The sequence below is a fragment of the Nipponia nippon genome, unplaced genomic scaffold (genome assembly GCF_047370975.1).
Source record: "Nipponia nippon isolate SJK-2023a ecotype South Korea unplaced genomic scaffold, ASM4737097v1 scaffold_9, whole genome shotgun sequence".
Lineage (NCBI taxonomy): Eukaryota > Metazoa > Chordata > Aves > Pelecaniformes > Threskiornithidae > Nipponia > Nipponia nippon.
In genome coordinates this window covers 3757820-3818767 of record NW_028262413.1, presented here as the reverse complement: position 1 = coordinate 3818767, position 60948 = coordinate 3757820, and the positions used below count along the sequence as shown (strand labels likewise).

At 42.8% G+C, this 60948-nt stretch overlaps 1 protein-coding gene across 1 annotated transcript; it reads right to left on the bottom strand.

The window, feature by feature from the left end:
- Positions 1–6408: 6408 nt before the first annotated feature.
- On the bottom strand, positions 6409–27301 carry TXNRD3 (thioredoxin reductase 3). Its single transcript, XM_009469815.2, has 16 exons — positions 27085–27301; positions 20303–20363; positions 18602–18711; positions 18301–18414; positions 16345–16417; positions 15337–15456; positions 14770–14912; positions 13237–13352; positions 12903–13128; positions 12581–12673; positions 12055–12131; positions 11011–11167; positions 10702–10809; positions 9688–9783; positions 7972–8106; positions 6409–7679 (listed from the first exon to the last, which is right to left on the bottom strand). The coding sequence occupies exons 1-16, from the start codon at positions 27205–27207 to the stop codon at positions 7611–7613; spliced, it is 1821 nt and encodes a 606-aa protein (XP_009468090.2). The 5' UTR covers positions 27208–27301; the 3' UTR covers positions 6409–7610.
- Between the last annotated feature and the right edge of the window lie 33647 nt (positions 27302–60948).

The following is a 60948-nucleotide window of genomic DNA, read 5'->3' as shown; positions in this document are numbered from 1 at the left end:
GAATTGCAAAGATAGTTTAATCCCTGATTACAAGTACGGATGCTTGGAATAGTGGAGCAACGCACAGGTAGTGTGATACTAAACGTAACAGCGCTGCCCTACTACCGATATTCTGCGGACAGCAGCAGGACCACAGGAAAAGTGCCAAACCATAAAATCCTAGCTCAAAAGCATTAACTACTTATTTGTACTTGGTATTAGAAAAGGGATTAGGGGCAAAAGCGTAAACTGGGATTGGAGGCAAAAGTGTAAACCTAAGCGCCTGTGGGAAGGACCCGTGTTGGAGAAGTTGGTGAAGGACTGCGTACCCTGGGAGGGACCCAGCAGGAGGGAGGAGCAGTGGAGACCAAGCATCACAACCTGAGCACAGCCCCCCATTCCCCATCCCCCTGCGCCACCGGGCAGGGGGCAGAAAATCTGGGAGTGAAGTTGAGCCGGGGAAGAAGGTGGTTTTAGTCTTGATTTCATTTCTCACTATGTTACTCTGGCATCAATGGCAGTAAGTTAGTTTTCCCCAAGTCGAGCCTGTGTTGCCTGGGACAGTAATTGGTGAGTGGTCTCCCTGTCCTTATGTAGACCCATGAACTGCTTTGTTGTGTTTTCTCACCCTCTCCTGCTGAGGAGGGGAGCGAGAGAGCAGCTTGGTGGGCACCTGGTGGCCAGCCAAAGTCAACCCACCTCACCTTGTTTGTAAGAACCTGAATAGGGAAGTCTAGGAATTCAGCTTCTCACAGGGCCCCTAACAAGACCTAGCACAACAGCTGGCCATCAGCCAGAAACAGGTCCTGTCAGTGACGTTGCTCTTAACACATCTCATTTTACACCTTCAAAATGCCGTGCAAACAGCAACTAATCCTCTCGCTCATGCAATACATGCTTATCCTCGGAGATGTTAAGTAACCAGCAGAGTCACACCACAGATGCAAGACAAAGCGAAGTTCTAACCTTTACTGTCACTGCCCAGATAAGCAAACCCAAGTACAAGACACAAACACGTTTTAAAAGTGTGCACATCCTGCTGATTGAGGTCAGGATCGGTGAGGTGAACGTAAGCCCCTGCAGAACGTAAACTAAATTAAATGCGAGCACCTCAACAGCAGAATCTTAGGCTTCCTAATTTAGAAACTCAACTCCTTTACTAAAGGGGAGAGACAATTCGGAGCCTGAAGGGAAGGGGCTGCTTAATGGTGCTTCATCCAACATGGGAGGCACTTGGCCTGTTTCCAAAGCTTTTTTTCTCCACCTCCCTGGCCCAGCAGAGACCTTGAACATTATGGAGATGCCAACCTGGCAACTGAGGAGCACCTTTAATCACTTTCAAGAGGAATAATCCTTCTAAAGTTTGTCCCTCAGCTGAGAGGAGGAAGGGGATTGTCAAAGGTCAATAAAATTAACATTCCAGAGCAATAGAAATGCAATGGGGAGATGACCGCTATAGCTGAAAGCCTGGAAAGTGACAGAGGAGAGGGAAGAGCATTAGGGCAGTTTTGTAGAGGTGTTTCCTCCAGGGAACGTATGGGGCCTTGTATTTTGGGGAGAGAGACTAGGAAGATCTCATATCCCACAGGGCAGGCAATAATCTTTGTCAAGGGGGTAGATAGGTAGAAGAACAGAGTGAAGCAGGCTGAGGGAAGTTCTGCCTGCAAAGGGAGGGAACAGCGCATAGTAAAATCTTGGCTTCCCAGTCCACTCACTTGCTGGTATCACTACCTACACCCAGAAAAGGTGGGATGGAAGGAACAGACACATCACCTGGCAACAAACCTGGTTGATACAGCCCCAGCACAGGGTTTCAACCATAAGGTGGTAGAGCCTCTACTATGATTTTCCTTCCTGCTTGAGGTGAGGGAGAAAAGGAGGGATAGGTGAAGAATCCCAGCTGAAGCCAATCCTTCCCACTCCCACCAATTTCTTCCCCTTCTGCCCAGCCTTTGCCAGCACAGGCTCCCTCCCCAGCCAATGCACAATGCCAGCCCAGGACTTCCAATCACCATCTGCAATAGTTCAGACCCCATCAGTGCTCTAAATTGCCCTCTGCCCACAAGCTACACAAGCCCCAAGTCAGAGCATGCCAAAGGGAAGACTACACAAGGAAATCAGTGCCAGGTTTCCAAGAGTCACATTTTCACAAGGCAGGAAGGTAGTGAACCATGCCAGTATCTACCCACAACTATCAGCCTGTTAAAAGCAAACAGCAACAACAGTGTCAAGTACTACTTAAAGGGAGTTTCTTGCCCAGACACACTTAGGCTCACAAAACCGGGGTTCTCAGTCCGTTTAGGCACAACCTACACGCACCCACAGTTAGCAGGCATGCTACTCGGAGCGGCAGAAGCAGGCAAGTGAAATCAATCACAGCTGGGGACGCTGTTGGCAGGGTGTAATGGGAAAGGGAGACAAAGTGAATTTCTTTGAAGACATAATTCCTTATAGGACATTGTACATACAGAAACCCCGCTACTCTTGTATTTCAGAAAAAGCTAGAAGACTGCAATAAGTAATTTTTAACCAAGTTCACTATAGAAATAACACTTTTGTCCTTTCAGTGGACAAAACAAAGCTGCTAAACTGATTACAAACCTTGTCTATTACAAAGGAAATCTTCCAAAAATGCCTTTTTAAGCCAGCTTTTTCTATTTAGAAATCAAAGAGTAAACTTTTTAAGATTTTCACCACCAAAAGGTTTAGGACTGTAAGCATCATAAGAGTGGAAAGTTATTTAAAGAAAAGCTAGTAGCAAATACTATAGCTCAAAAAACCTTCAAACTCTGCTCTCTCTACTTGAATCTTTAGATAAGACAGTCATTCTTTTCTTCCCTACCCAGATACATCTGCTGCCGACACGTATACAGCTGGCTTTAGTAATTTGATAATTTCTCCCCTTGCAGAGCAAGGGCCACAATGCACACACAAACGTCTTAGTCGTATTTGCTGTCCCAAAGGGAAGGACGAGTGACCAGCAGACCAGTGACATTGGCTCTGCAAAATAAACAAATGGGATTTTCTGTCCTGCCTTCCAGTTAACAAGCAATCAGTGCTGCCTCCCAAACATCTTGTCGTTATAACACTTTTGAGCACAGGACTGCTCCTGTTTTTGCCATGCACAGAAATTATCCTGAAGGAGGGTTGCTATTTTTAAAGGCAGCACTGGAAACTACACAACTCGGCTCCAAATGGTGAGCTCAGATACCTTAATGGAGGTGAAGACATTCAATCACACACTCACATAACGCACCTCTACTGTGTACTGTCAACTAAAAAAGGTCATTTAAGGAGTTCTTAACTTGTCTCTTCATTTACTTGAATTGCAACCTTGAGAATAGCTTATAGTGCTGCAAACCCACAAAAAAGTGGTGTGCTTCATTAGATCCACTGTTTATTTTTAGTTAAAACACTTGACCTTTCCTTCCTTTGCTGTTCCCACCTCTTCTAAGGCACATCCAGGAATTCTTCCCTTGCCAATATTCGGGGGAGTCTTGACAAGCGCAAGATTTAAACATACAGGAATTCAAGTTTAGAGCTAAAAAAAATTATTTTTCAGTTTTATTTTCTTCCAGTATTTGAGATGTGTTGAAGAAAGGTAAAGACTTCAAGTTTTTGTCAAAAGCCACTGCAAGGGGAATAGTGAGAATCTGAAGCTTTACTTAGTACAGTTATACAGGAAAAGTCTTTCATATCTTATTCTGGCATTTCAAGGCTTATTACAGAATATTCAGCTCCCTCTTTTGTCTCTGACTTTTCCCCACAATTCTTGCACAGGCCAACGAGCTGCTCGTGTTACTCAAAACAAACTACAGTGCTCAAAATATAATTAAAATTCATGCTATGTGGAAAGCCATCTACTAATTTGATGATGAAGTGTCTTCTATGTTTACAATAACTATAATCATAACCACTCCTAGACCAGGAAAGGATAAATTTCACCAATAAGTTAAAAAAACCACACAGCTTTGCTGTTTATCCACTGTTTCAAGAGCTACAGTTCAGATAGAGTGCCATAATTATCAGTGATCTAGACAAAATACTGCTTCAGCTAAGAGCAGATTCATTAAGCAACTAAGTATTTTCAACTGCAGCCTATAAAGGTTCCTGGTATTACACTATGAATAAGTATCAGAGTATTTTAAGGACACACAACACCCCTTCAGAATTTCGTGAACAACATTTATGACAACAGAAACGTAAACACAGCATTTTGCCTTTAATGCCTTGCCTGAGTGCCTGTACTACCCAAACTCACTAACGATTTGGAGCAAATGAGTTTCAGGACAAGGTTATCTGTTCCTTGTCAGCTAGAGGGGAGATTGTTTTAGAGCGTTCTAAACCCGGTTAGGCCTGCACTGAGTCTCCATCAAAGCAAGCTTGAAAACTGAAGACAAACATTAAGCAGATATTCATTTAAACGCTACTTATGTAGCTTAACAATCAAAGGCTCTCCCTGTAGTTTTAAGTGTCTACTCGTCACTTAAGCAAACAAATACATACAGAGAAAGTGCTAGCACTTACTACCTGCAGTTACTTGGCCTATAGAGGATGATTTAATCAGCTTGTGTAAACTGACGTCTGTTTCTCACAGTTCTGCTGTCAAGCTAACAACCCAGCTGTTACACCCCGTTGCACCGCGATGTACATCATTCCCCGAGGTTCCCTGTCAGAGGGCAGACCAGCAAAACCTGCAGAAATCACAAGGTAATGAAACAGGCAAAAGTTGTCTCAAAGCCTTTTCAGAGCTACATCAGGAAATTCTCCCCACACTTGGCCACTATACCAGGCCTGCAATTTTTTAAAATTTATTTTGAGTTTTATAAATAATGCATTACTAAGATACAAGCAGCTTGAAAGCCCAGCACAGCAAAAGAGGGCTTTGAGAATGAGGGACAATATGGCCCCAGTACTTGGGAGAACTGACAACTTGAGCATTTAGGGTCACATAAGAGCTAGACTCCAGGTGTAGAATACTTAAGAAAAGATCCTCTAGAAAAGACTGAAGCAGGAAGCTGTTCTACTTATTTAACTCAGTCACAGACCAAACAAAAAAGATTGGAAAAACAACGTCAGACTCTACATTCAGGGGTATTTAGTTGCTGTTACAGGTTTTAACTTCACAGATTCTACCTTTTTCTCTAACACCTGTCAAGCTTAAAATTTTGGCTTTCAACTATATCTTATCGTGGCACCTTTTATTTTACATGTGAGCCTACTGAAACACAAGCAACACGTTCACTTAAAATATTGCTCTTGCTATTAGCTACTTATTGTGTATTTTAACTGGATAGTTTACAGCTTGAAAGATTAACTGTATAGAGTGCTCAATGCTTGTGAAGTATCACTTAGAAAGAGCTGACAGCCTGGGCAAGTTTGACTTAAGGAACCCTGCAATTAGTACAGTTACAGATATGCAAGTGGTAATTATTGATCAATTAACTTGAACCTGCCAATCAAATCTGAATTTGAAATAAAACTCAATTAGTGCTTACTAATAGTAAATTCAGGAAGTTGCCATTCATTGACTTGATTTGTTTCCTTCTTCACTTCCTCTACAGCACAGCTACACAAGGTAAACCTTGCCATTACCAGTCAGTTCCTCATGATATAAAGCCTTCTGAATGCTTTATTGTTTACTAAGTTTCATTTCAGCTGTTTAGATAGCGCAAAGTCTGTAACATTACCTACTACTAGCTGTCCACCCTCAGCTCCCCTGACTTTAAAACAGCTCAGATGAGTCTCTGGTTCATCCATTTTAACTTAGAGATTAAGGTCACTTCTACACTACTATTATGCCTATCAAACTGTGACATCTGACCTGTTAAGAGGCAAACTTTCAGGCAGGCAAGGTTTTGGCAGTGCCACTCCTAAGGTCACTACTGCAGAAGTGATAGCAAGCAGGTGGCTCTATCGAATATTTCTATGAGCTACCAGAACAAGTAACTCCCCAGAACTCTGCAGCAAAGCAACACCAGAACCTCAGAAAGTGTTCCCATTGTCAAGTGAAAATATTTTGCAGTACTGCTAGGCACCTGCAGCAAAACCTCCAGGTCTCCAAGAATTATTAAATTTGAACACCAGCAACATTTGTTGCTAACACTCTAGCTAGATTCTGCATCTTTCAGCTATGTTGCAGTTAAACACTACAAGATGTGTATTTAAGATCTTCCAGAGTATCCAGAAGTGGTAAAAAATTGTTCTCTCAGTTTGAACAGAGAGAATTCTGCATAATGAAATAGAAGCACGTTAGATTTCTTGAGCAAGCCCCCAGATGTGGCAAGAAAACTTGTTTCTCCATTTGAAAGATTACGCATGCACAAGTCTACAGAGGTTTTAGTATTGCCTGTGATAAACAACATAATTGAAGCACAATAAAATCTCAAGTACGCAGTAACATAAACCATGAGGTCAGACACCACAAAGTGTTGTATGCGTTGTTTATTGAACTTCAAATTCCATGGTACATCATAGATTAAATAGTTAAAAACTGTTTGTTTACTATCATACAATGTTCAGAAGAGTCTTTCAAAACATCTCTTTGGACAAAACTAAGAGCCAAATTCAAGCACAATCCCCCCAGAGCAGAATGCTAGGGGTGGAAGAAAAAACTTCAGAGTACTGACTGTACACGACACTACACAAAGCGTGACAGCACACCAAGTCGTTGTTCTCTGCTGCAACACATGCTTCAAAGAAATTCTATACAACGCTTATTACCATCATGGGCAGGCACCTACTATTTCAGCGGGACAGATTATTCTGACCCTGCTCCTCCAAGACTTCAATACTCCACATAAGAGTACAGACTTGCAGTTCCGGGTTCTGTGATGTTTTACATTACAGAGCTGAAACCAGATTTGAGACTACTAGCACTAACTATAGTCATAAACAGCAAGAGCAAATTGACAAGGTCTTGCACTTATGCTCTTCAACCCTGACACACAAAATGCCTACATCTGAAATTTTTACCTTAAAGACATTACGCCACCTGAGGTCAAACAACGTGAGCAACGTCTTAGATTACTTCGACGTTTTATACTGGTTGAGGTGGGAGACTAGTGCTTGAACTGCGCTGCTCAACATTGCATCCTATTTGTGCCATCTTGCCTCAACGGAATATACAATTAACTAAAACAAAATACATGAAAAAGATAAATCAGTCAACTGTAAACTGTTGGCAAGAATAATTCAATTATATATTTGTCTTCTATCTCAGGCATTTGTACAAGACACTGGAGCCTAGAAGCATTAGCTTTAATTTGTGCAACTTAAGAATTTCCTTCAGGAGTTCAGTCATCTGATCAGACGAAGGGATCTCCCAACCTTGCATGGCAGCCATCAGTCGTAGCTCACCTCACAATAAGGTTCCGAGCCAGAACATCAAAAAAGCACCGTAGTGCTGATACCAAACAAAGTCAGGATTTACAGTTCAAGATTTCCCTGCTGTATTACTGTTTCCATTTGCAACGCTACTTACTGAGGAAGCCTCACAAAGGCACCACTCCCAGCTACAGTACATACAGTGGTACTGATGCAAATGTTTATTTTGCTGCAAAGCAGTTGGATGTATTAGGGCTTCCACAGAACCAAGCGTGTACAACATGAAAACATGTAAAACAGCAGGTTTAACCTCAGCAGCCCCTTTGAGTGATGTCTTGTCCTGAAGATTTTGTAATATCCATTGTAGTGAACACCTGCAAGACAGCAAGAGAACAGCTTATTTTCTGTTGCTCTGTATCATCCTCCACATGGCTATCGGTCTCCTCTTGTAAAGTAACAATACTAGATTTCTTTGAACTGTTACAATGGAAAACAAGTTGCAGTGCACAATTAACACATTTTCTATCACATGTCAATCTCTTATGGTTAGAAGTTAAGCAAATACTAAATAAATCTCAAAATACATTGTAGTATTCTTTCCTTGCATCTAGGTAACTATCTCCAAAACCAGGTTTTAAATCAAGCTGTGCCCTCCCCGTCCCTTACCTCTCCACAAGTCGGATGGATACCAATTGTTTCATCAAGTAATTCTTTGGTGAGACCACATTTTATTGCAGCAGCAAAGCCTTGGGTAATTTCACCAGCATTAGGTCCAAGAACATGAAATCCTATCACACGATTCTTTAAGACAGGTGAGAACAAAACAGGAGTTAGTACTAGGTAAAGTTTAACAAAAGCTCTGGTATGTAATGCCCGCTACACTAAAAACTGTATGTTACACAAGCAGGTCAGTAGCAGAGTCTTTAACAAAAAATGAACTACTCCAAAGAAAGGAGTTCTGCAGTTCTTCTCAGTCCATTATAGCAGAATGAAACAAGTTTTAAAATGAATGAGTTTTAAAATCATTGCACAGCACTAATTCAAAGATACTGCCTAAAACTAAACAGATTCTAGTTTTGCCAGCTGTTTTTATGATTTTATAGATATACGTTATGTTTAGTCTGTTCAGATTTAAAATTATTTTTCTACACTGAAATTAGGTCAGATAGAGGACCTGTTTATATTGTTTGTTAAAAGTCTGATACTGAAGAGCTTCACTGGCTGTTCCCTTCCTCCCCAAGCAGTTAACAAGAAAGAAAATGAAAACATTATAGGCTTGAATTTTGAGCAAGCTGCCTCTGTAGCAAGACCTAGCAAGCTGCCTCTGTAGCAAGACCTAGCAAGCTGCCTCTGTAGCAAGACCTAGCAAGGCAGTAGGCTATAAAAACAAGTTAAAATAGGTGTGGTTTGTTTCAATTTGTTTCATTAATTGGTTTATCAAGAGGGATACAAAAAAATGTTTTGAAACATTTTCCCAGGATCTTCCCATACTTTCAGAGATGTCCTAGCCCAGGTCTGGCCATGATTTGCAAGACAGGATACAAATGCCTCATAATACGAGTGATTTAAATGCACTATTTACCTTACATTTTCCTCCAGCATCCTAGGAAAAAAACCTTTCACATAGAAAGCTAAATAGAGTCCCTCCTTCCATTGTGTTCTTTTCGTTTGGATTATTGCCAATGAGGCTCTAATAAAAGTAGAACTTTGAGCCTTTCTGCAGTCTTTGCAAAAGGGTTAGGTGGACTAATATGGAAAAGAGTAAGCTTACTTCCTCTGAGCTTAAAAGCCATGCTATTTCATCATATCATTCCTTCTCTCCAAACTAATCTTGAACACCAAAAATCTTCCTTTGTTTGTCTGTTCTTCCAGAGAGTTTTGGGGAAAAATACGGGACAGCATTGACACTTATTTTTTGCAACAAGAACCACTGATCACTAGAAATTCCCATGTCTCATCACTCAGTTTTCTAGGACCAACCACATTTTCCAAGTTTCTATTAAACAGACAAAACTCTGCACTTTGCAAAGGGCAAAAAACATCAAGGTCCAGAAACCTAAAGCAAAACACCAGATAGTACAGTTACTCAAAACCCACTTGGAAAAAAAACCTTGGTGAATTTCTTCACAAATCTATCCTTAAATTGGAACTCAGGATGAAGTTTCATAACATATAAAGCTACCAATTGCTCAAACAGCTGTTATACCAAAAAACCCCAAACAAATCAGCTCCCTCCAAATTCATTAGACCTCTTAAAACAAATACTTATGTTAACAGAATGGGTAGAGCTGGCCTCAGGCAGGCCAAATAAAAGATACTAGTCTTTTGGCTGGTCTAACTTCAAGAATACACTCAGTATATTCATTCCAGTTTGCTACTTACGTTGTCATGTTTACTGCAGATAATCTTTGCATAGCAAGTATTGTTATCTCTGCCTGGTACTGTCCATTCAAGTGGCCAGAACAGACTATGATAAACCTGGGAGGATGACAAGAAAAAGAGCATTAGAATTTGATGAATTAATTCAGTCAGACATGATTCTAATTTTTAATGTCTTTACAAATCGGTGATTTGACATTTAACCCATTAGATTTTCATAACATATACTAGACAAGACAGTGATTTTTGTCCTCCCCCCCCCCTCAGCCCAAGCAGTCCATCCTCCAAAAGTCAGCAGAGGAAGACTTGACTCAAACCGTGCACCCCTGATTTAAACACTTGATTAAAACAGCAACAGCTGTAAGACATAGCATTTTCAGACCATACTTTCAGAAAGAGAACTGCTTTAGTAGTACAAAATTAATATTTAGTTACTATAAGTTTAAACCTATTCTGCAAAACAGTTAACAGTACAAGCTAAATAATGCCAAGGGTATTTGAAATATGTAAGGAGCTAAACACAAGGCATGCAAACAGCTTTAATGAAACTCTTCAGAGAAGTGCAGAAGCCGGAAATTACCATAAAACAGGGAAGTTATACCTTCTATAGCCATAAAAAAGGTCAGGAAGAAATTAATTCCCAATTCAAGTACAGTGAATAAGCAGAAAATAGACAGTTCATCCTAGGAGTTTGGTATACTTACACAGCAGTAAGTCTTTAATTAACAACAAGAGCAAAACACCACCTACAGCTTTGCAACCTGAGTTTGGCCTCCTGCAGTCAAATGCTTGTCGGCAGCGTGCAAATAGCTACGCACAATTCTAACATTGTCAAGTCCAGTCCTGGATTTCTGGGAGTCCAATACCTTGTTAGCCAGATGACAATACTTCCACGATCAAAGACCTATCTAGCTAACCTTCTAATCTTGTTCTAACACTATGCTGTGAGTGTAAAGCAGCAAGGCCCAAGAAAAACATTCTCAAGCTAGAAGTTAAACAAGTCTTGAGTGCTCTCACCTCCAAGTTTTGCTTTCCGTATTCTTCTATGGCTCTTTCTTCAGCTAACCCACAGCTGCCATACTCTAAAGGAGTAAACACTGTCGTTGGTACATTGATATAGTCACACTAAAAATAAAAAAACAAAATTGATATTTAGACTATGCAAGTTCTATACAGTACATAACAGGAAAAGTTGTATTAGCGCCTTTTTTTTTTTTACAAAACACTTGCAGTGCCCACAGTCAAATGGACATATCAAACCATGTTATTGCAATTTTGAGGTAAAAAGCACAGAAATAAGTTGAAGTTGTATTCTTAGAGCTTTACCTTTGTGGAACTACCACCATAAAGCCTGCGGGCTAGCAGTTTTCCTGCTTGAATGGCAACTGGAGTAAGTTCAAGCTTTCCATCCAATATATCTCCAATAGCATAGACATAAGGCACATTGGTTTGCTCTTCATCATTTACAGGTACTTTCCCATTCCTTTAAAACAAACAGGAAAGAGAATAGAGCTCAGTATCGTAACCTTCCTCAGAGCTCAGCAAAAAACAGGAGAGAAGTTCTGCTACAAAGATGCTATTCTGACTACTGAGCATGTTTTATTAAATATGCTTATGCCTTTTTTACTTCAACTGCAAACTTTTCAGAGCATCAATTATCTCCAACTCTGACACATGGCTGAAGTCAGTATTCAGTGGGCCAGTTTTGACCTGAGCAACAGTGCGTGTCTGATGACAACGAAGTAACTCAGACATCTTTGGATTTATGATCTTTTACTTTATTATTATACAGCTTGCAGTGTACATTTTCCCCTGTGGGGAAAAAGAGCTGCAATATCACTCACATGTTTAAGTAAGTTGGCTTAGTAAGTTGTTAGCTGCTGCAACCTGATCTTAATTTTTCTTTCTCCTGAGCAACATAATCCTGACTCTTCCTTTGCACCAGTTTTGCACTGACACCAGGGAGAAACAAGAAAAAAGAGTTGAATCTGTAGGAAGCAAGTAGCTTGCTGCCTCTTTAAACCCCTAGATTAACTTGCCACGTGAGCTGAATAAAACGTTTAATTTAACAGAATATTAAACTGTAGTTTCTAAGTAAATTAAGCAAATATATTAAATCTATTCCTTAAGCACAGTGGCCAACCAGTAGGTATTAACTCATTCAGAATAGTTCTTTTATGAAATACATATTAAAGAAATGAAGTTAATGGACAACTGTACTCAAATCCAGGAGAGAAAAAGGTTATAAACGTTCACATAATTGCCAGGTGTAAGAGTGAGGATTTAAAAAAAAAACATCAGTATCATTAGGTATTGTTAAAGAGGTAAATCATCGCATTCAGTGGTTTAAGGGAGTTGAGCAATACTCACTTCTCATTGATTTTGACACCAATTGTCTCTAAACCAATGCTTCTGGTACATGCATCACGACCAACAGCTATCAAAACCTAAAAAACCAAAATTAAATGCAATAATTTTATGCAAGAAAAGCATAATCAGCATAATACTTCCTTTGGTCTTTTTCTGAAAAAACATAAAGCATACGATTGAAGTGACTTTTCCAAAAATTTTTTGAAAGAGCCACCAACAATTCAGGCTCCTCCATGCGCAACTTCTTTCAGAGATGCAACACAGACTTCCAAATATTAATATCAGAACAAAAATAGAAGCAACAACACTGTTCATATGAACTAAAGTCTAGGCACGTAAAGTTTCACTCATTCTGCTGACAGGGCTCAACTGAAGATGAATATTGAATTTTTTTCTGCCAGTAATTTACGTGAACAATTTTTCAAGCAAGATTTCCTTTTACTTTTTTCCTGAGCAACTTTTAAAGTATTTTAATACATTTTCATGTGCTGCTACATTCAGTTATTTCAAATCCAGAAATGCTTACAGTGTTATATTCTTCTTCAAAGATTTCTGGTCCCTCAGTAGACTTTGCTGTCACTTTTAGCCTTCCAGGCATGCCTTCCTCCAGCTGTTCAACCTGTATAAATATTTGTAAGCTTAGAACGACCTTAAGCAGCAGAGCTCACTTACATTGTCACTTCAAACCTTGACCTACTAATCTGTCATTCAGCAGTACAAAAAAGCTTAATCTCATAAAATATTTATTCCTGTACAGAGCCAAAGCCTTCCCAGACAGCACATGCATTCTATGTGTGCTGTTTAAAGTAATTTTGCATGGAGGGAAGAAACCTAAAGGAAGCACTTGCCTGAACAGGTACAAACTTCCTGATGAACTTCACGCCGTGTGTTTCCATGTGAGCGCCTACTTTTTCTGCCATTTCTTGGTCAAAGCCCCGAAGGAGTATGGAACGCACCATCACTGTGACATCTAGACCTAGACCAGCAAGAAATCCTGCACACTCTAGAGCCACATAGGAAGCACCCACAACTAGAGTTTTGCCAGGGCAGTAAGGCAGGGAGAAGAGGTCATCACTAAAAAGGAAAGAAGTGTAAGTTACAAGGTTCTTTCATTACAACTTTGTTTGTCTTTGCAAACACTAGAACAGACAAAGTTCAGTCTATTACGCCTTTTCATCTCACCTTGTAATACAGTATTCTTTATCTCCAGGGATACCCAGATATCTAGGCCTTTCTCCTGTTGCCAGGACAAAAGTCTCTGCTGTGTGATAGGTTACTTGTCCTTTTCTATTAGTTGCCTGTTTATAGAGACACAGTTAAAGTCTTTATCATAGGAACAGGTTTCAAGATAAAATAAAAAAATTATGTAATCTTCCCCTCAAATATTGTAGGTATGTTTAAGAATCAAGAACAAGCAGTTTCAAACAAGAACTAATGCATTCAGAGAAGCCATGCAGGTCACTGAAGAATAATAGGTTTAAATCACAAACTATCAGGCTTTTCTCACGTTAGTTACAGCACTTTATCATTTACTCTTTGGATCCTGCCCATTTCAACTACTCATTTACACTGAATTGTTCATAACAACTTTACTTTCAAGTTATAAAAAGCCACAGCAAATTAAGCCCCCCTCCTGCCCCCCACTTCCAATAAAAGGCCAACACAATGTTAGTGACAAAATAACATCAATTCATTCTTAGGCTAATGTAGAAATAAAAAAAAGTATCTAGTTTCATGATTTCAGAGGGCCTGAGACCCAACCTTAAATGAATTCAAACTAATTTGACCTCTAGAGGCCCTTGGTCTTGAGAAATTTAATCTTGCCAATGCACCCCTCAAAATCTGACCTTCATTCTTGCTCTTATTTTCCAACAAAGATGAAGGGGAAACATCCTCCCCATCGAGTCATCAAGTAATGCAGGTTGGAAGGGACCTCAGGAGGTCATCTAGTCCAACCTCCTGGTGAAAGTCTTTCTGTTCTACTTCATTTATAGACTAAGGACACTTAAGTAGATGACCTGCATACCTGGACACCAGAACAGTTGGTAGATGAGGTAAGCTGAGCGTACTACTGTCTTTTCAGTGCTAGACTCTTGGTTTGAAACACATAGTTCAGCCTTCATAAATTCATACTGAAAACAGACCGTTACACCCACTGAACCAAACAGCTGTCTTCAGTATGCAGTTCTTCTAAGTTAACCTTGCTACAATATGATCACTCACAGCAAGATTGCCAGCACGTGTTTTGTCTTGCAAAACTGACAATTTAATTCTTATGCTGATACAGCATCAGGTTCTAGCAGCGCTGTTACAGAAGTGCTTAATCTGAATTTAATTTCAATAGTTTTTATGCTTTAGTATGAAGATTTTCCAAGTGGCAAAATCGTACAGCTAAAGCTTTTCTTCCCCCCCCAGGCTGGTGACCTCAGTCATGAAGTTAGGAACTGAGACCGCCTTACTCTGTTCATGCAAGACAGAAGCATACAGGTATCCACAGCACTCCTACCTCACAGTTGCTAGGTTTGCAAACGCTGTGGCATGTATTAAAGTACAATATTAATTTGAATCAATAACTTATTTCACAAATGAGTTTTTAACTTCAGTTGACTTATGTTGGCAACATCAAGATGAAGCCTTTTCCTTGCTGGATTTTCAAAGGCAATTTCAGAACATGAGTTTTCCCTCCCAACTAAATGTTTTAAACACAGCGCATACCTTAATTTTGTGTGGTTCAATGAATTCTCCGTAAGAATTGAGATATGTCACAGACTTCTCTCTTAAGGACACTCGATACCCCCAGTTTAAAGAACCAATGTAGTTTTGAATTGCTTCTACCATGACCTCCCAGTTGTGTTTAACTGAAACAAGACATGAATTTCATATTTAAAGAAATCAAAGTGTAATGAACTCTTAAAGGAAAACTTCAGTTTTATTCATTGTACATCATGCTAAGACGACATCATTATCATCAGTAATGAGGATACGTATTGAAGTCTTGTTCTACTATGCCAATATTTACCTGCCTTGTTACTATCTGAAGTAAGCTCATTTTAGAACTTCTTTCATTTAATTCAGATAATATAGGGAACAAAACACAGTTAGCTTTCAATCCTAAAGGTTTCTACGACTCAAGAACAAGGATGCCTTTGATTCACTTAAGAAAACTACTGAACTCTGCCCCGAGTTTACTAAGTCTTTACTAAGTCCAAAGTACAAGAATAATCTTAAGCTCAGAGTTTCATCTGTACACTGTCTCAGTCTGTCCTCTGTGTTCTTACTTACCTTGTTCTTCATACTGCCACCCGTATTTCCTGGAATCTTGGAGTGCCTGACCCAGAAGTGCTGCTTGATGCATTAGCTTCTTAGGAATGCAGCCTACATTTACACATGTGCCACCAAGCCCTAAGATGGAAAGAACCATGTTATTACCTGTGTGAACAGGATATTTATCCTTTTCCTATCATGTGTTTTCTATAATCACCCATATATCAGTTGGTGATGCTTGCTATAGCCACACAAGTAACACGAAATTTCTGTTGTAAGACATTTTAAAATACAATGAACACACTAAGCTTACAAGTTTGCATTCAGTTTAAGAGGTTGCTTGACTCATTGAACCAAGAAGGATACAGTGTGTTGTCTTAAACATAGACCCAGGATACCTACTCCAGAGTGCTTCAGATGGTAGTCAGATTGGCAAGTAAGCAAGGCAAAAAGCCCAGAGTTCCTAGAGTTTAGTATCACTTGTTATAAGGAATTTGAAATACGTATTTGTTTGAAATCTTAGCTATGAAAGCACATTCATACCTCGACTCAGTAAAACTGGACCAATGAAGTTCCTTACTCATTCTCAATTGCCAATAGCATTAATAAAGGTCAGACAGCAGCTGTCTTTAATTAAGGAAAGGTGAGGCATGCATAGCCATACAGTCACCCTGTTCTAGAGGCAGCCTAGATCAATTGTCCATGAAATAGAACCAGATGAACTAAAAGGCAAAAAAAACCCCGCAAACATGAGAATGAACATGCACACACACCCCATCCAGACACGATTTGAAAGTGAACAGAACTAGAACAATGTTTGACAAAGAACTGAGTTAGCAATGCACAGAATAGAAATAACTGTCCAGAAAAGCAGGCGTGCCAGGAAGACAACTCCTTTGTTATCTGTGTTCCAGAATTACAGGAATTCAGCCACGATTTCTAAGAATACAAATCCATAATATCTACCAACTCAGTACATATCACTGGCACTCAAACATCATAAAATCCAAGTTAACAGAAGCTTACCCCATGAGGTTCCGAGAGGTGTTGGAACAACATAATCTAATACCATTACTTTCTTTCCCAAGGTAGCAGCTTCCTATAAAAGACAGAGAAACAAGTCAGAATTACTGAACTTTTGCCTGACCAAGAAAGCCTGTTCACTCATTTACGGTCACGATATACTTAGCACTTATAGAAGGCTCTTTTGGTAGTTAGTCTCACTATCATATACAGCTCTTCTACCTCCTTCACCAGACAAAAATTCAGATCCCTCAAAAACTGTTACTTTCTTCCAAACTTTGAGTGGATGCATATGGTCAATGCTGCATCCGTATCATCCTACACTGTCAAAAGCCATGATCTGAAGAGGGTACGAGATGGGCTTATCAGCCTATGATCCTCTACCACCTCACCCAAAGAAATATTTGTGCTGTTAGCTCTCCTTTTCTCTCAGGACTGACTTGGCATGTTCATGAATGAATAAAAAAAGTGATGTTAATAAACTGGAGACAGTTCATGGAGGACCACCAAGACACTCTGGGGCTGGAGCACATGCCCTACGAGAAGGATGAGGGAACTTGACACATTTAGCCTGGAGAAAAGATGGATTCGGAGGGGACCCAGCAGCAACTTTCCAATACCTATGAGGAGGTCATGACTCTGTCAGGCTCTTCACACTGGCGAGTAGCGGAGGGACAAAAGACAACAGCCGTAAGTTGAAACGAGAGTGTTTCAGACCGGATATAAGGAACTTTCACACCATGAGGACACTCAAGCAGTAAAACACCGTTTCCCAGAAAGGCTGTGCCATCTCCAACCCTGGCTATTTTCAAGACCCAAATGGATGAGGTCCTGCATAATCTTGTTTGACCTCATAGCTGACCCTGCTTGGTGCAGGAGCTTAGACTAGACATCTTCCTAATGTCCGTTCCAACCTGAATAGTCCTATGATACTATATCCAAGGAATTACCAGGCACTTGATTGAAGCTACCCATTCTTTGATCTTTCAAGGGCTTGGATCAAACCTTTAGGTGCCTCAAATCTGTTTAAGAATTTCCACATAGTTACTGCAGTCCCGGCTCAAACAAGGTTTAGAGTTACCCAGCTATCTTGTGTTCTCTGAATACCTGACCTTTCCCACTCTGAACAGTTTGGTAATTATCAGCAAGTTTATAACTAATGTCCCAGAAAGCACTGTGAGGAAAGATCTGAAGCATTCTAAAAATGTCCAACTGGCCAATTGAAGAATTCAACTGTCACCTTCTCCTGCCTGCCTTATATTTATCTGGTGAAAGTTACATGCTTAACTGTACTGTTGTACAACAATCACCAAGGCTGTCAAAAATAACATCACCATGCCCAAACCATAAACTGACAGTTAGGATACCTGGCTGAGAGGTGGGAAGTGTGTGTTCAAATCCCTCAGGCAGAAAACTGAATCCACAGCTTGGGTCCTGAGGCACTCTGAACAACAGCTAATTGTGTAAGAGGTACACAATCTCTGTTACCATTTCTGAAAAAGCAGCTAGAAAGAGGACTAAACAGTGAATTGGTTCCTTAAGAGAACAGCTGAAAGCACTTCATTTTAGATGACTGGTGGTCCTGAATCCTGAACAGTCAGAAGTACTTCAAGAGTAGCCTTTAAGTTTTCCAGGTTAATGTTTGGAAGTGTTAAAGTGCCTGTGTACTACACATGAAGAGGAGATACTTAAACTTTTTGTTCCACCCTCAGCCAGGAGGCTAAAACCTATTATTAGGATAGAGACCTGAATAGGCATTGGCCAGAATACTAGTCCACAGAGACAACGATCTCCTGAGTGAACACATTACTAGACCACTATTGATTCATTAATTAACAAGTTGAATGGTAATCATCATCAAAATACAGACTGTTTTGCACTATTGTGATTAATAGAGAGACTAACTTTGGAAGAAGTTTCATATACAACCTGCTCTTTAATGCAATTTTCACATCATACCTTGGAACATGCAAGTCCACCGGAGCCACCACCAATAACAATGAGGTCATAATCATAGGGTTCTATATCTTTGCTATCCCCAAGAAGTTTCTGCAGTGATCCATCATGATAAGCCTGGGGAAGAGGGGGGGGGGGAATCAAATTATCACACACATTTCTGAGTAAACAAAAACTGAATGATATTGCTTTCTCTGACCTAGATCACCCAGTCTAATATGTCACACAAAATTTAATTATGATCAAACAGCAAATTCACTCAGTAGTCTTGTCTACTTCCAGCTGATTTTTAAAGAAAAGTTACCTGGTAAGTTGAATCACAGCCACCTATGTGAGTTCCATTCACAAATACATTAGGCACTGTCCTCTGATTAGTTAGCTCTGCTAACACTTGCTGAATACTGGGTCCGTCAGCTAAGAATAAAAGAAACAGGTACATATAGAACAATTTTCAACAAGGGAGCTTTTAAAACAACATGAAGTATTAAAGGTTTGGACTGCAATGTACTGTAGGCCTGCCAAGAAAACAATTCTATTATAAGCATCACATTTGTAGACTTCCTGAACATAAGCAAGTCTTCAGAAACTACTTCTCAAAAGAGCATGCTTAAACACCAGGAATATATTGGTGCTTCAAGCCATAATTCTACTGAATGAAGTAAAGTTGAAGTAATAGAGTTAAGAATTCAGGAAATACAGGGACTAATCAGTCTCTTCCTGACAGTGTCACACTTGGTACTACAGAAAAATTCTTTTCCAGATATCACAGGAGATCATACAGACAGCTTTTCTTTCATGAGAATTGTTTTAGAGTACGTTTTGTGTAAGTGCACATAGTTTTGCCCAGCAGCTTTGCATTATGAGAATATGGGGACGGGAAGAATGAACCTGCTCTTCTACTTATCCTAAAGCTACCTTCATACTTTTTCTACCCACCACACTGTCTTAAACCTTCCAGTTTTAAGATCATCACTGCCTGACCTGACCTGTCATCTGAATCATCAGCACCTACACACAGGCTCAATTTGGATCTCTCAGCAGTTGTCCAGCAGTAAATGTAGGAATGAGAATTTACAGTAATCACTTTGACTGAAATCTTTTTACTCTAAGACCATATCTATTTAGTATCAGTAATCAGAACAATTGCAAGGGAAATACATTATTAATTAGGAGTAATTCCAGAAAAAAGTGACTGTGCATTGTACTTTGCATATCTTGGGCTATAATTAGTTCACAGCATCACAACTTTAATAAAAAGTAAAAATAAGTACGAAGAGATGCTCTGGATCAATAAATACGTGCATTTTTCCCAAACGCTGTTTAAGCACAAACACTTCAAAAAAGCATTAGAACTTTAAGAAAGCATTGGAAACTAAGTTTTGTACAGAAAAAAATTGATAATACACATTTAACAGCTTACCAACAGTGAAATTAAGAGTTTACTAAGAATTACGTTAGAAACTACTTGTTCTTAAAACTACATTAAAAACTACATGCATTATGGACATATATGCATAAAGCACTATACATGTACTAAAAACTAAAGCAGCTTTGGCTTTAAAAAAACCATCAAACCAGCAACAGCCAAGGTACTGGAATTTACCCTTCTTTCCAATGACTCAGCAACTTCCCCTATGAAGGTCACCCATATACCAAGTCAAACATTAACAATTCATCTAAAGCCACAAAACAACCTGAGGTAGGAAAAAATACCACAGGCTTTTTCCCAAAAGGCAGAGCTCCTCAGAGGGAAATCAGACCTCGCATCCTCTATCAGTTGATGATTTGTACAGAAAGAGTCAAAGCCTTCAGTTGTATTAAAAACACATCCTGTATTAAAATCTCCATTAAAGCCTAATTGATTTTATCTCTGAATATATTAAGATTTATTTTAATGGTTTTATATATCCTCCAATTAGTTCAAGACAGCTTAGGGAGTCACGCACAGTCACCCGTTTTTAGTTACAATAAGCAGCATGTAATAGGTTTTCTTTCTTCTACTTACCAGTTACATCAAGTTCCAAAGCATAGTACTCCACACGCATAGAGCGGAAGAGTTCTTTCACCTACAACAGAAACAATACCAGTGCAAAGCTTTCACAAGATCTGATACACAGCTCAGGGTAAAAGTTGCACATACACAGGTAACTTTTAAGGCTCATTTATTATGCTTCAAGGGCCTAACTCTACATGCCTTTGGTAAAGTTTGGCACTACTTCTATGTTTTGCATGTTCCTCACTTAAAGCTAGGCTATTTAACAGCATGCAGATTAAGCATCCCACATCGCAGCAATCTTCCAATTCAAGTTTCACTACTTTAAGAAAAAGTTTCTATATACAATTTGCTTAGCTGCAGACTTCTCCATCCCTGACAGATACCAAAAACCATGAGAATAACTGCCATATGGAAAAACATCAAGAAGAGATGAAGTAGCAGCCAGATTCCTTGACAGTACTAAAGAAAGAAAGAAAAAAGGAGTAGAGGACCACATGCAAAACAAAACATTGTCAAGTAAATGCAAAAAAAGGTACATTATAAAAAGCTGCAGGTAACACTCTCCAAGTGTACTCAGCACTAGGACAGCTCATGCCTACCAGCCCTGCCTTCACTTTTGGTTGCTGTACTTCAGAAAAGTTATAGAACAAGCAGAGAACAATTACTCTAAGGAATCAATGCGTTGGGTTTAACAAAGAAAAGACAGGGAAAGAAATAACTGTGTTTAAATAAATAATTGACTACCTCAAGGAGGAACAGAAGTGGTGGTGGATGGAATAAGAACTAATGGTCTTGAACTGCATCAAGAGATTGAGATTACACTTTAGGAAAAGCTTTTCCTAATAGTGAGACACTGGATATTGCCTAGGTAGATGACAATCTTCATCAGCGAGCGGCTTCAAAGTACATTTCAAAAGTATCTGAACTATGGCTTCTCCTACCCTGAGCCAGGGGACAAGACTAGATGATCTCTTGAATTTTTTTCCAGCTCCAATTTTTGGTTTGCTATTTAACAACATCTGCCTCAGCCTCCAGGATCAGGCAGGAGCGGTTCTAACTTGTTTGTCATTGTTTTACTAAATCAGTCATATCTCACTTGTGAAATATTAAGAGAGTTAATACCAGAATGTAACAGTTACATTTTTTAACCTTTTAAATTGCTATTCTTCTCCATTAAGCAGGAGAAGCATTCTAAAGATGCTTGGTCATTAGAAGGCTGCTTTTCTCCTGCATTGCCATGAATAAACTCAGGTACAGTGTCATTGGAACATGTCCTAGAAACATGGTTAATGCATCCAGAAGTCAGCAATAAATTTAAAAGTTGGGGGGGAAGAAAAAAAAAAAAAAAAAAAAAAAAGAGAGCTCCATATATGAGCCTAGTCTTAAAAGACAAAAAAACCATCCTAAATGACAACTTAGTGGAGATTCTCCCCAGTCTGGACAGAGTTCTGGGTGTTCTTCTAACATCAGTTCTGGATGGACAGAGTGTACCATTACCAAATTCAAATCAGGTACCGTCTTAGAACTGAGATTTTTTTTTTATGGTAACACCTATTTGTAAAACTGGCAGTATTCAAATTGTGAACTGTCCTTCCAGTTGGACAATGACATACCTCACAGCCCAGGAGGCAGTATTACATCTGGCAGTATTTACTCCTTTGAAATACAATTTGCAGACTTATTCGTGCAAATACATACTTAATCATAACTGCCTTGATGTGAAAACAGCTCTAGCAAGAAGCACTAAATGTCTGTGTGATGGATCCACTTGCCAGCATGGAGTCTGAACAATGAAGCACACTAAGTCGCTGCCAACTCAGAAGAAGTCTTTTACAACCAGCTTTCTGATGAACCTCAAATTTATTGACAGCAGCTCACTAAGAGTATGTTGAGTCACATCTAATAAGCTTAAAGATGTCAAACACACGATTAATAAAATGTTTTTAATGTTGCTGTGATCCATGCTGTTGCTATGCCAAATGCTGAGTATTCCAGTGCTTTTTACTGGAGTTTCAGCTTTATGCACACAAACATAAAGCTTTTGTATTCTGCACCAAATACATGGCAAGTTTCTTACCACATCATGTATCAACTGTAATATAAAAATATAAGCTCTGCTTGTATAATTGATTACATAAATTATTCTGTAATTGTAGAACTAATGTTGTGAGGGACCTCTGGAGGTCATCTGATCCAACTCCCTGCTTAAAGCAAGGCCAGATGTGAAGTTTGATCAAATTGCTCAAGCACTGTCACTCCAGTTCTGAATATCTACAAGGACAGAGACCATAACCTCTTTGGGCTGTTCCAGTGTTTGACTACCCTCACAGTAAAGAATTTTCATTTTATCTCATTGGAGTATCTCTTGTTGCAACTTGTACTTATTGGCCCTTGTTATTTCACTCTGCAACTCTGAAAAGAGTCTGGTTGTCTTCCCACTTGGTAGCTGCAGACAGCAACTAAAATCCCTCCTTAGCGTTTTCAAGGTTGAACAGACTGAGCTCCTTCTTCACACATCCTGTGCTCCAATCCTCTATAACCATCTAGGTGGCCCTAAAAACTTTTGTCCTGAACTCCCCATTACCTTCAGGCTTGCTTACTGGAATGACTATGGCTATGGACTGAATGAAAGGGAAACGGCAGTGGAACTGTTCCAGACCTCCCGCTCTGCGATGCCCGTTAGTTACAAAGCCCTAGCTGAATGCCATGAAAGATCTAAAAAGCAAAGCTTAAAGGGATTGCTGCTATCAAGTGGTAAGCTAAGAATCTGGAGGAAAGTCACAAAATTAGCTACTTGCCCACTGGTTTAGTTTGCAGCAAAGCAGGAGAGTAACAGGCAAGTTTTCATTAGTGTTTTTTTTAAAAACCTGCTAAAACACTGCAACAGCAGCTAGCACAGGGAGGACAGGACAGAGAACATCAGTAGAACAAGAAAGGATTACACTGAAGAAAGGACAGATTTAAGACAGTGCATTTAGGCAACCTTTATTCTCTACTGAAGATATGGAGTAGAGAAAAAAAAAAACCAGACAAACATCAGCATCCTGATTAGAAGTAGCCATTGCACTTTATACTTATGAATAGATCATGCTTGTGTTGTGCTAGTGAAACAGAAAGGAAGAAAAGTAACAAGTATATGATCAGAGTTATGAAATCTTCAATCCAGGCAAGAGATGATAGATTATTTCAGTTTGGAAAAGAAAATGATTAGGAGGAGTAGACAGATAACATACACTAATCATGAGTAATATCTAGATAAGGTGAAGAGGAAATGATTTCTGAGAAATACTCACCGGAGCAAACAGCAACAACTGCATTTACCAGAAAACAATTTGGAAATGAAAAGGAAGTAAGCCTCCATACAATACATGAACTGGAGAACTTACTGCCACCTGACATTGTAAAAGCCAAAATTAAAAGGAGATCAAAAGAGCTATTCGACCAACTAATGAAAGAAAGATCCACTGAAAACTTTTAACTCAATAAAACTAATACAAACTCAGGTCAAGAAATCTTGAGCCACACAGTGCTGGAAACTTCAGCAGCATATGGGAAATTTCCTTCCTTATACCCCGATCCTATAAATGTAATTTCCCCAACAAGTGTCTGGGACAGGATACTAGGCTGCATGGTCACAGATACAACCATTTACTTCCCTTCCAACCAATGCGATGGCAATGGCATTGTTTACCTTCCAGTTTTCACAAAGAGAGAGACTAGAAAAATTTCCAGATATTACTAAACAGCAGGTAATTTCTCTGAAACTGAGAAATTGGTCTAACACTTTAGAAAACTCTTCTTGGAGATGTTTTCTGTCACTAAGGTAGCTCAGCAGGCTTGAAATAAGCTTCATACAGTAAAGTTCAGTAATAATGATATGTCCTATATCTGCTGTTTCATGTATCAGCTAACATTCTATAACAGCTACAGCTGAATTGACCAGAAACCCCTGTGGATACAGAATGTAATTGGCAATAGCATAACATATAACTAGAATAACCGGCAACTTCTACGCAACCACAGTTGTTGCTCTTAAAATAATTTCAACATATCACAGTGTTCAGACTTGGCAATTTTTCATGCTAAAACACTACGGGGGTTTTTTTATGCATTTCTATCTTAATATTAATCTTTTCAGGGTGGTAAGAAATTAAAGAACAATCAAGTCAAGTTATGACAAGGAAGTCATTCTAATACCACTCTCTCTCCACTACTGCCTTGCTACAGCACTTGAGCAATAAATCACGTTTGCAGAAAAAGAACTGCACAATTGCCTAGTCATGCTACTAACTAAACTGAACAGAATTAACTACTTAATTCATTTAGAGATTGTATTTGCAGTGTTTTTCCGTAGGAAAGCACAATCTTAATTTTCTTTCCGGCATTTGAAATAAAAGAATTCTTCCCACTCCCCAAATTAGGTCCTTTTAGAGCATGAGTGTTCTCTGCGCTAGTGCTAAACATCATCAGTTTTTCAATTAATCCTACCAAAGCACATTGCTAACAACCATCCACAGTAAAAGACACAGTGCACACTATTCATACCCGTCTGTCTTTAAGAACTCAAAACTATGTGATTACAGGCTAAGTACCCAAGCTGTAACTACACTTCTAAGTTATATCCACTTCATTAATTCTACAAACTAGATCATCTAGCAAGAGTGCTGCATTACCCACTGTTCTCCCATTCTTTTCACTATTTTCTACGTCTTCAGTGGGAGGGGTTGTTAATACTCGTACTGTTGCAGATATTACTTTATCACTTGATGTCTCATGAGTGGCTTCCTTCTCTCATAAGCTTTCTTCTTCTAATTATTCCTCTGCAATATATACCTCTTCCACATGTTTTCTTCATCATACTACCTTTCCCTTCTGTTCCAAACAGGAAAGTAAGGCAAGGAAATCTGCCTACTAGAGCAATCAGCTCTTCCCCCCCTCTCCAAGTTTATCACCTGTTCCTTCACAAAGATTCATACAGGGTCTTTCAGCTCTGCCTCCTAGAAGGGGCCATGAGAGAGGGCCCTCCTACTCATGACATTCACTCTTCCCCTTTCCAAGACAATAAAGGCAATACTCCTCATATCTGATTGTTTCCCTGAAGCAAGTAAACATGCCTAATGGAGAAGCTCTGAACAAACGCAGGAAAGAACATTAATCTGGAATTTAATTACTGGACTACAACCAAGTCTATTTTTCCCTTAAGCTCCTTGTGCTAGTCTAGCCCCATTGCAATACCAGAAACAGATGAAGGAAAAGGTTGCAAGGTTTAAAAAGTTACTGTGCCATTGTACGATCTCAAAAACACTGGACTGAGTACCATGTGTATCAACACTTGAGCAATCACGATCAGTAAAAGCACACAGAGCCACAGAGGCACAACTAAGTATTTCTCAATGGACAGCACTGAAGTCCTCAACAAAAGGATTCATCCTCAACAGAAGAGAACATTTTTGTCAACAGGACTAGACTTGAGCAAGACTCCAATCCTACTATTACTTCACTTGCTAAAACTTCCATTGAATAAGTTGATACGTAAGCAAATTTTAGAAGGATTTGAGCTGCCTATCATGCTATACTGTCTTTCTGCCAAAACATTCTTGGAGAGAAGGCACTGGTTTTGCTTATCCTCTCATACACAGAAGCTTCCTTTCCCAAAACCTCAATTAAGTTGCAAGTGAGATAGGATATATTCATTTACGTTTTCTACAAGAGGGTCATAATACCTCCTCCCTCACAAGAGCCACTGGAACTAAACCTAACCTACACACAGGAGGGCAGCTTCTGAGTGTTCTCACACCAGGACTTGATCCCACAGTTCCATTTATGTTTTTTCCACCGTGGCCACATCAAATATGGTATCATGAGGTTTAACTAACATTTCATAACATGCTCTTTGTAAACATCCAAGAATCACAATGCACACAAACACCCAGATTCTGTGTGGGCTATGACTGCAGTGTCTTGGTATCATAAAATTCTAATGAAAAGCCTGTTTTTCTTTAATGACTCTGGCTCACTAGTTACAGCTACCCTGTGATACTGATGCAAAACCAGAGCTAGATAGATATTTTTCTCTAAGCATCACAATTAATAGTTTTTCATTGTTTTTTTTAAACACACATTACAGATAGCATTTAGAACTTACATTCTTGCTATATAGTCAACCTTCTCCCTGAAATTTCAAAAACAGCAAAAAACTTAATTTATTCTTCCCCAGGGATGCAACTTTGTCCAAGTTGAACACCAATGCAGTGCTCGAACTTTCAGTAAGAAAGCAACACCACCAGCACCCTGACCTTCAAGTAACAGATTCAAAAGCCGTTTAGCTGAGGAGCAGGCACACCGAGCAGAACTTCTCACACATCCACCTACACCTCCACTCACGTGGCAAAGGGAAAGAACTACTAAGGATGCCAGTGAGGATCTTTGCCTCATTTCAAGCCTGATAAGGGGGTTTCCAAGGGGTGGAACCTGGTGCTTAACTCAACTGGACTGTTTAAATCCCAAGGGTGCCGTCACAAGAAGCGGCATCCCCACAGTGTCTGCTTTCCAACCCTCTTCCCCTTGCGCGCTTCCCCCGGCCGGGGCGGGCCGCCAGCCGTGCGAGCGGCCGCCCTCAGGGCAGATGTCTCTCGCCTCGCACGGGGGCCGCGCCAGGCCTGCCTCCTCCTCACGGCGAGAACCCTTCCGCCCAGCCCTCGCCGGGACGGCAGAGGAGGGAGGCGGCTCCGAGAGGGTGAGGAGAGGGCCCGCGGGGGAGCGCGCCGAGGTGACTCCCGCCGCCGCCTCACCTTATTGCAATAGGGGCAATAGCTCTTGCTGAAGATCATGACGCGGTGGGAGGCGATGAGGGTCCGCACACGGAGCTTCAGCCCGTCCCAGTCCGGGAGCTGGGTCTGGCCCGGCGGCGGCATGGCGGGGCCGGCGGCTGAGGCGGCAAGCGACCGGCTACAACCACCCAGCGCGCGCCCTCCTAGCCCAACGCCCGCACTGACCCTCAGCCCCACCCCGCCCCTTCCGGAGCGGGAAGGGTGACGAGTCGGGCCGACCTATCTGCAGGGAAAGGTGGGGGGAGCAAAATGCCAAAGAGCGCTTCCTGCCCCTTCTTTCAGCCACACGTGCTATGACTCATTGTAAAGGAATAAAAAGCGAAGTTACATCACGAGTGCAAGCGTTACGATTTACCTAAAGGGGATGTATAGAGGGATAAACGTACATTTTCTTTAAGCCACCCCTTCCCTCTGAGAGGAAGTGTGGAATAACCCCAGAGGCGGGAGAGGAGAGGGCGCATGCGCAGGGGGCGCCGCGCTGTCTGGGCGGTGTGAGGCCGGGGCCGGGGCCGGCGCCGGGCCCTTCTGTGGCCGCCCACAGCGGCCGTTCGTCCCGCGGCGCCTTCAAAGCCTGGGGAGGGCAAATAGTTCCGGCGGCGAGCGACTGGAAGGCACAGGCGGGAGCTGGGGCTGGCGCAGGGGTCGTTGGCCTTTCCCGCGCCTCCTGTCTCACCTCACGGACCGTCCGGCCCCGAGGCGGCCGCGATCGCCCTGTGTCCCAGAGTGGAACAAATACCGGGCTTTGGCCCCCCTCCGTGCCCTATAGTTAAGGCAAAGTCTTGGGGGGAAGCTGCCTTTTACAGGGGGAGGGCAGCTTTCCCCCATCTGCCTTCGCCTGCTGCTTGCATCTCTTATGCACAAGGAGGAGAACAGGGATACAGGTGGAGCTGCTATAATAAAGTGGATTATGGCTTGAGAACACGTTAGCCAAGACAGCAGAAAGAAACTCCCTTTTCTTTCACGGGACAGGGTTAAAGGAAGGGGATGCCGAAGCATCTGGTACTGCTTATCGTTACACACATCTCTGATTAGATGGATTATTCGCTTCTCAAGAATCATAGTAATAGTCAGGACTGAAAGGTGGAGGGGGATGTCCTGGCCTAGCGGTGGAAAGAGGCTGATGGGCATGGAGCAGGAGGAATCCTGCCTGGTTATTCCCCTGCTTTGGTGGGGTTTTGGCTGGGGAATGGCAGGCTGTATCCTGAGGTCCCAAGAACCTGGTCATCTCCCTGCGGAGCCCGCCAGCATTTGCCAATTGCAGCAGCAATTTTCTATAAACAGTCATAAGGGGTTGCCCTGGTTTAATATCTAAGAACTTCACTAATGTTACTAAATCGAATCCTGCAAGCTTCTGAGTGACAGGGATTGTTTTCAATAGGTGAGGAAAGCACAGAGACAACGATTTAGTAAGGTTCAATAGGAAGCTTGTAACAAAGCAGGTAATAAAGTCCAGTGCTCCCTTCCACGCCTGCCACAGACCAGCCCTACTGCTATGTACTAATGCTAAAAAGAATCACATACAAAAGCTGTAATGCCACCAGTGATGAAAATGGGCCTGGTGGGAAACAACTGAATTACCTGGGTTAATTCCTTTTGATCATATGTATCTGTGGTGTTCACTGCCCAGTAAGCTTGAAAAAATGTATATTACATTTATTCGAATGTTGGCGATGAAAGAGTTCTAGACTGGGTGTTTCTACACTCCCCACAGAGAAAAACAAATCTAAGTTTTGCAGCCTCTTATTTCAGTATCAGCACATAGGAAAGCGGTACCTGCAGCTACTAAGGTTTGACATAACATGCAGGGGCCAGAAGTAGTCACTCTACTTTGTCCACAGTCCAACCAAAGCTGCTTGTTTGGTTCCCAGCTTTGGCTAATTGTTCTCCCTCCTTCTCAGCCCCCTTTTTCCTGATGAGAAACATCGGTTACCCTTAGTATTCTTACAGGAATTAATGTTGCAAGCTCAAGGGTTTGTGTCGCTGTCTGAAGGTTGGTGGGTTTTTGTATTGAACTTGGCACCCATCAGATCCAGAAAGGTCAGAGAATGTAATAAATAAATATTCAAAATACCTGTTTCTGTTGAAACGCACAACACTGATGGCAATGTGCCAAGTCCCATGAGGAATAAATGTCCAAGGCAAATTATGTCACTTGAGGGTTTTTTTCCCTTCTGTGCTCTCTCTGCTGTTGGTTATTATTACCACTGTTACCTTAGGTAGAGCAAGAACGGAGTAATGGGTTTAAACTAAAGAAGGGTAGATTCAGACTAGACGTGAGGAAGACATTTTTCACGATGAGGGTGGTGAAACCCTGGCACAGGTTGCCCAGAGAGGTGGTCGATGCCCCATCCCTGGAAACACTGAATGTCAGCTTGGACAGGGCTCTGAGCGACCTGATGTAGTTGAAGATGTCCCTGCTCATGGCAGAGGGGTTGGACGAGATGACCTTTACAGGTCCCTTCCAACCCAAACCATTCCATGATCCTATGATTCTATGAAGAAGGGATGAGGGGGACAACGTCAACTTGCAACACAAATGGGTGATTTGGAAGCACTACAGTGGCCGTATCTTGCTTAGATTTGCTGTCCTCAAAGCTGGAGTGGAGGAGAGAGCAGGGAGGTAAGGTCTTGCCATGTTGGCAGTCGCTGTTCATAGCTGAAAGAAAAGGAAAGGATTGAACTCTGGAGAAAGAAGAGGTAAGATGACTGCTCAGTTGTAGAGAGAAAGGGACCGCCGCATTAGTATCCTGCCCGTGCACCTCAATGGCTTATAGTAGCTCTGATTATTGTTAACAGTATGGGCCCTGAATCTGTCTTCTGTGGTTTTTTTTCTCCCTCAGAATACCACATCATATTCAGCTCTCCAAATCTCACTCTTCAGGTGTGCTGGGGGTAGATCTAAGGGGATGACCAGAGCTCTTTGGGCAACCATTCCACTCACTAGGAGACTGTCGAAATATTGGAAACAGCAGAAGTGGTGTAAACATTTCTGAATGAAGTGGTTTGCAAGAAGAGATTTTGAGGAAGGGGCAAGTGGCTTGTGGAAAGAACCAGGGAACTGTTTTAAATGTAGTAGTGTGAAAGACTTGTTTAATAAAGGTTTAAGCGTGCTTGAACTGTGGCTCCCTGCAGGCCAGTCAGCAGCTATACAAAGAGCTTATAGGATGATTGTAAACTTCCCCACCTTCCACATGAAAGGCCTTGGTCTGCTTTCTTGAATATAAACAGAGAGAATAAAAGCAACTGGTCTCATTAAGACTGTCCTCTCCTATGCATTACTCACCTTACTCTGAGGATTAGTAAAAACCAAACCACATAAAATAGTTCTTAATGATGTAGCGTAATGTTCCATGGGAAGGCATTGAGGTAGAAACTGGTAGGGGAGGTTTATGAATAGAATAGATTGGAATAGAATAGAATAGAATAGAATAGAATAGAATAGAATAGAATAGAATAGAATAGAATAGAATAGAAGATGTATCATTGCTGCAGCTCTTGCACAGGACTAGAGGGCTCTTAGCATCGTAAAGGTCTGATCCCATATTTAAAAGTGTAAAGCTACACGCCGTTCTGAAAAACATGGAGTAAGACAGTCTCTGCCATAAAAAAGGCTCCAAAAGGCAAACTGATGTAGATGGCAGATGTTGGAGGCATTTCTAAATGAAGTTCTTCGTAAGAAGATATTTGGAGGAAGGAGCAAATGGCTGGTAGAGAAGAACCAGGGAACTGTTTTAAACATAATAATGTGAAAGTCTTTAGCCATCCTTTTGTCTAAAATCAAATTCATGTGTCATAAGCCAGGAGACAGCCAAGGTCCTTAGCCACGAGCATGGTTACATCCTTTGTCAACACTAACAATGGAGAGTTAATGGAGACTGAGCCACGCTGGAGGCTGCTGAAAATCTGATTTGATAGCCAGCCATTTGGGGGACATGCAGATGGCCTGCAGCTCAGAGTTTATGGATTAGTGTTCATGGCAAATGATGTCAAAAGCCTTCTGGCACATGCACAAGTTTTGGCACCATTAAGCATATTGCCATCAGCTCGTTGGAGTGCTGATGGTGCACGTAATACAGAGTGTGTACTAACCCTGTGCTCCAAGCCTGAGATTGGGAGAGTCTTTCAGATCATAAGAGACTTTGGCCAGGGAGGGAGGGGGAAGAGCTTAGGGAAGAAAGATTATTCTTCCTTCACTGAAGAAAGAGGAAAATAAGCTCTTCAGCTGAATAGCAGCACTCTCCGGGAAGGCCTGGGCATAGCAATAACTTCTGTTAGCAGTGGTAGTGCTAAAATACAGCGAGCATACACACAGCAGAGGGCAATCACATCTTCATTGTTGTAAAGATTCAACATCCCACCCAGAAAAGCTTGTCTGGACAGTGGCGGAGCATTGAAATGAGCCCTCAGTGTTAGCTGCTATTGAGAAGTCAATGGGGGGAGCTCAAGACCCACCAGGAATAATTTTTCTTCAAGATCTTGAATAAATAGCGAGAAGCTGTTGTGCTTCTTTTTAAAGGGCGTTAGAAACAAGGCAGCTAAAAAGAAATAATCAAAGTGGAAGAGTTAGGACCTGCATCTGTTAATGATGTACACATGTATTTTTTCCATGCAAAACTCATGCTTGTGAAGTCCTAAAAGCTGGAGTGGATGCTTTATGTTTGCTTTTCTGGTCTTGCAAACCATCTGCTAGTTTATGCCTGCAAATGAGAGACGGCTGTAGATCTGCTTTTCTGCAGACGTGATGCTGGTGGTCCTCTGTTTCAAAATTTGTCCCTGGGAGTCTGCTGAATATGTCTCATCTAATCTTACCCATCACGCTTTCAGTCTAAAGTGTATGATGGTTAGTGTCCCTTAAACAGTGTTTAATTTTGATTAATATCATTATTATAACTTGCCAAGGTGAGCATGAGGTTTTCTGAATGCATCGTAATTAGATTGCCGGCATTCAGGCTCAGGGATGTCTCCTCCCATAGGCACAGGGCACAAGGTTTGTTGATGATGTTATATGTATTTTACAATAAACAGTGGTATAGAGAGTGCCAGGTCTTCTTCCTCAGGGAACGCAATGAAGCTGTCAGGCTCCCAGGATTCGTGCAGACCAGGGTCTCCCTTTGCCCAGGTGAAGCTTTAATGAAGTCAGAGAGACTCAGGCTGGATCTAAACCTGCAGAATCATGGCCTCCACAGTGCAATTGTGTTAAGTGCTGCAAGCTAGAAGCTTTTCTAGAGCTGACAGAAAGTGTTGGTGCTCAGCTGCTTTACAGGATGAGCTCTTTATTTGTCTGCTTTAACGAACGGCATGGCGTCCGTCTCCCGTGCACCGAAGTCACCTTTCCATGCTAAGTTTCTTATGAGGGCTTTTTCAAAGAAAAAGGAAAAGAAAAGAAATGTAGAGATAAAGGACAAAAAAGCCTTTAATCTTTTAGAAATATGGGAACTTGGCTGTATTTCTAAGCAAAACTAGTTCCTTTAAGTAGTCATATGCTGTACATTTCCCAGGAGAGTATTTTAATGAAGGTTGTTTTTTTTTTTTTTAAATTCTAGTCAGCTTTAGGCAGACAACTCTTTTGCACTTGTAATGCAGGGGTCTTGGCCTGGGGTCTACTCCCCTTTACATTCCTCGCTTCCAGTGAAATTCCTAGTGTCTTGATCTGTCCACTGTGACTGTGCTCTTCTCCTCTTGACAAGAGACGGTCAGAAGCATCACAGGTTTATATTTCAGAACAGGGAATATTCAAATGTTTCCTACAGTTTCTTTAGCTAGACCAATTTATTTTATCCTGCAGCTGCACAGGAATGCTCAGCAGGGAGGTCAGATAATAAATTCAAAAGCACAGATTTCTACATTGCCTTTTGTCATAGATTTATTATCAAGTGTGTCTCTTAAAATCTATTTACATGGTTTTTCCTTTAAGTAATTAAATACTGTGCTGAACAGAGCAGGGATTCTCCCAGTTTTTTACCCTCGGGGTAGCTGCATCAGAGAGAGATCTTTCTGTGCATCCAGATTCCTACCCCGTTTGTAGTTGCCCTCTCAGTTTTTTCTTCCACTCTGCAGACGAGCAGGCTGGACATCTTTGAATCCTCAGAGTTGAGAGCTCTGCCCTTTGTGCCTTACGGTTCACACATACTGTGGTCTCCGCTGATCAGAATAGTGTTGCTAACTGCCTACGTCAAAAGAAGCCATCCTTTTAGGATTTTCACTGCTTCAGTGGAGTGAGTTGATTCTTAGTAGTGGCTGATGCTGACGAGGACAAGCTGTTGGCTGAACTTCTGGATGCATTGAAGGTTTCGCATCTGCTGAGTAGGGTGGTTCCTTCAGTAAAAACGGGCCCGCCCAGGAGGCTCATAATATTTCCTGCTCCTGGGTGGTGATCTCAAGGAGCAATCTTTCTTGTGGTTTTTGGTGCTTCCAGGCCTGGCTGGGACCCAGGAAGATGCAGGAAGCACAAGAGAAGGTATTGTGGAAAGGAGAAGACATAACAGTCCTGCATTTTCTAAAGGTCTAGAGATGGATGAAGCTCAGATTTCAGGGAAGGATCAAATAAACCCATATTTGTGCTGGTATAGATTTCGTGGCCTTGCTAGATAACAGCATAACCCGGACACAAACCCAGACTATTTTCAAATCTCGGCATTTCAAGACATGTCTCTCAATTTTTGTTTTGCTTAAAACAGTGATGGGGAGAGAAACTCTACCTTCTTTTTCAGCTTCTGTTGCAAGCAATGGCTTGGAAACATGGGTCTGACAATCTCAAATATCAGGACAACTGTGCAAAGAATTAAACATTTCTTAATGGCACAATTTTAGAGCCAATCTGATGATTTGTGTACACTTTGGTGGCAAGACTCAACAGCTGGCTCTTGAGAGATTGTCATCTGATTGTCTCTTGATTTGGTTTGCAGGCGGTCCCTATTTTTCTAGCAGGTTAACCCAGGAACCGGAATGAAACATTCCCAAACATTGGTGTTTGATCGGGTCTGAACATAGTCTTTTGGAGTATCTGAAATGTTTTTGTTCTGCAGCCGCAGCACCAGCAGGGTGCTGCTTTAAAATCCTAATGCCTGTGCGCTCCCTGGAGTCCCGGTGTTCAGAGGTACCTTACATTGCCAAGACAGTATTCACAGTATGTCTAGCTAATTTTAAATTATTGACTTTATCATTGGTGAATCTGTGAAGGAAAGCCTTAGCACTGTTCAGTGAAGGCCTAAAATCCAAATCAAAGCAAATGCATTTATTGATTTTAATTAACTGAGCCCAAAGTGATAGTAGCTCAAAGTAAGAATTGCTGAAGTGCTGTCGTTGGCCTTGAAGTTTCGCAAGGCTGCCTTGTGTTTGTCCTTCTCTTCTGCAGTAATCCCCTGGAATGTCAACACCTAGCACTGCAGTCAAAATGAAGAGTAGGATGAAAGAAATTACTTCTCCCAAGCCTGTCGTTCTCTCCTGAGGTGGTGCTGCTCGCAGCCAGCTCCGTTTGATGGAGATTACGCGGCATCCGTGTATATGTCCGTCTCTGCAGAGAGCATGGTGTTTGGTCTTGCCAGTCTTGCGTGTCCTTGGTTTTGTTCACGTAGTTCTTGTAAGTGTTTTGTCAAAGGAGGATGTGGTGGATGGGGGTGAGGGTGGTGGGAGGGACAAAGCAACGAGACTATAGCAACTAGTTATTTAACTTAAATAATTGGGTCTGGATCTCTGCTTGGAGAGGAGGGACAGGCAGGCTAAGGCGTGGAGCTGCTAGCACTTCTGCGTTCCCTACTTGATTTTTCAATTGCTTTTGCTCTCCCTCATATAGAATCCATTTTGTTATTTTGACTTCTCTCTGGCTAAAGTGTTTTATGTAGTACCTTGGATGTTACTGAGTCATTGATAAGTACTAACAAACCATCTGCTTATCTCAATTTGAGCCAGAGGATAGGCTGCAAAGCACGGCAGGTTTTTTTTTTTTTTTTTCTCCTTTTAATATGTCAGAGAAAAATGCAGCAGAGGGCACTGTGTTGTTAGGTTTCAGGGGAACATTTACTGAATTGCACTGGGTGGCTGGGAGTAGCCTCCTTCTGAATGCCTGTACAACTAAATAACAGAATATTAAAAGCACTTCCTCTGAACATGAGGGTTTTAGGGTTTAGAAAGCAGTCTTTTTTATGCTGTAAGGACTTGGCTGTTTTAATTTTTAGAGTACCTGGGAAGTGCTAGCATCAGGATCTTTTTCTATCATGTATAGGATCTGAAAGACAGCCTCATTAAAGGAGCAGCGTAGAACACAGATGACATCGAGTAGGCAGGCTACCTATAATAGTATCATGTTTTGTCATTTATAATAGATACTTCTTCCAAACCTTTGGGATTCCCACAGCACTTGGCAAATTAAATATTTGAATGTTGTTAAAGGGAAGCTTGCTGAAGGAGACCGTGCAGCTGTGAACTGGGACGTGGATGCCATTGCAGGAAGAGGTGGGGTGCTGAAATTTCGTCTGAGGAGAGTCCCCATTCACACAAAGCCTCTCATGGGACATTTTTAAGTGTCTCTTCAATAAATATGGCCTTGTGTAAGGCATGATTGGAGAGAGCTGGATACGGTAAATAACATGCAGTGTTTTCACAGCACTGAGCTCTGCCACACGGCTCATCGCACAGCAAGCTGTGTGCAGCCCCCTTTACCTTCGACTGATGGCTGAAGGTGAATCTGATGCATCTGGAAATGGAGTCCATGGTTTTAAGAGGCCCTGTTTGTTCAGGCTGGAGCCTGGCGGTGCAAAGCCATCTCCCCATGCCAACCCTTGCTGTTAAGATAATGTTGAAGATAATGTTAAGATAATTAATTCTAGATGCTTCAGGTCAGTGGTGAAGGTTTCTCTGGTGGATAGGGACTCTGCTGGGATAAATACTGTAATTCCCTGAGCTTCCTCTGGAGCAGGGGTTTGGTCTCACAGACTACACCCCCCCACAGTGAAGCATAAACCCACAAAAGAGGCTCATCAGGTCAACTAGATTGTTCTTGTGCTTGAAGTTAAACATGAGCTTAGATATATAATAGGCTATATTTTGTTTAATTTGTAAAGCTAGATTACTGGAACAGGGAAAAAGACCCAAGGAGGAGGATGGACTTCTCTGACACCGTGCTGTCAAGGGACTGCCAACATGGCAGGATGTGCTAAGCCTGAGGAGCCGGCAGAGCCCTGGAGAATGCAGCTTGATCTCATGGGAGCAAGGAGTTTGGTCTGTCCTGTTTTGGGTCAAAATCAGGATGTCCCATTTCAATGAAAGTTGGTGACCTTTCCTATGGGTTATCAAGGGAAATGGGAAGTGGAGCAGCAGCTATGAAAATGAACAGCCTTAAAATCTCCAAAAATTAGAAGTGGAATGAAAGGAACGAGTGGAAAGCCTTCCCCTCTCCCCGTCACATAAATGATGTTCTTATCCTAGTAATGGTGACAGGAGGTGGTCAGATGGCATTATTTAGCTGAATGGCCCGTGTCTCCATGTGTGCTCAGATAAAGTTCAAAATGACCTTTAAAAAAATCCATTTTTAAAGATTCTTTTTTACTTTAGAAAGGTCCAACTTTAGTAGCTTAAATTTAATTTTGTTCTTGAGGGACCTGGCTGTGGGTAGGGAAGGCAGTGCTAGAGATGCTCACAGTAAACTAATAGCAGGTAAAATGTCATTTTAAAAAAGTGAGTGGAAAGCATGTGTCATTGCAAAGAGGAAATTAATGAATTCTCTTCCCCTAATTCCTTTTCTCAGGTTTGATTTCTGATGTCTTTTCTTCTGACTGCCACTGCCTCTGCTTATGTTAACACAAACTTATTAGCTGGCTCATTGGTTAGACTGAACCCAAGGTCACAAAAACAGGGACACCGTAGCGGTCAGCTGCACACACTTACAGGCATAGTCATGGGAACACAAGCACCTCCAGCTCTAGAAACATGCAGCTCACAGGACAATCCCCATTGCTCCTCGGTAAGCACAGACTGTGGGTTTTTTTCCTGTAAATCTCCAGCAACAGAAGGCTAAATTGACTGCAGGCACTTCACAGCTGTACCCCATAAGGAACAACAGTGACATATAAGCACCAGCAGACATGTCGTACAAGACCAGGGACTTCATCACTTCTTAAGAAGCAGTAGTTGCTCTCCTTAGTTCCCATGCTAAGGAAATTGGTCTTCAGGTTAGTAGTGATGCAAGGTGAAGGCGACATTGCAGGGAAGCCCTTGCTGGGACTGACTGGATGAGGCATTCTGGCACTGGCCTGTTGCACAGGAGTGGAGCCACCTGTTTGACCCTGAGTTGGTCTTTGCTTTCACGGAAATTTTATTTTGAGCTCCTTTCAGTGTTTGTTGCTCTTATGTAGAACACAGATAACAGTTGTTCCGGTTTGTCCCAGTAAGAATTATAAAATGCATCATTGTGGCAGCTGGTAAGCAACCAAAGGAGTGGGCAAATGTCTGTTGCAACCAACAGAAGAAAAAGGCCATCTGAGTCATTGGGGTGAGCAAAAAAAATGCGTGGAGTTATCATTACTGTCCATAGAAAAAACATCCTCTCTTCATCTCATGCTTCCTCTTGCTGCTTGGAGGATCCTGGTTGGATGCTAGGAACAGCTCAGCACCTTCATTTTCTGAATTTGGGATTTCTCATAAAATGTGTCCGCTGGATGATATCACGCTGAGACTCCTTTCCCCACAGCACATGGACCTCCTGGTCTGAGCATTTCTAATGTCAACCGAAGACTGGTTGCTGAGCCCTACAGGACACTTTTATTTTTTTGCACTTGAAGTATCCAGCTGCCTGGTGAAGTGAAGCTGGAATTAGCTGTGCTGGCAGCTTTGGTTTGGCTTGTCCTTTGGTTAAGCTGCCGACAAGCTAATTCACACTGCTTTGTTTTCCCTGGAGATCCTCTCCTGGGCTTGTTGGGAAGAACAAAAGAGATCGGGCTGGGGATGGACAGCCAAGACTAACCATGTGTAAGAACGAAATGGACAGGCCAATATGGGAAGGTTGTGCAGGTTTGGCTGGGTCTTCTGCTGCCCTGGGGTGGAGGCATAAGCAGCTCACTGTGGACTGATGGGTACATGGTGCTTTGGATGAATTTTTGCACGTAGCCTCCCCTCTGTCTGGATCTGACTGCAGGATGATGCCTGATGGCTTGGCTGTATTGGCAAGGTAGCAGCCTGGCCCCTCCTCTCAGCCCTGGTGTGTCTCAGAGATAATGTCCAACAGGAGATCCAATTAGAAGCTTGACTGGCTGACCAGAAACAGCAACTGGAGGCTGAAGTTGGTGTGCCTGCTGTGGATAAAATAGAAAACTCTACCTGCAAATCCATCTAAAGACTGCGATTGGGGATTATTGTATCTTGTTTCTTTATTGCTAAGGAATAGCCTATCTGCTTCTAGGCCTCTGATGCAATGACTCATTAACAGGAGTCCTGTAACACTTCATTTTTTCTCTTCCTGCCACCAAACACAGTAGATCTCCCTCTAACAGCAGTTTGTGTTGGAGCTAATTCTCTGCTGAGCCATTATTATGGCAAACAAGGAATTAAAATATAATCCCATTGGCCTCTCTCTGCAGGAAGAACTTGGGCCTCGATGTACTGCCTTCTTCGGAACATGGGCAAGCGCAACTTTTCTTTGCATTATGTAGCTGAGAGCCTGGGCTGTCTGAATGACCCCAGGCAGATAGTCAAAGATGACTTTAAAGGCTGGATAATGTATTTCACAACTGCATAATCCTGCAGTAGCCTGGGGGTTTAGAGTTGTTTTGTACTGTTTTTGATGTAGGGCTTATTTTAGGTTTTATGAGGAGACGTTGCTTTCTTAACTAACACCGCAGTAGCTTACGAGCTGTTCTGCAGAGGACCCATTTGCTTTAGGCTCTCTGCATACCAACCAGTACTTTTGGGGGGGCTATGTTCAGACAGGCACATGGGTGGAGGCGTGCTGGCCTACGGACGTAAATGTACCCCTGCACATACATGCAGTTACTGTAGTGAAACTGCCACATGAAGAAAGATCTCTATCTTCTAATGTCAGATTTACGTATATGCGCAAACCTGCGTTCATACATGCAGAGAGAGAACTGCCTGTCCTCAGGCACGTACACAGAGGCATGTGTCTATAGGGAGATGTGCAGAAACAAAGTCATAAATGCACTTCAATTAAGAGGCATCTTTTTATAATATTTGTTCATGTAATGGTCGTGCACATATTATTGCCTGCATCCTGACTCTACTCAGACCCCTCTCAGACAGTTTCAACTTAGCCTCAGAACACATGAACTAGTGATGAAATCTAGAGAAAAAACATAGGGCCGTAACATAAGAGAACATTGTAGGAGTCCATTTTGAGCTATTTTCCTCTCCCTTTTCCTCCAAACCCTTCTAGTCTAGTCATAAAAAGTGCTCCTCCTGTTTTTCTCCTCCAACATCTTTCCTTAAAACTTTAATAAGTAATCAGGTGTGATCAATGCCAGCTACTACTCTCCTGCTCCTCCGCTTGCTGTTCTAGTGCAGAGCAATTCTGTAAAAACGACCTCCTGGGGATCCTGCATTGATTTATTCTCAGCTGATCTGAAACTTCAGCCATTTTCCTTCCTGCATTGTCCCTGGTAGAGCCTATTCTGGAAACAGAAGGATGCTGCGAAGCCAACTGCTGGTGTGTGATCCGGATCTGAAGCCTGGGACAGCCTCTCTGGTGACATGGGTGCAGCAGGGCAGACAGCTCAGGTGCAGGCAGGGAACAGAGAGGGAGACTCAAAGGGAGCACCTAAATGTTCCCTTTTTTGCATCTATTTGCAAGCCATGAGTAAAAAGGCACCATATGTTTTCCTGCCGTCAGAGCTCGCAAGGGAAGTGGTATGAAATAAGGAGTGAGTTAGGAAGGTAAAGCTCTCTTCACCCATTCTCAGTAAGTACAGGGGTTTCGCCAGTGTGGTATGAGAGACAGAGCACAAGGGTGGCTGTACGAGGTCATATCAAATAACCGTCTAACCCGGGTCTGCGGCATTGGCCGGTAACGGGGGGGTCTGGAAAGAGAGAACAGGGAAGAGGTCAGATGGGTAGAGTGGCCCTCTGCTGCTGCTTCTCCCCAGCAGCCGACGAGCTGCAGTTCAAGGGACAATCTTGGAGCTAGCATATGTGCTCATGGAGGAATTTTGCAATCAAGCTGGGTTTGCTGCCCTGGTGTGAAGCTAGAACAAAGCAAAGAGAGCTCGGGACAGAGGCACACAGCAGCCCTAGGGAGGCCAAAGCAGGAGTTCAGACTACGATCCTCCCTGGGCTGCAAACGCAGATGCAAATAGCATGTGGTAAAGCATGTCGGTCTCTCAGACTGGAAGCTCAGGAGCAATTAGCCCACCTGCAGTCCTTGCTTTTTTCCCCATTTAGAGAAAGGAAACTCGGGGACTGTAGACCTATGCTCATGGTGCCAGTGTTGACCCTCTCTTCTTTCTAGCTGAGACAGATGAAAGAAAGGAGGGTTTGGATGTGGTGAAAAAGCACCAGAAATCTGGTAACTGACAACAGTGACAGCTCTCCCCCTGCCAAATCAAAGGGCTTTGGGTTAAAGCCTTGACATCAGGGCTCTATAAGATACATAGGATCACGAGATACCTAAGGTTAACAGAAGGTTAAATCCCTGAGTATCAGAATGCCTGTGTTTTCAGCACATCTCTGTTTTCAGTTTGGATTAAGTGCTATGGCACCCTTTGATACAGGAGTCACCTTACAGCCTGCCTGTAGCTGTAACCAACAGAGGCTTCTTCTCTTTGCTCCCTCTCTCTTCCCTTTTGTACACAGCCCATTGCATCACTGGAGTAGGATGAGGATGGGGAAACCCTCCGACCCCAGTGTGCAGCCTCCCTGCATCTGGGAGAATAAAATCTGCTTTTCCCCTCAAGCAATTATAAGCGATAGCTATTTTGCTATTCAAGGATCGTGATTTCAACACTCGAGGGGTTAATGCACCAGGGAGGCAGCTGATGCTTTCATGCCGGTATGCTGTATCAAACAGCACAGTTTCCAGGAAGATGAATATCCGTAACCAAGTAGCACAGCAGAGCCCAAAGCCTGTTCAAAAGAATTCTTTTTGATGATCTGGTTTTATTACTTTCAATGAACTGGAGTCTCCAAGGTACCAGTGAATAAGGGATGCTGTAAAGCAGCATCTTGTATACATGTTTCAAGCTGCGTCTGCTGGTGCTAAAAAGGATGAAAGAGAAACTGCTTAGCAATGACCCTAGGGCCTAAACCCAGCTCAAGCTTCCACGGGGCATTTGCTGAGACAAAAAGAAGATCTTAACCATTTGCACTGGGACATGTCAACCGGGACACAGCCTACATCATTCACTTTCCCTACTGGGAAAACTAATCCATTTCCAGGACAGAGCATGAGGCATGTGTTATATGTTTCATAAAAGCTCTTTGCCAACTGAAAAAAAAAAATGAAATGTCAAATCAGGAACAGGTAGATGTGAATTATGGGGCTCTGTGCTATCTGGAGAACCTCGGTGTTTTAATAATACGCTATGTGAGACACTGTACTGGTCAGAAACCCTCTACAGAAATATAGTGCTTAAATTCACCATTCTTGTTTTGTCTCTACATAATATGTGGATTTGAGTGTAAAGCACAGCTTGGACCATGGGTACGTGGACCCACCTGGGAATGTGGTTCAACATGACCCCCACCAGACACGTGAAGGGAGTCAAAAAAAGAGTGAAACCTGATCAAAATCATCAGAAGGAGCACCCAGTCTTGGTTTCTTCTTTAGGCACCATCTTGCCATTTCTGTAACAGCACTAATGAGAAATTTTATAGCTGTAGACTGGAGCTCAGCTTCTAAATGGACAGGGGCTGAACTGTACAGAAGCCCAGACTGTTTGAAAGTCCTCTTATCATTAAAGGACGTCAGCTAGTGCCCTTTCTCCCTAAGCTCTGCGTATACCATTATAACAATATTAGCCTGTGCATTGCCTCTCAGTGCTTTCGCTTTGGAATTCAAATCATGTGTATGTTTTATAAAAGGCTCTCTAGTGTGAGCCTCAGAAATACATATGCACTCTCCAACTGTGTGGGTTTTCTCTTCCTGCCTAGTGCACAAATTACTCATTGTAACATGATAAATGAATGGGACTGTGTAACCCTCTTTATAGTTTACAGTTTTTATAGTGCTTTGCCACCATATGTTATAAATTCATGAAGCAGTTGTAGCGTGTAACAGGTTTTTCTGTTTGTTTATTTAGTTATTTGCTAATTCTTACAGCTGTATATACATATATAGATGTGTGTGTAAATATATATAGATATTTGGTGGACTCAAGCCTAGGAGAAAAGATCAACTGCATCTGGAGAGCACTTGAGGGGCAGAAAACAAGAAGGATAAAAATATTGCCTTGATATCTGGTGAGAAGTGAGGAGACTGAATAGAAAGTCACTTCACAGGGAAAATTCACATTTCATGGTCTGCAACATTTTGGGGCAATTGCTGCTAAAATCAACAATATTGTACAGTCAAGGAAATACGAAATATAAAATTGCATTGTGAAAAGCCTGGGGAATCTTCATGTGATCTTGTAGCTGGCAGATAGGGAACAGAAGTTGTGAGGCAAGGAATGAGGAAAAACACAGCTTTTCAGAAACTTCTGGGATTTCTGATAAGCCCTGTCACGGGATCCTCTGTGCTGCTCCTCCCGAGGAGTGGACGTCACGGGGAAGCAGCTAAAAGGAGTGGCTGAGGGGCAGAGCACCTGCATTCCCAGGTATAGATGTGGAGGCACCTTCTGCTTCAACCTGCAGTGTAGCAGGCTACCCTAAACCACCCGTAGAGCTCGACAGACCTCTGTGTGGTGCAATGACAGGAGGAGCAAACCTAGCTGGCCCTTCCGTGGGGGGTATGTTGGGAAGGGGCTGTTTGTGAACTGGGCTTTCTTCTTGTGTATTATCGTGTTCCTCTTCCTTCTCTCTTGTGACTTCTCCCCAAGTACTGTTTGGTTAGGCCTATCTGTTTGATTCATCAACTGTGAATAGGGAATTATATTCACCGAGTACCCAGACAGGTTGATTTAATTTCCCCACATTTCCTGGTGGGAAATCAAGCTGGTGTTTTAGTGGAAATCCCTTGACATTAAGCCTACTTGCAGTCAAGGCCCGACAGAAGGAATACATATAACTGCCTGTATATCTGTGTAAGCATGCATTTTTTTCATATATACAAACACAGCTACATGCATAGGTGTATATATGTGTGACCATGTGTATTTATTCTCTGCCTGGCCAGTTTCATTATCTTTCTTAGCAATTCCCCTAGCATTCCCATGTGTCTCACTGTTTAACAGAGTTGGACAGGACGTGTTTACACTTTATTTAAGAAACACTGTAAAAACAAGAGGATCTTAATCATCACTAACCATGGTAGCTGCAAATTAAATATCTGAGCTCTTGGAAGCTCATTCATCATAAATATCCTACGTGTCTCTAAGAGGGGGACCTAAGGGATCATTGCTAGTTCTACCTGAGAGAGATTATTAGGAGGACATATAGCATAAGTAAACTGGAATAATGTCTATAATGACGGATCTGGTGCTTATAATAAGAATAGTTCCTAGTATTTGTATGTCTTATTTTACCTATATCATATATATTTCCCATGTAGAAAACAACTTTAAGGCACTCTTTAAGGCCGTAAGTTGAACTGAGGAGGGCAAGAGGGAATTGGGGAGAATATACAGGAAGGGGTCAAACAGGATGGAGGATAGAGGCTGTTATAAAATAACAAGAATAATTTGCAGTATCCTTTCTCTGGCCACACCAGATCAACCATGGGACCCTTTTGTCTGGTAGCAATTACAACATAGCCGATGATTCAGAGAAAGAAAACTAGCTTAATTAGTAGTTTCATTAAGCCAATTTTCTAATAGCTCAGACTGAAGGAAAATTCTTTCTTTGCTGTCCTAGAAGGGTAAATTATGATGAGTATTTTCCCATCAGGCTGTTTTATTTACCTACTGATGTTAAGTTTTTGTGTGTATGCTGGAAGAAAGCTAAACCTAAGCTCTGGATCCAATGCTACTGAATTTTGGCAGATGGAAGATTTATACCCTGTCTTGGAGTGCAAACTTGGCTTCACCGTTGCACTGACAGGCTGAAGAGATGTCTCCATAGGTCTAATAAGAACCATACTTCATCTGCAGAGTATGATTTCCAGCCCTTGATTTTACATCAGAGGTGCCAAGTACTCAGCCCCTCCTGGAAGTCAGACCGTTAGGCTCCTAAGCAAGGCTTTAGAGGGCTTGCTTCAGCCTTCTGCGTTTGAAATAAAGAAATGCAGGTTGTCTTATTTGCCTGCATAAGGATTTAACTGAAAAAAATGTTCACAGTAAGCTGCAGACCTACAAGCTGTGGGTATTAGCTTCATCAAGACAATTCAGGCCAGTAACACCTTGTTCACTGCAGACGCTCCTGTAAGTGTGCATAAACTACACTCAACATAGAGCTAAACTGCGTCTCCAGAGAGGCTGAGGGTTACACTGGTGCTCCAGTGTGGAGTTAGGAAATGGACAACAACAGTTGGGAATTTTTAAAAAGAAACACGCAAGACTGCTTTAGCCATCTGGAGAAGCAACCTTTCTTCATATGATGTGAATGCTTTGCAAGTTTTGGGGGGTTTTTTTGGTAGGCAGTTGGGGAGGATATGGAGGAACTTTAGCTCATAAAGTTGACATAGCAGCTCCTCGGCTTGCACTTTTCCCAAAATACAAGGAAATGACTCATTTGCTCTACAAAGGGTCACTGTCTCCCAGATATTTTTGTTCAGAGATGTTATCCACCAGCAGCGATACAGCACCCAGTCTGTACCAGGGGAAGCTGGCATTGAGGTCCTGGGTGATTGTGTGCCTGTGAGTGCATGTGAGTGCTGGCAGAGGGGAGAGAGGAAGGAACTCGCTCTTGAAGAAGCTTAGAGAAAAAGGAGATAAAAAATAAATCAACTGTCTCATTCCTTTCTCTATGAATCGATTGAGAAAGATTAAACAATTTATTGAATCATTGCCAATCCAACGAAGCATTTACCAGCACAGCCCAAAGAGATCCTTAGAATAACAATGGAGATTCCTCAGCTCTGATAGGACTTGAAAGGGTCAGGGCTATTCTGAAAAGTGGTCTTGAAGGCAAGATCTGAGTTGTGCTTTTGCCTGAGGAGTGGTGATGGGCACACCTTGTCCTTCCTCACTAGTAAAATAAGTGTTTGCAGTGCTGCAGGATTTCACAACTGCTTTCTGCTTGGGATGTAATCTGATGGTGAGACCCAGGGGGACACAGTTGTTCTGTGGTCAGTGAGATAAGCATTTGGTTATATGATGTTGGTGAGTTGCAGAGGCTGGTCTGGAACCAGCCCCACTGGTGGTTGTGTTGGGTCTCTGAGCTGTGCTAAGGAATTTAGCTGGGCAGCCTCTTTGCACAGGTATCTCTATAGTCTTATTTACACGCAGGCTTCATGGGGCCATCTCATCACCCTACTTGGCTCTGTCTCCATTTATTCACTGAACGAAGGCAGGACCTAGCCCTCACTCCTCTGCTCCAAAGACATTCACATCCCCTGTCTCTAGACAGCCTTCATCTAAAGACACACTTGGCAGTGCTCCTCCTCTTTTCTTTGTTCCTCGTTTTACTTCAGCCAGATCAGGATTTCAGGGTAACGTCTTGGAAACAAGAACAAAATAGAAATGGACATGACTTGCGATATTTGCAGATCTTAGATCTAGATGCTCCAGTTGTAATTAATCTAGCCTAAGGTCCTGTTTGAGCCAGAGAATTTCATTCAGTAATTCCTGAAGAATTCCTTTGATCGTTTGATGTTATTTGACTTCCCCTTTGGCAAGCCATGGTCTCCTGTAAGATTCAATCTCACAATTACCTGAACTCCCACTGTTAAGTATGAAATAGTCCTAACTCCCATGGAGTCTTTTGAAATCAGCTCCGGGCAAGATCAAGCCACGAGTCTATTCTCTCTCCTCCCCTCCTCCTCTCCTGCACATCCAGTTTTGTTGTTGTGAAGTCCTGCTTTTAAGAGTCACTGGGTACCACATTTGTACTGCTGTCTGCCCCCCTCCAACACCTCCAAGGTGAACCTGTGTTCAAATGGCAGATCCTGTATTGTAAAATGTCATATGCCGAGGACACCAAATGCCATGAACAGATGAATTGAAGCTGATGTTGGTAGTACATGCAAATTCAGCCAGAGACCCACATCCCAAAGTGCCATGTAAATCCACACTGACATCTGCAGGCACATGCCCTTGGTTTAGGATCTTAAATACGTCAGAGAAGGTGACTGCCAGGCATGGACTTCTGGATCTGATTTACAAGGAAAATTTGCACCGCAGTGGCATAACCTTTTCATCGCCTTTGCTCTGAGCAGAGAAATGGATTGTTTTAGACAACCTAGGACATATTTCCAGGACTGCAAGTGATAAACTGAGACACAACTGGCCACCAGCAGAACCACAGTTTCTGCTTGTGCACCTGCACTTAAACCCTCTCTAACAGCAAGAGAAAATGGGGTTGCTTCAGCTCTCAGGTTTGTGTAGTCAACAGAAAGAATCAGGTTGGGCTAAAAGAGTGATGTGGGACTTAAGAAATTTTGGTTTCCCATCAAGGCTGCTCAAATGATTCAGTGTATGGCTATGAGCACTTGCAGCTCAATAATCAAACTGCTACAAAACATGTGGACTTTGAGTCTGGTGGGGCATGGCCATGAGATAGGTTTATTGTGCTTTTCCCGTCTGCTGCAGAGGGACATGGGCAGGGTCTGACCACATCCATCCCTGTGGCCGTGTGTCCATGTGAAGGTTTCTGCCTCCTTCTCTGTGCCCGGGTGGAGTAGCTCCTATCATAATAAGGATTAGGAAGGCAAACAGCCTCATGCTGTACCAGGCAGCATCAGTGGCAGGTGGGCTCAGACCTTCTTCCTATCCCTGGGGAGATCTGTGCTATTTATCTCATTCTGAATCTCTGTCTTAATATCTGCAGCTTCTTGTTTCAAATGATTAGTGATCTGATGACTGGCATTAACAGTGATTAACAGAAACTCTGCAGAGGAAGAAGTGCTGACTATGTATACACTATCTGAACTGGGCCAGTCAGTAAGTAGACTCAAGAGAGATTTATTCTGCATCACTCTCAGCCCTAGAAGAATGATGTTAAACTCTATCCCTGCTTTATGAAGCCTCTTATGGCACCCCACTGCTAGATTCAACAAACCATTTTGCATATATTTACTGTCTTCCTAGCCCATAAAAGCTGGCTTTCCTTTATTAACTACAGTTTACTGCCACTCTCAGCAGAAGCAAATAATAATGGAAATGAAACTGTACTCATTTTGAAGACCCCAGTATACTTCCAGATGTTGTTCACGTTGGCAGTGTCTTGTCAAACTGTAATTGCATGTATTGTGATTACAAAATGGTTAATCATAGATTCATAAAATCATAGAATGGTTTGGGTTGGAAGGGACCTTAAAGATCATCTACTTCCACCCCCCCACCATAGTCAAGGACACCTTGAACTAGACCAGGTTGCTCAAAGCCCCATCCAACCTGGCCTTGAACAATCCCAGGGATGGCGCATCCACAACTTCTCTGGGCAACCTATTCCAGTGCCTCACCACCCTCATAGTGAAGCATTTCTTCCTTAGATCTAATCTAAATCTACCCTCTTTCAGTTTAAAGCCATTACCTCTTGTCCTATCACTGCATGCCCTTGTAAAAAGCCCCTCTCCAGCTTTCTTGTAGGCCCCCTTCAGGTACTGGGAGACTGCTATAAGGTCTCCCCAGAGCCTTCTCTTCTCCAGGCTGAACAACCCCAATGCTCTCAGCCTGTCTTCATAGGAGAGGTGCTCCAGCCCTCTGATCAGCAATAAATAATAGGTAATAAGTAAGTGTCCTCCAGATGTTATCACTTCCTCCACCCTGCATTACCATTGCAATGCATGAATCCTTCAGAGGCTCCTATTGTTTCTATATCCCTGATTCCCGTAAAGCCTCAGTGCCAGGAAGTGCTGAGCACCCAACACTGGTCCCCTCCCTGTAGGAGCTAAGATTACCTGGAAGAGGAGATGGGAACAGTTCGTAGGAGTCTGGCTATAGTAGAGGAGAAGGAGTGAGCGTCAGAGCAGGCTTGTCATGCCAATGCCATGGCCATCACTGCAGCTATTCACCTTACTCTCTTCACCTTGGACTGAAGCAGGCTGGGCTGTAATGTGCTTTCCTCATGTTATAGTGCTCACACTAAAGTATTTTCAGGCTTTCCCTCTCCATAGATCCAAATATTAGTTCAGGTCATAAGAATGTGCTCAGCATCATGGGTAACTGACTGTAGAAAGAATGCCAAGAAGATGGTTTGCTTATTGCTTTGGCCACCACTTGACCCCTCATACATACTCCTCCTATTATTTGGGGGTGGTAGATCAAGGCTACAAGCATTTGTGACTGCACCTTTCCATAGCAGCCAAAATTATCTTGGAGGGCTAATAGTCAGGATGCAATCTGAAGACTTGCAAGTGGCATGTCTCCTCCAGCCTGCTGGAAGAGACCTCATGAAAGAGGGTCCTCATGAAAGATCATGGCTGAGAGGTAGAACAGAACCAGCCTACCAAGAATCCCTTTACAAGATAGAATGGCCTCACTGAGCTCTTCCATAATGGATCAGAGTAAGGCATGTTCATTTGCCTGTGCTGAATAGAACAACAATATTCAGTGCCACTTAATATTGTTGTGATGGGTCATGGGCGGTGGCTTTCAGTGCGCTCATTGCCCCAAAGAACGACCAAGGAGTCTTCTGTTTCCTTGAGCAGCCTTCTAAACTTGATGAAGTCTGCTGGTTGCTCTTTTGCCAAACAGCCTTCAGGGCACAAACATGGGTCATCTCTGTCCCTTTGGTTGGAAGGGGGTCTGTGTTGTTCTGCTTGAAAGCACAGCACACAGTCGTTGCAGCACTTTGAGTAAATCCAACTGCACTGTTTAGTAGTTTAATTATAATCTCCATGCCTATGGCACCTTTCATCCAAGAATCAGAGAGCTCTTTACAGGCATTAATTCATTCTCAAAGGTAATCTGGTGAGGTAGGTAAAAATCTTATCCATTTTTTAAGTGTGTATAGGGAGACGGGGGGTGGAAAAGGAAGTGAAGGCACAGGGGGATAAAAGGGACAAGTTTCATTCATGCACATGCACATTTATCACTCCAAATATATAGGTGTCATTTTGTAGCTAAATCGCACACCACAACCGAGGTGTAGGCTTGATAGGGATCCCCCACCTCACTATGCTCCACCACTGCAATTTTTTGGCCAAGTTGAGAATCCGGTTGTGTGGGCATTTTCACACATGAAATGGCACAATTGGAAAAATCATGACGCAGACAGCCTGACACAGTTATCAAAAGCTGTTAGCAGAGCTGGGACCAGAATCTGTGTATCTCACCTCTTACCAGCCTGTCTTTGCACCTCTCCTTCCCATTCTGAGAGAAGGCTCCTGAAGACGGTCCTGCCATGGTGTTGCAGGACATGTCTTGGTGCCAATGGCTCCGATGCATGTTTGAACTAGTTTGGCACCTCAGAGGAGAAAATCAAAGCAGATCTCTGTACTGCATCTACTGTACCATGTGTGTGGTCACTGTGGTGATGAGTTCTGACAGCATAATCTTATTAAAGTTCATTCCTGACAAACAATATAGATATGGGTGTAGGGGAAAAATCACATACTGTTAGCAGTGACAGGGTAACCTTTATCAGGGTACAGTCCTATTAATTGCTGCAAAATTCCTACTTCAGAGAGGTTCATTGGGCTCATAGTTGACTCTGCCTCCACTTGCTTTTGTTGCAGTTTAACTTTGACATTGTAATTAATTTGCTCTCCTTGCCTTCCCTTGAGGCCATTACCTCTGTCAGTCTGCAAAGCATCTCGCAGCAATATTTCAGGAGCAGCTCGTAGGCTAGACAAACCTATCTAGCTCTAGATTCCAAAATTTGGGCCTTTTTCCTCTCCTTCTGTGCTCTTGGCCTCAAGAAACAAAATGGTTTTTATGATTTAGCGTCTGATTTCAGTGCTGAGGATAGAATGATGCAATCACTACCATTTGTTTTTGTGGTAGCATCATTCGTACAAACGCATCCCTGATGATTCATAGGCAATTGCAGTTGGTAGGTACCAGGATGCATGCACTGAATGGGTTTTTAGTAATGTATTCACTAGAAATTAAGCTGAAACTTAGCAGCTCATTTTCCAGATGCCACCAATGCAACTGTCAGACAGGAACAACTTCCAGTGCCTGCTTGCCTGAGCCAGAATGGAACTGGAGATTTGCAAGTAAAAAGCTATGGCTTACATTTTCAATCACCAGTAGTGATTTTTTGGCATTCAGCTTTACCAAAAGTGCTGAGAATCGACTCTCTCTAAATCGGGTCACCTTAACTTTTCTCAGGTTGGACATCCATACGTAGAGACACTGAAAACCACCAGCGGGTTGAGAAAATATTAGCTTTTGTTACTAGCTACGAAACACCGAGGCTTCCATACCTCCTACTTTTATGTATACAGTGAAACTTACTGGTCCTAATGGAAAGCCTGTCATCCTAAGCACCGTACAGGTGTACAATGAGAAAAAGTCTATGCCTTCAACAGCACACAACCCAGAGCAAACTTACACAGTCTCGGGCTTAGAGGTGAAAGCACAGAGAGAGGAAGGTAAAGACTTCTAAACCAGCCATCTGCATGTAGGAGCCCAGCTCCCATTGCCCAAACTGAGGAGTACATCCCACTGAAAGTCAACGGCATTTGAGCTGTCTTGAAAGTTTGATGAATTTGCTCAGGATCACCCAGGACATACAGAGCAGAGGTAGGAGATGTGTCCAGCACTCAGAAGTGCTTGGCCAAAACCTAAACCACGCTCTTCCTGCTCCACAACTGTCCCCATCCACACAAGCTCATCATGAACAGGACTTGGTAAACGTGCTCAGGCAACAGATCTTTTTTTTCTTTTTTTTTTTCTGTCTGCAGAGGAGATAATATTAATTACTCTGTATTCTGGAAAGCAATAAATAAATAAATAGATGGAGATCCGGAGGAAAAAAAAAACCCGTAAATTAGAAACTGATGATTTACGAGACGCCACCTGAGGAAAATTCTCCATCTCTTTTATGCTTGGCTATTTCAGTGCTGCATTCTCAGGCTGAGAGAATGAATCCTAATATGCAGATGAGGCTGTGATAATGATTTTGTGCTGCCTGGATTACAGAAGCGTATTTTTGATGCGGGCGTATTTAAAACATCTTAGCAGGGCTCTGAGTTCCCTGCATAATTTGATGAGCAATAAGTAAGACACAGGTATGCCATGCAAGCAGCAAAATGTTAAAAGGTTATAGAACTGTATTACATCCAGTCATGTGAGAGAGCAAATTAACAGTGCTGTTCTTCCAAAGAGACATAGACTGTAGAGGGAAGATCATCAAGTTGATCTCACTGGGAGAGGAAAAAAAAAAAAGAAAAAAAACAGACTTGCTTCTTTCATGGATGTGCCAGCTCTTGCTGGTGGGCTGCAGGGACTCAGCTGTTCTTTCAGCTGAGTTTGAGTTTACTTTCAATTTTTTTTATATATTTATTTAAATACATGGGAAAAATATATTTATTCATGTAGTGGCATTTCCTGGGCTTGTTTGAGACATCAGTAAAAGAGTCTTGGCACCAAAATCAGTCACTTTGGAATATTTTCTCATTAGTTTGTTCTGTCAGTAAAGTGGGAAGCATGACTCCCCGGCATACAATTCCTACTGACATTCAATCAAAACATCTGACCTAACATTTTAGTACTGACACTCAAATTACAGGGCATCTTCTGAATAGCTAACCATTCCTTTTTTTCTTTTTCTCCCCTTCTCTTCTCTTCCTCTTTTCCTCTCTCCTCCCTGTCCCCTTTCTTCCTTTAATGCAATGTGTGATTGTTCCTTGTCAGGCTGGAGCACGTTCCCATCCTGGTAACTGTCAGCGTGCTGCTATCAGCTTGCAGCAAATTGTGCCTTCCCTGAGCGGTGGCTGATGGAATGAATGGCAGCCCGGAGATAGTCCTGTCCTTCACAATGCAGAAAGTCCGAGAGTTCCCACAATTGCTTTTCCCTGCGAGCGCATGATGGTAGCAGGTCAAGGGAGCCAGAGAGTTGGAGGGGAGAGAGAAGAGAATTAAAAATAATAGTCTAGAAAACTTGGCAATATCCTGATTATAATCAGATGGAAGCAAAACAGTAAGGGCATAAAAAAAACCCTTGCCCAGAAAAAAACTCTCTCTCTCCCCGCAAAGTGTTTGTGTCAGCTGAACCTAATGTGGTTTTGCAAGGCTGAGGTTCAAGACTTTAAGCTGTGCATGAAGCCACAGCTTCATCTTCTCCTACCATCATGGGCAGAAAGGTGATGTTCAGTGGCAACTCTTCCATCCTTATGTGCTTGTCATTGAATTTTTCCCCACTCATATCCTACACACATTCTGCGCAGAGGGGCCCTCCTCAAAGGTTTGTCTTAGCTCCTGATGGTTTAGGAGTTCAAAGGCAGTGAGCTCTGCCCCAGCTCTTTCTGCAATAGGAACCTGGGGATAAACCTTGTTAAATGTCTTTTGTTGCTGTCCTGGTTTTAATGTCACATGTCCTAGGTAATGTGTCCGAAACTGCCCTTCATCCTCATCTGCTGCTGAGATCCATGCCATGACAGCTGTGGACACTTGCATTTTGTGATTGTCACCCCATTGCCAGGTCACCAAGTTCCTCAGGACTAGGGTTCTGCCCAGCTCTTCCCCATTCAAAAGCATCAGCTCCCATCACGTTTCTCTTATGTCAGGCAGTGCTGTGGGCTGGTGCACAGCTGAGCAGCCCTGGTTCTCTGCAGCAGGATGCTATTACACCCCCTCCCGTTACACCATTAACAACTCTAAGTAGAAAGAAACCTAAACCAAAGTAAAAATAGGACCTAGACTTAGATTTCTTGCAGCCTGCATCCCCTGTATTAAAGCATATTAGTGGTGGGTGATAATTGCATTGCATGCTGCATTACACAGAGCTGTTGTTGAAATCTGAACATAGACCCCAGTTTTCCTTCCAGACGTCTCTCTTGGCTGATGCCCTGAGAGAGGCAGAGAAGTGGCATTTTGGATGGGCCTCTTATCACCTGCCCCACCGAATGTGAAAAACCCATGAGACTCTGCTTCAGGAACTGCTGGAGCAACACCTGCTTCACCCTCGCTGCTCCCAAGTCAGGATGGGGCAGAGCTGCACGTCGTTGCCCCGTTAGGTACAATTAATATGTCAGGGTTTGTCTGTGTCCGGTGGCTGCTCCCAGCTGCTCCTTTGGTGCTCCCGGTACCGCAGCCTGGCCCTGGGCTCTGCCCCCGGCCCTTGGTGTTGTGCGGAGGCAGCGGGGGCACTGCTACAGCACCAAAGAGCACGACCCGAGAGCGTCGCTGGACACTGCTCCAGGGAGCGCCTGGCTGCTATTAAACCCTGCCAAAGACGCTACAAGGCTTTCCTGAAGAGCTCTAAAGCAATAAGCACTTTTTTGCCCTCCTGCCACCTCGAACAGTAACAGCAGCTGTTACCAAGCCAACAGTAAAGCAAACGAAGCCCTTGCGCTGGGGCTGGGAGCTGCTGCTAATGATATTCACTCGCTGCGGTTCGGAAGCACTGGCAGAGCCGTCACGGAGCAGTTAGGCATCCCGGACGTGGAAACGCTGGATTTTTATGAGGGGTTGAGCATCCCTGTCTGTTAACAAATTCTTCGCCTTTTTGAACTAGAGGCTTGATGAGGAGAGCCTAGAGATAATAATAAAATAAGAAACAAGAGATACTTTCCAGGGGCCCCATCTAGCTCCGTCTCCGTTGCCATGTGTGGGAGTTGCACTGGGCTCTGAGCAAACAGACGGTTTCTCCTTACTGCCTGGGTTGGCGGCATATGGCTTTCTAAACGTGTTTAGTTTAGAGGTTTGGGTTTGTATGCAGCTCCTAACTTCCAGCAGGTCCCCATCACTGTGCTTCAGCTGCCTGCCAGTGTGATGGGCCAAATGCAGTTCCCATCTACTTTGACTACATGTTCCCGCAGCATGAGCAATATTGCGAAGCTGGGCCCAGAGTTTTCCACATCTCCCAAAACTTCCATGCTGGCATGGAAATATGGTGAGATTTTGGCCCTGCTGGGTTCCAGGTTTGCTGCAGTGAATCAGCCCTTGTTCTGCTGCTCCCCCTGGGAACCAAGAGTTGCCAAGGCACAGGCTGTAACTGGCCAGAAAAGGAGGTTTTTGTACACCTCCAGCCCTCTCAATGCAAATATGTGGCAATAAAACAGAGCTAAGGAGATGCTTTTCCAGTGGCAGTCACATCCCTAGCCTTACTTTTCCCTCACTTGACTGTTTTGGTCTTTCTAGGCTACGGCATCTTTGGAGCACAGATGTCTCTGTTTGTACCAGACCTACTGTATTTGGATCCCTGTAGAATAATGTTAATGTTTTCAATTTCTTTCTTATCCCAAGCAGTGATCTTCCACCCCCAAGCATGAAAGTAGCCTTTGTAATGCTACCTTAGCAAATGCTGCTGCAGAAAATTTCTCTGTCTGCTAAAGGGCTCTTTCGTCCAGGGTAGAAAGGCATAGCGGGAACCAATGGCTAGGAGCTGCAGCCAGATAAATTCAAATGAGGAATAAGGGAACAAGGTTCGCATTTTAAACAGTGAGGTTGATTAAGCACTAGTTCAAAGAAAGTGGTAGATTCCTTATATCCACCTGGCCTTAAAACAAGCCTGGAGGCACTTTCCGGAAGATGTTTTAGCAGACACAGGTTGTTACGCTCAGCACAGGGTTAGTGGGTGAACTCTAATGGCCCGAAATAAACAGGAGGTCGGCTGAGCTGTGCTAATGGCCTTTTCTGGCCCTAAGCTCTATGACTCAATGAATAGCATGCATATAAAAATATACTCTCTAAAGCAAGCTACTTAAATACCTGCCTAACTCTTAGTGTGGAAGTATTCCAGCTCTCTTCTGTGGGACTTGCCTACTAAATCAAGACTCGTGTCCTGCAGGCTTGATCTGATACACCTTGAAGTCAGCGGGGATCTTTTCCCTGACCACTTCAGGCTGCAGATCAGGCTGTCAGAAAGACATGAATAGGTTAGTACAACTCCTGGAAATGCGTTTCATGCTGAAAGTGCTTTGCACTTGTATGAGCGCTGTCTGATGAAGGATCTCAAAGCACTTTGCAAACATTAATTCGCTACTTAATTAAACTTAAAACACAAAGCAGATGAGCTTTGTGTCTTTCTTCAAGCACCATTTATCAAAGGAACAGGTTGCACTTGTCATGCTGATAACAGCGAGTAACTTTCCTGCTTGCATTGTGTTTCTAAATCCAGTTTAAGTTGTTTTCCTTCAATATGAATAATTTTTGGAACAGTTTTTGAAAGAAAAATGCAATCCAAGCACACTTACTTATTTTGTTGGTGGTGCTGGAAATTAGAGTACAAATGCTTTATCTGCATTACAAATACTATTACAAAGTGCTGGGGTGCTTTAATCTATATTCCAGAATTTTTTAAAATTATTATTCATGCTTGAAGTGCTTCATCTTAATGCTCACAGTAGTTACCATAGGCACACACAGCAGCACCAACCCCACTAGAGGGTTTTCTGTGTTTTGTTTTCTTTTTCCTGATGCTCTTATTACTTGGATGACATTAAAGTATAAACAAGCCAACAGAAGTGCCCACAACCTGGGAGCTCCCTTGGTGGAAGGAAATACTTGTAGGAAGAGGGGGTTTGTGTGTGTGTTAATATTGGGATAGTGTCCTAAGTGCTACTAGATGGTGGTGTTATCAGAAAGTAGATTGGAAAATGTTGCCTAAAATCACATGGGAGACAGTATATAGCTGCAGGGAAAGACCTGATGGAGCTGGATTTGTATTTGGATTGGCTTGACTAATCTTCCAGTCCCTGTTCTGAAGCAGAGATATGCCTGCCTCCCTCTGGCTGTGGAAAGCTGAAGGATGATGGATCTGAGGCTGCGGCATGAGGGGAATTACTGAAGCTCCAGTTCCCTCTAAATGAACCATCTGCTTAGCAGCCGGGGCAAGTCTAGGACAGGAGACCTCAGATTTGTCAGGCTGAACTCTCATATTTAGTCCTTCCTACAGAGAGACAGAAACCTGACAGATGTGAGGCAGTTGTATTTAAGGATGGTAGTTCTCTGTGAAGAACACCACCCTGGGTGGATGTCCCATCTCCTCTGCTCCTTACTTGCTAAAACTCAGCACAGGGTCAGCCTGAGACCTGGTGCACCCAGAGACAGAGCTGCTGGAGGGGTGACCACCCCAAACAGGCTGCACACACGACAAAGCAGAGAGGTTTTCCCGTATTGCTGCATTTCGGGGCTGAAATGTCACCTGTTGCAAAGCAGTGGTTTCATTCAAGTAGCTGCAAGTAAGGCACTTTACAGCAGGTGAAGGTCTGGCCCACAGCAACCAATTTTATTCCTTGATTGCTCAGAAGGGGCTCAATCATTTTCCGGATCATTTGAAAGCTGGGTGAATTGGGACTCACAAATATTCCTATCAAAACTCCCCAAGCCAGCTTCTTTTATCTGATTTCTCTCTCCTCCCCCTTTTTTAAGCAAAATCTCATCAATCAAGCTATTATGAGGAAATGTTAGTATTTTAAGTGCATTTGCTATGTATGGACAGAGTCAGCACGCACATCCAGCACATAAAAATTTGATAATCTGCATTTCGAAAGGAGATATCAAAAGGCATAATTTAATATGTTCTCATTGAAAAAATCATGAACTGCACATTCCTTGGTACTGTATATTCAACAATCCTAATTACTGAAGCTATTTACATTAGGAAGATAATTTTCACAACCTGAAGGTTTAGAAGGAGGTGGTGCAGGTGGGCTGTTTTATTTTCTGTTATTTTGATTTTCAGTGAAGGCCGAGTCTTCTGATTCCTGGGAAAATAAGAACCTGATCCACCATCCTCCAGGACCACCACTGAACTTCAGATTGGACCATGAAAGTGGTGTTTATCATAATAATCTCTCTCAAGATGGAGAATGATTGAATTAGGTTATTGCATTGGAAAAAGGCTGGCAGAACCAAAGCCTCTGTGATTTCTTGGCTGGTTGGGTTTATACGTGGTTGCTGGAACCTACAAGCTGGTGGTTCATTTGTCCAGGTTTTCACACTTGTGGAAGGAGGAGTGGAGTTGCAGTAGTTTGGGGAACACCTCATACAGTTCAGATGGGTCTGCAGACGGGCATCCAGTAGAAGCAGAACGACAAGTGCTCGTGTTGGACTACCTGCAGCAGGCCTTTGCCTTTGGTATGTGTTTTAGGACAGATAGGAGCATAGAGGTATGGCATTATTTCATAAGCTGTATTTTAGGCTGACCTGCTCCATTACTGAGATGTTGTGCTGTGGAAATGGACTGTTCAGCCCGTAAGTGTTTGTGAATCTCCCATCTTGCCTCTGCATGCCTCGTTCATGGATGAATACAGGAAGGTGGTAAGGTTTTCACATTAGAGTTTGGTGGACAATCCCTTCCTAACGGGAGGGCATGTACGTCTGAGGGAATGTGCTGAAATGTATGCAAATGTGTGCAAATGAATGCAAATTTGCAATCTACTTTTCCCCCACCTTCTTTTGCAGAGGATATTAGCAGGTATGCAAAGATCTAAAATTATCCAATTGAGAGGAATGCTGTGAGAGTGTCAGGAGGGGCAGGTACCCCAAAGTTTGGGGATTCAGTAGAATGGATGTACACTGAAACCTCTCCTCCCACCCATCCCTAATAAAGAGATTAATCACTTTCTCCCTCCTACTGCAGGAAAACCTAAAATCATAAACACATAATTGGGCTGGGGGCAGTGAATTAATGTGAAAACTGTTGGCCTGCTGCTGAAATGGAAGGAGTTGGCAAACCTAACGGCAGAGCTCCTTTCACTTGCTTTTTTCCCCTGTAATTTGGAAATTCAGTGACAGAAGGATGATTTTCAAGCTAACTCCTCTCTGGATTGCTGAAACACAGACACCCAGAATTTGACATTTTGAACAAAACAATACTTGATCCAGACAAGTAATACAGCAACTATGTGATTGCAGTGTGGGGTTTTTCTTCCTCCTGTAAGAGATATTTTTCCTCCCTGCTCTCAACAGCAAACCAGAATGTTCTGCACTCTCAGAATTAAGGAGTGGTGGATTGGATGATTCCCTCTATGTGTTGGGAATAAGACATCTTCATCACTTCATGACCTCACAAAAAAAATTTAAAAAACCCAAACCAAAGTATGCAGTTTTCCATGATGAGAAGCACTTGCAGAGTTGGGGCTTGGGTCTGAGCTGCGGCAGACCTCCAGCCAAACTTTGAATGCATACAGGTCTGGCTGTTGGTGAGCCTGGAAGCACTTTGGATTAACGGTCTTGGATCTACACCACACCGGTTTTGCTGTGTGTAATGGGCTAAAATAAGATAGCCCGAACAGCTCTGAGAGTCTGGGTTTTGGATAACTAGTTTTCTGCTGCACTTTGCATTGGCTTAAAGAAGTTCAAGGTGATTTCCCAACCTTTGCCCAAACCATTCAACCTTCCTCAGCTGTCTGAGCACAACTCGCAATCTCACAAGAAAAGATATCCTTGAATGTAAATACTTTCCTGCATGCCTCAGGCGAGCGCTATCAAAAGATCCTGAAATCACGTCAATCAGTGATGAGCTGTGCGGTGCCAGGTAAAACCACGGACAGGAGAGGAGCAGGTCAAAGGGAATTAGCCACATGGCAACACGAAACCTCTGGTTCCGCTTCCTCAGGTTTGGCTGAAGCTCAGGGGAGGCTCAGAGAGCCATCTGCCATTTGCGCCAAGCGGTGCCTCCTCTTCCTCCTCCTCATCGCAAGACCCACCGCTTTGTAGGCCCTGAGAGGAGAGAATTCTCCTGGGAGGGGGTCTGGAAGCATCCCTCTCCCACCCCTTGCTCTTTGCGAGCGCTGACGATCGGGGAAGCTCCGGGGGAGAGGTGGCCACAGGGTGTCACTCGCACCCCACGAGTGAACCATTCCACGGCGCTCCCCGAGCTCCCCCGGCCCCACCGCTCCTCCTGGGGCAGGCTGGGAGGGGGGGGCGGGTGGGAATGGCTGGAGTAGCCGCGCTCCAGAACAAGAAAATAGAAACCTCGATGCTGCTGGTCAGGAATTGCGACCCTTTTTCGCAGCACCTTTGATAGCCAGGATGCTGCCGGATTTTTCAATCCGCTCCCTCCTTCTCCATTGGCTACAGTCCGCGGAAGTCTCCCAAGAAATGAATTATCATGGTCCAGTGCAGACACAAGCAGGTCTAGAGGGGGATGTGTGTGGGAGTATAAATGAGAGGGGGATGAAGTAAATGGAGATTTGCAATAACCTGCACTATTAATATTTGCGCATTTCAAACCGTCTTCTAGGCTTTGTTTCCAAATGTCTTTTAATGGGAAGGGGTTAGTACCAACAGGACTAGGCTTTGTATATTTTTCTTAGACCCTTTTCTCTTTTGGACCTGGTTCTTGGAACATTTGGTTTTAAGCACAATTCTTATTAAGATCTAACAGTCTATCTGTCACAGGCATTTTCTGCATATACAGGCACAGTCAAGTGTCTAAGATTTTCTAGCTTGAAAGCTTACATTTGGGGTTGGCAGCTTCTGGCATGTGAGCCAGGTGGCCTCAGGAAAGCTGATTCAGCAAGTGGCTTCTGCCACTGCCTGCAGGACTTGGCCGGCAGCAGGATTTGCACCCTGCTGAGGCAACCACAATTTCCAAAGAGTTTTGCTTCTTGACCTGGGAAAAGGGATTGGGCAAGGAACGGACGCACTGAGCTTTCCCCTTCTCGCTGCTTTTTCTGCATGAGTCGCATCTTGCCTGCCTCAGGCATAATCCCTCCTGCTGGGTCTGTAATTTGCCCATTTGTGTCAATTTACAGGTTAAAAAGAAGAGTCCCAGTCCTGCTGCTGCTGGGTCTCCAGACAGCTTGGGTGGAACTTTCCACTTGGATATTCAGAGTGTTTGGGGCTATGGGTAAAGGATGAGCTTCCTTCTTGGCTTGCAGTCCACCAGGCTTCATTGCAAGAGTGCTTGGTCTAGTTACCTCTTGCTCCTCCTTTTCTCCTGTGAGTTCTCCAAGTGTGAAGAGATGATAGCTTGTCTTCTTTTCATCTACAAAGACTCAGCATGATCCACTGAAAAGAAAAAAATGAGGAGAGGACCCCCACCCCCCACCTCTTAATATCTTAGCTGGCTCATCACCAAATCTGCAGTATATTTTTTTTCTGGTTTTATGTAAACCTCTGTTGTGAAAAAAAAAAAAAAAGAGATGCATTTATGCATTTGACAAAAAGGAAGATATCTGCTATTTAAAAGTAGTAGCTGTCCAGCAAAATGCATCGATATAATCTTTGAACTAATCTTCTCCTAGGTTCCTCTTCACAGCCCTTCGTGAATAGCTACAAGAAACAGCCTGTGCAAAACACTGAGGAAATGGCACAAATAATTCCTTACTACACTGCCCACCCCGCTGCTGTAACACTATGATCTGTTGGCTTCTTTCGCATCTAGAGAACCAAAGAAAGCCAACAGATGCATATGCCTTTTGTATAAATCTGTTTTCTAACATGTCTCCTTGAGCTACTCTGTATAATTTGTATGCCATCACTAGGGGTAGAGGTGCCATTTAGTTTTGTTTTCTTGGAGGGAGTCCCACGCATGCATCCAGCAAAGGAGGAAGCACTGGAATATCTT